General features: G+C 42.5%; 2 protein-coding genes across 2 annotated transcripts in view; both read right to left on the bottom strand.

The window, feature by feature from the left end:
• Window positions 1-34,776: 34,776 nt before the first annotated feature.
• LOC116506970 (vomeronasal type-2 receptor 26-like) lies at window positions 34,777-58,172 on the bottom strand. The gene is made up of 5 exons (XM_032214871.1): window positions 57,979-58,172; window positions 52,437-52,728; window positions 50,589-51,419; window positions 36,531-36,612; window positions 34,777-35,681 (listed from the first exon to the last, which is right to left on the bottom strand). The coding sequence occupies exons 1-5, from the start codon at window positions 58,170-58,172 to the stop codon at window positions 34,777-34,779; spliced, it is 2,304 nt and encodes a 767-aa protein (XP_032070762.1).
• A 9,544-nt stretch (window positions 58,173-67,716) lies between these two features.
• Window positions 67,717-72,089, bottom strand: part of LOC116506960 (vomeronasal type-2 receptor 26-like) — a 23,136-nt gene continuing 18,763 nt past the window's right edge. The window contains exons 5-7 of the mRNA XM_032214860.1: window positions 70,236-70,454; window positions 69,942-70,068; window positions 67,717-68,621 (exon numbers count right to left, since the gene is read on the bottom strand). Of these exons, the coding sequence (XP_032070751.1) occupies window positions 67,717-68,621; window positions 69,942-70,068; window positions 70,236-70,454 (1,251 nt within the window). The remainder of the gene's footprint in view (window positions 68,622-69,941; window positions 70,069-70,235; window positions 70,455-72,089) is intronic.

Below are 72,089 nucleotides of genomic sequence, written 5' to 3'. Positions count from 1 at the left end.
GTAGTTATTGTGAAGATTCTCATATTACACAGAAAATCATTATTGCTTTTTATGATGTTTCTGTAGAGAAGATGGTAAGAAATGCATTTGTCCCAAGAATGTATTTTTTTTTAAGATGAAAGGATAGTATGTAAAGAAATATTGTTTTTTTCCCCCTCAGATACAGAAAAATGCACCAAGTGTCCAGATGATAAATATCCAAATAAGGACAGAATCCAATGTATCCCCAAATTTATAACCTTCTTGTCGTATGAAGAATATCTGGGCAATATCCTGGTATCATTTGCTCTACTCTTTTCCCTAACCACGGGCTTTGTCTTACTCGTATTCATTAAATACCAAGAAACTCCCATTGTCAAAGCCAACAACCGGGACCTCTCCTACACCCTCCTGGTCTCCCTCCTGCTATGTTTCTTGTCAAATTTTCTCTTCATTGGTCAACCAAGAAAAGCCACCTGCCTTCTCCGACAAATGGTTTTCAGCATTGTCTTCTCAGTTGCTGTTTCTTCTCTCTTGGCCAAAACAATCACAGTGGTGCTGGCTTTCCTGGCCACAAAACCAGGAAACCAAATGAAGAGATGGTTGGGGAAGAGTTTGGCCAACTCCATCATCCTTTCTTGTTCTGCTGTCCAAATTATCATCTGCTCCATTTGGCTGGGAGTTTCTCCCCCATTCCCTGACTCTGACTTCCACTCCCAGCCTGGAGAGATCATCCTGCAATGCAACGAAGGGGCTGTTGTCATGTTCTGCATCACCCTCAGCTACATGGGCTTCCTGGCTGCCATCTGCTTCACAGTTGCTTTCCTGGCCAGAAATCTCCCGGGGGCCTTCAACGAAGCTAAGCTGATCACCTTCAGCATGCTGGTCTTCTGCAGTGTCTGGGTGACTTTTGTGCCCACCTACCTGAGCACCAAAGGGAAATACATGGTGGCTGTGCAGGTCTTCTCCATACTGGCCTCCAGTGCTGGTCTGCTTGGTTGTGTCTTCATTCCCAAGTGCTATATTATTATTCTGAGGCCAGACCTGAATACAAAGGAGCATCTTACGAGCAGAAGAAATGTAGCTATGTGAGTTGGAAATATTTTGACTTCTAACATTTTCCAACAGGGCAAACCTAGAAAACAGTGTAAAATGATGACCATACATATAAAAAATACAATAGATGATGTAAGCACAAATATCCATAAACAGCAATCCTCAGGTTACTTTCCCACCCATCTGCTCTTAGTATCCTCAAGAGTTATTGCCTTAATAAAAAGAAATATAATCAGTTGTTTTGCAGTAGCAATTTTTGATATGTACTGAGAAGCAAAGAGTTGAGGGTTCCAAAATTGCAAACCTTCCTTTTATGCTTCTGTCTTGCTAACAGGGTTTCACTCCTCCAATGACTTGTTTTTTTTCTCAGCTCTCCTCCCTTTTGACCTCTTGGAGGACAAAATATGTGTCTTATAGGACAGGATTTAGCCTCTCTCTCTCTCTTCCAGAAACAAAGCTTGGAAAGACCTAAAGCCAAGCAGAAGAGCTAGGCAATCGAGAACCAAATTTTGCAATCAGCCTGTCCCAGGTACCCACAAGGAAAGCCAATTTCATGGATTACTGAAGCTCCTTATACCTGATCCCTTAAAGCAGGGGTCCCCAAACTGTGGGCCACAGTCCACTACCATGCCATGGCCTAATTGCCATTGGATGGCATGAGTGGCCAGCTGGAGCACACATCAGGGATGGGTTCCAGCAGGGACTAATGCCAGTTTCCTAGTGCGTGCTGTGTGCACACACACAGTGCAATAAAAAATTGTTCTGTACCTATGCAGAAGCAAAAAATAAGATGGTGGTGCCTATGGCCGAGGTGGTGCGGTGGTTAAATGCAGCACTGCAGGCTACTTCAGCTGACTGCAGTTCTGCAGTTCGGCTGTTCAAATCTCACCGGCTCAGGGTTGACTCAGCCTTCCATCCTTCCGAGGCGGGTAAAATGAGGACCTGGATTGTTGTTGGGGGCAATATGCTGGCTCTGTAAACCGCTTAGAGAAAGCCTTATGAAGTGGTATATAAGTCTAACTGCTATTGCTCTAGCTATGGCGTTCCCCCAGAGAACTGGTTCAAGGGCGTGTCAGGCCTGGGTTATTGCCAGTTCCACCGACCTAGCCTGCCAAACCACTACCGGTTCTGCCAAACTAGTCCAAACTGGAAGAAACCTACCACTGGAACAAGTATCTGCATTCATGCATAGCCCCACTCATGTCAGTGTCACCACAGGTAGTTGCAACCACACTCACACAAGCCATATCTTTCCTTCCTTCCTTCCTTCCTTCCTTCCTTCCTTCCTTCCTTCCTTCCTTCCTTCTTTCTTTCTTTCTTTCAGTCTTTCTTTTTATTTATTTCATCAAGCATGAATAAGATAATAGATATAAGTATAGACATGATTATGAATACATGAAATGAATATGAATAAAAGGGAATATTAGAACAGGGACAGTAGACACGCTGGTGCACTTCTGCCTGCCCCTTAAAGATCTCTTAAGAATGGGGTGAGATTGACAGTAGACAGTTAGGGTTCAAGTTTTGGGGATTTGGGGAAGAAACCACAGTATCAGGTAGAGCATTCCAGGCATTGACCACTCTGCTGCTGAAGTCATATTTTCTGCAATCAAGCTTGGAGTGGTTTACCTTGAGTTTGTATCTATTGTGTGCTCATATGTTGTTGTGGTTGAAGCTGAAGTATTCATTGACAGGTAAGACATTGTAGCAGATAATTTTATTTACTACGCTTAGGTCGGATCGATGGCGGCATAGTGTCTAAGCCCAAAATTTCAAGTCTGGTGGCATAAGGTATCTGTTGTGAGCAGAGGAACATAGGAATCTACTTGTGAAATATCTCTGGACTCGTTCGATTGTATTAATGTCCGGTATGCAGTGCAGGTTCCACACAGATGAGCTGTATTCAAGAATTGGTCTAGCAAACGTTTTGTGTGCCCTAGTTTGCAGTTCAATATTATCTTCAATATTATCTTTGGTGGTGGCGGCTTCATTCATGCAAGTATCACCACGGGCCTACAAGCCTTCTTGTAGGTGATCGTGGCCCCACTCACTCTTGCCATGGGTGGATGTGGCCCAGTAGTGGGTCTCAAAAAATAACCTCTTTTGTAGGTGTGGCCTGCTTTGTGAGAGTGGCTTGCCAGTCATGTGACTGGGTGGGAGTGGCTTGCCACCCATGTGACTGGGTGAGCGTGGCTAACTTGTAAAATGTAGTGAAACTCACTTAACAGCACTCTTGCTTAGCAACCAAAATGTTGGCTCAGAAACTCTGGCATTTGAAGCATGCAAGTCTTAAAGCTGTCAAGTTACAAGACCCTTGCACCCCTAACACTTTAGTAAAAAAAAAACCCAGAGGTGTTCAAACTTGACAGCTTTAAGACTTGTGGACTTCAACTCCCAGAATTCCTCCTCCAGTCATGTTGGCTCAGGAACTCTGGCATTGAAGTGTGCAAGGGTTAAAGCTGTCAAGTTACAACACCCTCGCAGCCCTAACCCTTTAGAGAAAAAAACCCCAGGGGTGTTCAAACTTGACAGCTTTAAGACTTGTGGACTTCAACTCCCAGAATTCCTCCTCTCACTCTTCATCTTGATGATGTGCAGACGGGCGGGGGGAGGGAGCTGGAATCGGTTCTAAAAGGCACTGTAGATTTGTGGAACCTCTTCTATAGAAGAGGTTAGAACTGGCAGGAACCCATCCCTGATGTGACCCCACTCACACTAGTGGCCCCACTTGCCCTAGTGTTATTGAGGTGCTCACATTATCCTACCTTATCTCACTTGGAGAGTTGCCAGATAACTAGTTTCCAAATGCAGGGCAAGGCAAAACTTGGCACAGAGTCTCTTATAGTCACAAACAGAACTTTCGGTCTTGACATGATCAAATGAATGAATTGTTTTCTTCAAAAGCCCACTCCCCATTCATTCCTCTTTTGTTTCCTATGGGAGGGGCTAATCACCTCCAAGGTGTGGCTTTATTCCCAAGTTACCCTACTTTCTTAGTGGTTCTTGTCTTCTGGCAGCTCTGTGCATGCACACACTTGGAACAGGCTCCAGCTGTTCCTCTGCCTCACTGCTGTCTAGCTCCTTCTCTGCCTCCAATGCAGAGCCCTCATCTGAGCTTCCCTCAGCCCCCAGGACTAGCCAATGTTCCTCCCCAACCTCCTCACTATTTAACTCTGCTGCCAGCTTTGCTGGTTTCCAGCAGGCCACTACAGTAAGGTTGAAGCAACACAAATCTGGAAATTCCTCACAGCAACAGGCCATTTTGAACAGCATCAAGTCAATGGGAATGCCTGTTTTGCAAGACTGATAGCAGCTTCTGTTTACGCCCTTGAGGTTATGGTGAATGTAGTTTTGGACAATTGGGCTTGCATGAAATGATGCTAAAGGCCCAAATGCAAAAGGTCCTCCTGCAGAATCTGTTGGAAAATATGAAAAGGCATCATTTCCAAACACAAAATTCAATAATAAATAGGTGGTTGCACATGTGGCTAAAATGCTGAGCTTGTCGATCAGAAAGGTCGGCAGTTCAGTGGTTCGAATCCTTAGCGCCGCGTAACGGAGTGAGCTCCCATTACTTGTCCCAGCTTCTGCCAACCTAGCAGTTCGAAAGCATATGAAAAATGCAAGTAGAAAAATGGGAACCACCTTTGGTGGGAAGGGAACAAGAGTTCTGTGCGCCTTCAGCATTTAGTCATGCAAGCCACATGACCACGGAGACATCTTCGGTCAGCACTGACTCTTCGGCTTTGAAATTCTAGCACCTCCCGCTAGAATCCGAAACGATTAGCACACATGTGTGAGGGGAACCTTTACCTTGTTTGTTTGTTTAATTTATATTGCCGCCTATTCACCCATGGACACTTGAGACAGCTTACAGAATATAAAACCACCTTTAAAACAATAAAATAAAACTAATTTAAAAAGGCAATTAATATGAGTCCCCTTTGGGGGAAAAGGGCGGCATATAAATATAATAAAATGAAATAATATTATAATCATAATAATAAAAGTTCTATTATCTTTATGCCATTTTCAATTTCTGGATGGGTTGAGAGAGAGTGAGTGGCCCAAAGTCAACCAGCTGGCTTCCATGGCCAAAGCGGGATGAACTCATCATCTTGCCTGGTGCCTTAACCAAACTGGCCAAACTGGCTAACCTAGACCAAACTGGCTCTCTCTAACTTTGTTTTTGTTGAATTAATTAATTATCTCGATTTATTTATTTATTTATTTATTTATTTATTTACTTACTTACTTACTTACTTACTTACTTATTTACTTACTTACTATTATTATGGTTCATCACACAGTCACCCAGATGTGCAGACTGGATTTGACACTTTTATCCACCCTCTGAGTCCTTCCCAAGGATAGGCAGATGTGGATGTTTGATGGGGTTAGAGCAGGGGTCCCCAAACTGTGGGCTGTGAGGGGTTTGCAACCAGGCTGTGCAAACAGCTGGCGAGCGTGCATGAGTGTGCATGCATCCACACTTTTGCAAGCAGCAGGCAAGCACAGGCTCTATTTCCTAAACAGCAGGAGTGTGTGCATACCACGAATGCAAATGGACCTGCACATGAGCTTGCACACTTGCTGACCACTTGTGCTGCACCATCTCCTCTTCTCCCACCCACCCCAGACTGCAAAGCCAGAAATGTTGTAAGTTGTTCTGAGTAAAGCCGCCTTTGGAAATTGATTGATACTGATGGTGTTTGAGTGGTGGTCAAGGTGTGGGATTTCCAGACGAAAAATTGTAGACTGCAAGAGTGATTAGCACTACTTGGAGGGACCCTGAGAACACAGATAAACCTCCAAGTAACCTCAATGACCCTCTAAAAGGATGCAAATGACCAGCTGTCTGCAAGGAGTATAAATCTTCCCCTTCCCCACCATCCAGTCAGAACTGAAGAAGCTTCTCGGATGAGAAGAAAAATGTCCTCAAAAGAAAAAACAAGAAAGCCCAGTTGCCCCTTAGAAAAAGCACCTTTAGGACAACCATGACCTGGAGGATGGAGAATCTCTACAGATGTTCAACCATAGTATCGTTTTATATTGGTTCCATGGAACAAGAGTGGGTAGTTCTGTAATGAGCTGATTTTTCCCTTTCTACAAGGTACCAGTCAGTGTTGAATTGGGAGTGAGAAGTCCTTGGCCCCCATTGCGTGGGATGGAAGAGGATTCAGTATTTTCTCTTCTCCTGTTTAATGTCTACTTGAAATAAAATGTCAGGCCCCATAATCATTATATGTTAATTATATGAACTACATTATATAATTTATAAGGGGAATGGCTTTTGGAATACCTGTTTATGAAAAAAATAACATACAAAGAGTGCAGAGAAGAGCAACAAAGATGATTAGGGGACTGGAGACTAAAACATATGAAGAACGGTTGCAGGAACTGGGTATGTCTAGTTTAATGAAAAGAAGGACCAGGGGAGACAGGATAGCAGTCTTCCAATATCGCAGGGATTGCTACAAAGAAGAGAGAGTCAAACTATTCTCCAAGGCACCTGAGTGTAGAACAAGAAACAATGTGTGGAAACTAATCAAGGAGCTAAGCAACTTAGAACTGAGGAGAAATTTCCTGACAGTTAGGACAATTAATCAGTGGAATAGAAGTTGCCTCCAGAAGTTGTGAATGCCCCAACACTGGAAGTCTTTAAGAAGATGACAGCCATTTGTCTGAAATGGTATAGGGTTTCCTGCTTAGGCAGGGATTGGACTAGAAGACCTCCAAGGTCCCTTCCAATTCTGCTATTGTATTGTATAAAATAAAATATTATTGAACTCTTCATTTTTTCCTGCTGAAATCAGGAACATCTAAATATTTTTATGGCTAATGTTGAGTTCAATTTTCCAAGTGGTTCTACCCTTTTCTTTCCCTCCACCTTAATCTTCTAATCTCACCTTCACTCTTTCATTCCTACACTTCAGCTTCTATGAAATGTGCAATTCTTCTTTTCTGCTGAAGTAGTTTTATGTGAATATATTAAGATGGGTGTGTCTTAAGATTTTATTCCCTTTAGAAAGGAATTTCTGTCCAAAACTCAGTTCCAAGTAAAGCATCCATTGAAAGCAGAACTTCAGGGCAGATAGATTCCTCAAAGAATAGGTTTATTGGGTACATAATATATTGGCACAACTGGTGAAAACCGACTCTAAAAGTTTCCGTGCACTTTGTCTTTTGCAAAGTTGGGGGAGGGAATGCTCCAAGAATGTCTTTTCCCACTGTTCTCACAGTCACATGGTACTTATCTGGGGCCACCCTTTAAAACTCCTCAACAAATTCCTCCCTTGCACCTGATCCACCTGCAGCCCACAACCAGGGTTTAGGAAAAAGCATTCAGCAACAAAATTGACAATATGAGACCCTGTCATCTTCACAACTTTCAATGGGATTTTCAGAATTGACAATTGATAGAGCTCTCAAATCTGATGATAATAGAAATACAAAATCAGAAGGCCTTTCAAAGTCATAATTTTAATCTTAAAGCCCTTATCACTAATATGCAGATCTTTGCTATCAAGGTTTACTTCTGAGTTGATCGCTGGGATCTCACTGGGGACAAGAAGGTTAAATGAAAAATAAAACAATGGGTGATTGTTGATGATTAACTGATACTTTATGGTCAGACAAATTAAATTATATAATATTCATCATTTATAAGAAATTAAACTAAATTAAAAAATGTCCCAAAGTCAAGATAATAGTTTCCAATCAGAGATTCTTGTGTCTCATTATATTTCCTCTACAATTAAGATGGGGCCTCAGTAGGATAATGAAGCATTTGGGGAAAAGGATGCAAGCCAAGAGACCAGCCTCAGAGGCCAAGATGGAGAAGATCTCCACAGCTACCATGGACTTCCCTTTGGTGCTCAAATAGGTGGGGAGGAAGCTGATCCAAACACTGCAAAAGACCAGCATACTAAAAGTAATGAACTTGGCTTCATTAAAGCTGTCAGGCAATTTCCTAGCCAGAAAAGCCACTGTGAAACTGACAAGGGCCAAAAAACCCAGGTAGGCAAGGACAGTGTAAAACATCAAATCTGAGCCTTCATTACATTCCAGGATGGTTTCTCCAAGCAAGGAGTGGAAGTCCATGTTGGGAAATGGGGGAGAGGTTACCAACCAGATGGCACAAAGAACTCCTTGGATCAGGGGACAAGCTAAGACAATGGAGTTGGTCAGTGGTTTGCCTAAGAGTTTCCTTGTTTTGTTTCCTGGTTTGGTAGCCATGAAGGCCAGAACCACCATGACAGTTTTTGCCAACACAGAGGAAACTGCAAGGGAAAAGAGAATGGCAAAGGAAGTTTGTCGGAAGACACAGATGTGTTTTCCAGGTTGACCGATGAAGAGGAAGGAGCAGAGGAAGCAGAGAAGGAGAGAGACCAGGAGAATGTAGGTAAGATCTCGGTTGTTGGCTTTGACGATGGGTGTGTCACGATGCTTAAGGAAAATTGCCAGGACTGCAGATGTGATTAGAGAAAGTAAAAGTACTAGAGACACTAAAGTGTATCCCAGGGTGTCTTGATAGGAAAGGAAATGGATCTTCTTTGCAATGCAGTGGTCATTGTCCTTGTTGGGATATTGGTCTTCTGGGCAAGGGTCACAGTGGGCTGCATCTGAAATCAAGAATATTTCTATAATGATTACAGTGGCATTTGCCATGAGCATTATCCCTCTCTCAGAGGTATTCTGACTTTTTGCTTTGATTAACCTAAAAAGATAGTGATGGATAATTAGGTCTGCACTTTATGGGGCTTATGACTTCCTTAGAATAAAGAGAGTTGGAAGGGACCTTGGAGGGCTTCTAGTCCAACCCCATGCTTAGGTAGGAAGCCCTATACTATTCCAAACAAATGGTTATCCAATCTCTTTTTAAAATCTTTCAGTGTTGGAGCATTCATAACTTCTGAGGCAAATTGTTCCACTGATAAATTGTTCTAACTGTCAGGAAATTTCTCCTCAGTTCTAAGTTGCTTCTCTCCTTGATTAGTTTCCACCCATTGCTTCTTGTCCCACCCTCAGGTGCTTTGGAGAATAGCTTGACTCCCTCTTCTTTGTGGCAGCCCCTCAGATATTGGAACATTGCTATCATGTCCCTGTGGTCCATCTTTTTATCAAGCAGTTCCAGCAACTGTTCTTTACACAAATGACCTTTGCGATCATATTATAAGCTACTGCATTCTCTTCGCTGATGATGTAAAACTATTCAACACCATCGACAAAACTACTCTTCAGAAAGACCTTTGACTGTGTGTCAGAATGGTCAAACAATTGGCAACTTCAAATCTCAAACAACAAATGCTCTGTCTTACACATTGGCAAAAAAAATCAGAACATAAAATATAAGCTGGCCGGATACGACCTCGTAGGTGACCCTCACTCTGTCAAGGACCTTGGAGTACTCATCTCAAATGATCCAAGGGCCAGAGCTCACTGTAACAACATTGCCAAAAAGGCACTAAGAGTTGTTAACCTAATCTTGCGTAGCTTCTTCTCTGGTAACATAGTACTGCTAACCAGAGCATACAAAACATTTCCTAGAACAATTCTTCAATAAAGCTCATCTGTCTGGAGCCTGCACTGCGTATCGGAAATTAATACAATTGAGTGAGTCCAGAGATATTTCATGAGAAGAGTCCTCTGCTCCTCTGCTCACAACAGAATACCTTATGCCACCAGATTTGAAATTTTGGGCTTAGACAACTTAAACCTATGCCCACTTCGGCCTGACCTAAGTGTAGTACATAAAATTATCTACTACAATGTTCTACCTGTCAATTTCAGCTTGAACTACAACAATAGACAAGCACACAATACATAGAAACTTAAGGTCAACCGCTCCAAACTTGATTGCAGAAAATACAACTTCAGCAACTGAGTGGTCAATGCCTGGAATGCTCTACCTGACTCCATTGTTACATCCTCAAACCCCCATAACTTTAACTTTAAACTGTCTACTATCGACCCCACCCCATTCCTAAGAGGTCTGTAAGGGGCATGCTAAGCACACCAACGTGCCCACCATCCCTGTCCTAATGTTTATTCATATACATTTCAGTTATCCAAAATCATGTTTATACGTATATATGTTATCTAATACATATTTGATGAAATAAATAAAAATTTTAAAAATAAAGACTTAGAAGACATAAATGGACAATTATCCTCTTTCTTATAGAGGTCAATCAATTTCCTGGGAGTTTAATAGGGCTGACAGAAGCAGCACACTTAAATATCTTGAAGCACAACTCTCAGTTCTTCAGGGAAAGCTTGTTTTCCCAATTGGATTTGACAATGGGTTCTGAAAAGCTAGCAATGAGCCTGAAAATTGTGCCCTAAAACTACAATGCAGTAATTTGTAAGGGACGGGGAAGGTGGGATGGGAACAGTGGCCTCTGGGGTAAAGACAGCTTAGATCCATAAATTGAAAGGTTCTTCTGAAAACTATGAACACTTTGAAGCATATCAATCTTACCAAATATAACAACAATAAAGATTTCAATCTACTGAATAGCTTCCTTAATCCTGGATTATCAACATTTCAAGTTTACTCTACCTGTCTGATTAGAAATGGTGCCTTCTGGACAAGGGGCACATTGGTAGCAGCAAACGTCCTTGCCCTCTGGAACTCTTCTCCTCTCTCCTGCCTGGCACCTCTTCATGCCACACCTGGCAAAGGGCACCTTCTAAAAGAGAAAAGACAAATGCTTCGCATGGGAGAAGATGGCAAGGAGGTGACAGTAGCAAATAGCAGAACTGCTTGATTCATTCTTTGCAATATATCCTTATACAAAAAAGAAAAAAAATAGTCCATTAGGTCAAAACCAGAACTGTAAAATAGGGAATAGGAATGCAAGATAACATTTTTCCAGAAAATGGTAAAAGAACACCTACCCAGACTAGACAAATCAATCAATCAGAATAGAGCTGGAAGGGACCTTGGAGGTCTTCTAGTCAAACCCTCTGCTTAATCAGGAGACCCTACATCATTTCAAATGGAAGGCTGTCTGGTCTTTTCTTAAAAACTTCCAGTGATAAAGTGCCTATAACTTCTGAAGGGAAATCATCAGGACCATTCAAATCACCAAGGGGCACTCCTGGCCCACAAAGGGAAGCTGGAGATTGGAACTGGGACCTCAGCATCCAAGGGAATTCTTACATCATTGATTAGAGCTTTTTTATAACAAAAAAACATCAGGATCTGACTAAATGGGAACGGTTCCTTGAAACCATTGTTGCCTGCTCCAATGGTATCCTGGATTTCAAGCAGGAGTTCTTCACAAACATTGGTGGACCTGCCACAATTCAGACCTCCAACGTGTTATATGAAAATCAGCCTTTTCACCAAATGGCTGCCCTCTTTTTTGATTCAATAGACCCATTTTCCAGTTAGAAGGATGTTTGGTGTTCCCAGGAGAGAACGAAACCTTCCCTGAATCTTCAAGAGTTCCTTCCAGCTCACCTTTGAGGCCCAGATGATTGCATCAGAGTTAAAGGTGAAATCCTGGCCTGGGGAAGCTCTGGGATCTATTTGTCCAACTTTCACATGGACGAAAGACTGATTGGGAAAGAAAATCCAGTTGAGGAGATCATAATGAGGAGATCCCAGTCCATTTCCTGAGAAGGAGATTTCACTTCCAGCACTATTGTTGAACTGGACCTTCTCCAAATAAGGAAGAATCTGAAAGAAAAGAGACCTCCAGGAATGGGAGAAGTTCACTGAGACCCACAAATGTGACATCATGGCTTCTATTCTTCTGAGATGGACATCAAGGGTGCTCCCTCAGTGGAGATCTGAGCAATCAGAAGTAACACCTGTCAACCCTGAAGCTGACCTGACCAAAGCCATCTTGGAGCTTCAGTGTTGCCACATTGGAGCTGAGGGATAGGGAGGGGGATTCAAGATAGCTGGGGTTTTGCAGCCAAAATAAAATACTTTCTCTTGGGAACCAAGGACATTCTCACACCTGGCCAGAGGAAGGAGGAGTGATGTCACCAGGCAACCAGGCAGCAGTTTGATTGGACCATATTACTGATTGTTTCGGGTTGAAGGAGAACTTTTATTTTTAATTCGGTGAAGAACTGCGAAAACCTTCAGAGTCGGTTTTCACCATATTTGTGCCAATATGATATATCCAATAAAGCTATTCTTTGAGGAATTCATATGCCTCGGAGCTTTGCTTGGTACGGGTCTATTACTTGGAACTCTGACAACACCAATTATTTGACTCCTTCTTGAACATACAAAAGATTTTCTTTATCACTGAAGATTTGTACTTTGGCATTCCAACTCCAATTTTAATGGGATTACAGATTTACCTATATGCCTATTGTCAGGCCTGCAAAAAAATTCCTTTTAGAATTTTGGCCTGCCACACTTTCTCTTATTTCATTATGCTGTTTCTTTAGTATAGTTGAGGGGGGGGAATAGAAAGGAGTAGGATTGTGGAATGCCTTATTGTCATTCTTTTCTCGAAGCCAAGGTCATCTTTTGTGTCCGCACTGTTACACCTGACCAGAAGGAGCTGGGTGGAGATGCCAGGGTGGAAGAAGAAGATTGGACCATGTGATGGATTTTGGGTGTGGGGATAAGATCATGAACTTTTAACTGGGTGGGATTCTGATGTAATTTCCAGAATTGGGATTTACACAGATGTGCTAAGATGTCTGCTTTATTAAATTGGAATTTTAAGGATCGTTTTGTCTTGGACTCTGATTTAATTCTACATGATACTTGGAACGCTGACACATACATTACTTTAGAGCCATATTCCAAAGTTTATTGCTCCTTTGATACTTGATACTTTGGCCCAACTTGTACATGACAATTTGCATCTTTTGAGTAATCAGATAACTTACATCAGAATAATGAACAATTCTGCTGATTTTCCCTAGCTGATTGTCAGAGAGAACAATAATGCAAGCGTGGTCAAGCAGAGGGAAGTGCCTGCCCTGGGTTGTCTCTTCAGTGTCCAGACAGGTCCAATGTTTAGCCTTTGAGGCAGAATGTTTGGAGGAACTCGTTAGGATCACTTTGATTCCTTCTTTGTGTGCTGAAGTTGACAGAGGCTCCTGTCACACATAAGCATGTAAGATGACAAACTGAACAAGGTGGGGCCACTCAGCCATAGAACCATAAACCAAGATTAGAAAAGTATCTTTCTAGAGGTTGGGTTCAAGCTACATTCTGAGGGAAACTGAGCTGGTTCTGCAAATAGGCACCCTGACCTGTTGAAGGACCATTCATAAAGACACCCAGATTGTAATCTTACTCCTGGCCGACATGTCTCCCCTAGAATGATCACCCTTTGAAACTCAGTCAACCAAGGAAGACCTTTCAGGACCTTATTGGAAGGTCTTTCCTCTGTAGAATGCATGGACAACAGGTTTTGTTTACTTCTCTTTTCTCTCCTCTACCCCCTTTCAACAAAAAATTATATGCCTGTTTTTTAAATAATTGATGATTTAGAATAGAATAGAGCTGGAAGGGACCTTGGAGGTCTTGTAGTCTAGCCCCCTACTCTGGCAGAAGTCCCTATACCATTTGAGATAACTGGCTGTCCTGTCTCTTCTTAAAAACCTCCAGTGATGAAGCTCCCACAACCTCTGAAGGCAACTTCTCTTACATGAGTTGATTGTTCTCACTGTCAGAACGTTCCTCCTTATTTCCAGGTTGAATCTCTCCTTGATCAGTTTCCACCCCTTATTCCTTGTCTGGCCTTCAGGTGCTTTGGAAAATAGCTTAGCCCCTTCCCCTCTGGGACAGATGTTCAAGTATTGGAACAATGATCTCCTGTCTCCCGTGGTCCTTCTCTTCACTAGACTAGCCATGCCCAGTTCCTGCAACCATTCTTCATATGTTTTAGCCTCCAGTCCCTATTCATCCTGGTTGTTCTTCTCTGCACCTTTTCTAGAGTCTCAATATCTTTTTTGTAAGGTGAGGTCTTACTAAGCCTTTATAGAGTGGTATTAGTACCTCCCTTGAGCTTGATTGTATCCCTCTGTTAGTTCAATTTAGGATTGCATTGGCTTTTTTGGCTACCACCACACACTCATATTTAGCTGGTTGTCCACTAAGACGCCAATATCTCAAACACAGTTATTGCTATTAAACCTGGCTTCACCCAATCTATTTCTGTACTTTTGCCTAAGTGTAAGACTTTACTTTTCTCTACATTGAGTTTCAGTGTAGAATGTCCTCACTGTTAGGAAGTTTCTCCTTAATTCCAGGTAGCTTCTCTCTTTGACTAGTTTCCAGATATTTACCCTGTTTTCCCAAAAATAAGACCTCCACGAAAAATAAGCCATCAGGCTTTTGAGTGCATGTGCTAAATTTATATGCCCTCCCCTGAAAATAAACCCTCCCCAAAAATATTGCAACACAGAAGCAGCCATGAGATGACCATGCTCGCCGCCTCCTACACCTCAAAAATAATAAGACTTCCTGGAAAATAAGGCCAAGCACTTATTTTGTGGGGCCAAAAGAAAATAAGACCCTGTCTTATTTTCAAGGAAACACAGTAATTTGTTCTGTGATGGGAAGCTTCCTCTCTAAGAATCTGTCAAGCAATCACAGAGATTACCTGCCATGCCTGGATATTTGATATCTTCTTTCCAATCCTCCGCATGGCTGGTGGGTTTCCTGATCCATGCATGGCATGTAGTCCATGTGCCACAGCATAAACGGCATTGTAGATGTTGTAACTTTCACCTGTCATGCTTGTTTCAAAAATGAAAGCTGGAAGGTCCTCTAAATTCTCCTTGCCTGTACATTGTTCTACCCCTTTTAGGGGGATTTTTCCTCGGTAAAGGATATTGCAGCCAAAGACCCATTCCCACCAATAAGGGAGAAAGACATCTCCTTGCGGGTTCAAAGGGTCTAAAGACTGGAGGAAATGTCTGAATTCTGAGACATCCCGAGTGTGGTCCCTAAAATGCAGTGCCCTATCCAAGAGCTTCATAACTTTGAGTTCATTTCCTATTCCGATCAATTTCCAATGAGAAGTTAGAATCCAAACATTGTGAAATGACGTCTTTAAAACATCTTGATAATTAGACAGAGCCATCAAGAAATTTACAATATCACCAGAGTTTCCAAATTGAATAATCACTTCAACTTCCAACAATTTTTTGGTAAAAGGAAAGAATTTCTCTCTAATACTATCAAGATCCGATACCAGCATTTCAGCGAAGGCCAGGCAGATCTCCTTCTCCTTCAGCATTGGCATCAGAGTTGAGATAAAATGTTCTCCACTCTCACTTTCAGAGGTCAGAAGCCCAACCCAGTTCCACTGGAAATGCAGGAATAGCTGGACTAAACCCAAACACTGAGCAAATTCCTTGGGATTAATCCGAAAGAAGGAAGGATAAGCTCTTCGGTCTTCCTGAGGGAGCTCAAATCCAACACCAAGCTGGAAAAAGGGAGAATCTTCATTCATAGACAAAGTAAAGTTTATGATGACTTTGGAGGCCACCTTTGTGTGGTTATTGCCACACCAGTCAGGCTGACTCACATTGAGTGATAGGCTTCATCCCCCCCCTTTTCTATCTATCTATGTGTGTGTGTGTTTGTGTGTTGCATTTTTGCTGATAAATAAATGAAGGGAGACTAGTATAGATTTATTTCAAGCTATTTAGCTCTCATCAGCTAACCATACCTTTACTGGCTTTCAAACTTAGGCTGTTTTTGCATATTAAGCAGTTATATTAACCTCTAAGCCACAAGATCTCCTCCCTTATCAGCTGAGGCTGGGGAATGATTAAGTGTTTTGTCAAAGCACCTAGTATGCCGAAATATGGGACGGAGCATACTGCTTCCCCTGGAACACCTTGAGCAATTTCAACCAAACATGGTACACAGACAACTTACTTTCTGGAAAAAAATATTGTGGGGATAAGACACCCCTAACTCCCCTTGGTGTGTGTGTTCTGTTAAGATACAGTCTGTTATGCCTTAAAATGGCTTCTACTGTACAGCCAGTGAAGTTGCAAAGTAACAGCTTCACAGTACTGCACAAGGAGACTCCCTCTGGTAAGGGGGAAAACCCAACATTGGAAATTACATTTGGTCCCGACATTTCTCCCCTATAAATCAATACCTGGGCAATGCCAGATTATCAGCTAGTGAAAAATAAATTATGAAGGGATTGCTTTACAGCATTTCGGCATTATCTTATTGTCTCTTTGTGCTTTTATAAAATGCATCTTTGCACATAAAAAATAAAAATTAATTCAACTATAGGAAGGGCTGTCTAAATCATATACTCCCAATGCGTTGCCCACCCCCAATGCCTATAGTTTCTGTGTGTGCTTCTGTTATTTGTCTACTCCATACTGCATCCAGAGGAGCTTCCCCCCCTTACCTGTGGGACCTTGAAGATGCTGAAGATGGAGGCCATCTGCCTTGAGGATTTGGGATTGTCACCTCCAATGACAGAGAATAAGGTATCCTTCCAGTCACATTTATAACCTGGAACCATTTGGCCTCGAGTGGACAGCAGGGAGAGACTGAAGAAGCAAAACGTCCGCTGAATCTGGCTATTTTCATAGGTATGGTAGCCAAGTGTGATGTTAGGGAGGAGAGCCAGATCCTTGTTGACTTCTGTAACTGCAAACATCAAAGCCAGGATGTGCTGGTAATTCTTGAGTATGGGGCTATAATGAGAGAACATAGAATAACAGAGCTGGAAGAGAACTTGGAGAGCTAATTCAGCCCCCTGCTCAAGCAGGAGACCCTATCCCATTTCAAAGAAGTGGCTGTCAAATCTCTTCTTAAAAGCCTCCAGGGACGGGGCCTGAAAATTACAAGGAAACTAGTGCCTGCTGGTGGAGTTTCCCTTGCCGTATTTTTGGTTTTGTTTGCAACAGCAAATCCCAAGTTTCATTGAGGAATTTAAATCAACCTGCCTTGATTAAACATCTATGGCTTTGGAGAAAGGAGAAAAGATTCTCTCTCTGTATCTCTGACCATTTTACACTTTTCTATCATTTCTATCCCTTTTTCACTTTGCCTTAGTGACTTTTATCCTTCAACATTACTCCTCTTCCACCCAATCCATTGTGGTTGTCAACCCTGAAGCTGACTTGACTGAAGCTATTTTGTAAGCTTCAGTGTTGCCACACTGAAGATGAGGGATGGAAGTGGCAAAAGATAGCCAAAACAAAATACTTTCTCTTGGAAACCAAGGGCATTCTCACACCTGGTCAAAGGAAAGTGGAGAGATGCCACCAGACAACCAGACAGTGCCCAGATTGGACCATGGGACTGATTGTTTTGAGAAGTGACAAACTTTTACTTTTAATTTGGTGAAAACTGCGGGAACCTTCAGAGTCGGTTTTCACCAGATCTGTGCCAATAAGATATATCCAATAAAGCTATTCTTTGAGGAACCTACCTGCCTTGGAGTTTTGCTTGGTACAGGTCTATAACTTGGAACCCTGATAGTGGTTCTCTCTTGAAGCAGCTTCTTTAGGTCTGGTAACCATTACTGAGCAGAAGACACTGGGGAGTGGTGTGGGTGGGAAGGATAGGTCATCAATTTATGAACAATACTGAGATTTTATTTTTGCAATACCACATCTTGGAGAAGGACTGAGCTTTTATTTGAGTTTTCCACCATGACTTTCTGTTCAAATTAAGATTAACTCCTTCATTAGGCCAGCAGAGTGTCTAAAGTGTTGTCCCTCCCCACTTTTTTATGGTTGATAATCAACTTGATGTAAAGACAACCTATTTCTTGAGTTTTCCTCTTTATTGAGGAAAGGACAAAGATCTGAACCTGACTTGAACAAGCATTTCTGAAAGGAGGCCCTGAGTTCAAGACAACGGACACAACAATGAATGCAATCATCTACATCTTTCCCCCTCTAGGTGAGACTTACTAAACTGAAGGAGAGAGCCTGAATGGGTCCTTTTGAAAGTATGGAACTATGGAAACAATAAGAGTTAGCTGGGGAAAATTCCCACCAATAATGAGATCCCCAGGCCTGTAATGTTCCAATCCATCCTGAATCTGAAAAGAGTCTTTTAACACACACATTGATTGAATTTTCTTAGCAGTGATTGGCACCAGGAGGTTGAAGAGCAGTAGCAGGGAAGGTAGCCCAGACATTGTCAGCTTTTCTCCTGGATGAGAAATCAAGGTTTGTGCAGAAGCTTGTAGGTAGCAAGTGGATTCTTTAGCAGAGCAGAAATTGGCCACTCCACGTGGAAGGTCTCAGATCAAATTGATCTGGTTCATTTATCTGATTAGTGTTTCTTTGTAGTAACTCATTTGCAATTTATCCCTTTATTCACTCCCATGTATCTCATTCTGAAATGAGATCAACAATCAATAAACTACCCTTATATCAAACATGCTTTCTCTTACCTGTGTTTGGGCGTTGACACAAAGGACAGCTGAGTCTCACCAAAGCTCAGAATTAGCCCTTTGTTAGACCAAGCAAGGTCCTCCCCCCGCCACAACCACCACTAGGAGAACTCTGAACATATTTTTTGAAGCAGGTTTTACCTTGGAAGATTTCTGTGTGTTGAAATCCACAGGGAATACAATGAGAATTACTGTTCTTCCAATAATGATTGCAAGGAAAAGCAATTTCCCTCCCACTGAGCAATAGGTGTTGTTTGCACAGCAGATGGTGCAAACATGTTTGTGCCTCTTCTTGCTAATCCTCAGAGCAGATGGACTTGAGAAATGGGGCTTTGATCTACATGGAAGTGAACAGAGTTTGGCCTGTGATATAGCATGTGTCAGGCCTGCAGCCATATTCCTTTTGGATCTTTTGCCTGCCACACTTTCTATTATTTTACTATGCCTCTTCTATTATGGGAAAATGGGAGCGGGGATTGTAAGGGGGTTAGATGCTATGTAGCCATAACAAAATTCCTTCTAGAAAACCAAGGTCATCATTTGTCTCTGCACCTGACCGGAACTGGATGGGTGCAACTGCCAGTATGGATTGGATCATGTGGTGGGTTTGTGGGTGTGGGGGCAAGATCTTGAACTTTCAACTGGGTGGGGAAAACCGAGTAGCTTCAGATTTGGGTTTTCCCAGATGTACCAACATGGCTCTCTTAATCAATTGGAACTTTGAGCAATAGTTTGCCTTGGACTCTGATTTAATGTTGGATGCTATTTGAAACCCTGAAAGCATGTTCAGATAGAATGGGTGCTAATGGGATACTGTGGCAGTCAGCTGCATCCTAGGAAGTGTGAGCAATCATATCAATGTTTGTATGTTTTATATGAGCCAGCAGTGTGCAGTGACAGCCAAAAAAGCCAACACAATCCTATGTTGCATTAACAGAGGGATACAATCAAGCTCAAATGAGGCACTAATACCACTCTATAAAGCCTTAATAAGACCACACCTAGAGTACTGCATCCAGTTCACTACACTATAAAAAAGATGTTTAGACTCTAGAAAAAGTGCAGAGAAGAGTAACCAAGTTGATTATGGGACTGGAGGCTAAAACATAGGATGAAAGGTTGCAGGAACTGGGCATGGCGAGGATGGAATAGAATAGAATAGAATGGAATGGAATGGAATGGAATGGAATGGAATGGAATTCTATTCTAGAAGTAAGCAGCACGTGCACAAAATGCCCTCTCAGCAAACTGGTAGTAAACTTTTTAGGAACCCACCTCTGACCTGAATGTCATAGTGATCATGAGGAAGCTGGAAATTGAAAAATCAAAAATCAGAGTAAATACAGAAGAAAGGACTTTGCCCCAAACAAACCATAATAATTTCACCAGAAGCCACAAAACTATGGCATAGCAAGGATTCTATCCCACTGCTTCCATTCTGATTAACAGAGTTGGAAGGGACCTTGCAGGTCATCTAGTCCAACCCCCTGCCCAAACAGGAGACCCTACACCATTTCTGACAGAGGGAAGTCCAGTGTTTTCTTGAAAGCTTCCAGTAATGAAGCTCCCACAAGCTCGGAAGGTGACGTGTTCCATGGGTGGATTGTTCTCATAGTCAGAAAAATTTCTAGGTTGAATCTCTCCTTGATCAGTTTCCATCCATTATTCCTTGTCTGGCCTTCGGGTGCTTTGGAGAATAGCTTGATTCCCCTCCTCTCTATGGTATTGGAACACTGCTATCATGTCTCCCCCGGTCCTTCTCTTCCCTAGCCTAGCCATGCCCAGTTCCTGCAACCGTTCTTCGTAAGTTTGAGCTTCCAGTCCCCTCATCATCCTGGTTGCTCTTCTCTGCACTCTTTCTAGAGTCTCAACCTCTTTTTTATAGTGTGCCAACCATGCTGCCATGGTTGGGCAAAACTCTAGTTCTGATATTCATATGAAATAAAATGAAAAATGGCCATGGATTTCTCAATGGTTGGTCCCTGGAATTTGGCTTTCCTGCAAAAAACATTGGCACTTCCTGCTGAGGCCCATCCTCCACGGCAGAGAAAATGATCACCTGAATACAATACCCCTTGGCAACCTCCTAGGGAAACCAGAATTCTGGGGACACAGGACAGTTAATGCTTACAAAGTCACCACGCAGTCACAAAGTGTGTGCTGATCAGAATGTCCAATCACTTATTCACTGGGACTTCTTCCCCTCTCCAAACCACCACCAGCACCTACATTCTCTCCAATTCCCCCATTTTTAAATCTTTTATTTTCACAGTTGTTTATGTTCTAGTAAACCTCAATAAAACTGTAAAAAAACAAGGAAAAAAACAAGCAGGGGGTTTGGCTCAGTTTCTCCCCTCCAACCCACACTGACCGGGAACAGCTTCAGAGAAAGAAGAGGAGCACATAAAACCAGGAATTCTTTCCTTTGAGCCCAGCTGGTTCAAAGGTCTTCTGCGTCGATAGAGAAACTGACCAGTGGTGGGATTCAAAAATTTTACTGCTGGTTCTTTGGGTGTGGCTTTGTGGGTGTGGTGTAGCTTTATGGACATGGCTTTGTGGACATGGCAGGGGAAAGATACTGCAAAATCCCCATTCCCTCCCCACTCCTGGAGGAAGGAGACTGCAAAATCCCCATTCCCTCCCCACTCCTGGAGGAAGGAGACTGCAAAATCGCCATTTCCTCCCCACTCCTGGAGGAAGGAGACTGCAAAATCCCCATTCCCTCCCCACTCCTGGAGGAAGGAGACTGCAAAATCCCCATTCCCTCCCCACTCCTGGAGGAAGGAGACTGCAAAATCCCCATTCCCTCCCCACTCCTGGAGGAAGGAGACTGCAAAATCCCCATTTCCTCCCCACTCCTGGAGGAAGGAGACTGCAAAATCCCCATTCCCTCCCCACTCCTGGAGGAAGGAGACTGCAAAATCCCCATTCCCTCCCCACTCCTGGAGGAAGTTCCTGCAACTTTGCTTTTTCCAAAGTTGGGGAGGGAATGTTCCAAGAATGTCTTTTCCCACCGTTCTCACATCCATATGGTACTTTTCTGGGGCCACCATTTAAAACTCCTCACCAACTCCCCCCTTGCATCTAACCCACCTGAAGCCCACAACCAGGGTTAGAGGCTTTAGGAAAAACAATTCAGCAACAAAATTGATGATATGAGACCATGTCATCTTCACAACTGTCAATGGGATTTTCAGAACTGGCAATTGATAGAGCTTTCAAATCTCCTGATATCAAATATACAAAATCTGCAGGCCTTTCAAAGTTATAATTTTAATCTTAAAACCCTTATCACTAATATCCACATTTTTGCTATCAAGGTGTGCTTCTCAGTTGATCTCTGGGGTTTCACTGGAGACAAAAAGGTTAAATGAAAAATAAAACAATGGGTGATTGTTGATGATTAACTGATACTTTATGTTCAAGCAAATTATCTGAATACAATTACTCAATATTCATCATTTTTAAGAAATCAGACAAAGTAAAAAAAAATGCCCCAAAGTCAAAATAAAAGTTTCCAATTAGAGATTCTTGTGTCTCATTATATTCTCTCTACAATTCAGATTGGGTCTAAGTAGGATAATGTAGCATTTGGGGAAAAAGATGCAAGCCAAGAGACCAGCCCCAGAGGCCAAGATGGAGAAGATCTCCACAGCCACCATGGACTTCCCTTTGGTGCTCAGATAAGCGGGGAGGAAGGAGATCCAAACACTGCAAAAGACCAGCATGCTGAAAGTAATGAACTTGGCCTCATTAAAACTATCAGGTAGTTTCCTAGCCAGAAAGGCCACAGTGAAACTATTGAGAGCCAAGAAACCCAGGTAGGCGAGAACAGTGTAAAACATGGAAGCTGAGCCTTCATTACATTCCAAGATCATTTCTCCAAACAATGAGTGAAAGTCAAAGTTGGGAAATGGGGGAGAGGTGACCAACCAGGTGGTACAAAGAACTATTTGAACCAGGGGACAGCCTAAGACAATGGAGATGGTCACTGGTTTTCCTAAAAATTTCCTTGTTTTGTTTCCTGGTTTGGTAACCACGAAGGCCAGAACCACCATGACAGTTTTTGCCAAGACAGAGGAAACTGCAAGAGAAAAGAGAATGGCAAAGGCAGTTTGTCGGAAGAGACAGATGTGCTTTCCGGGTCGACCAATGAAGAGGAAGGAGCAGAGGAAGCAGAGAAGTAGGGAGACCAGGAGGATGTATGTGAGATCTCGGTTGTTGGCTTTGACGATGGGTATGTCACGATGCTTAAGGAAAATCACCAGGACTGCAAATGTGACCAGAGAAAGTAAAAGTACTAGAGGAGCTAAACTGTATCCCAGGGTGTCTTGATAGGCAAGGAAGTGGATCTTCTTTGCAATGCATTGGTCCTTGTCCTTGAAGGGGTATTGGTCTTCTGGGCAAGGGTCACAGTGGGCTGCATCTAAAATCAAGAATGTTTGTATAATGATTACAGTGGCATTTGCCATGATCAGTTTCTATTTTTGCCTTGATTAACCCACAAAGACAGTGATGAATGATCAGGTGTGCAGTTTATGGGTCATATGACTTCCTTATAATAAACAGGAAGGTACCTTGGAGGGCTTATAGTCCAACCTCCTGCTTAGGTAGGAAACCTTATACCATTTCAAACAAATGGTAATTCAATCTCTTCTTAAAAACTTTCAGTGTTGGAGCATTCACAACTTCTGGAGGCAAGTTGCTCCACTGATTAATTGTTCTAACTTTCAGGAAATTTCTCCATAGTTCTAAGTTGCTTGTCTCCTTGATTGGTTTTCACTCATTGCTTCTTGTCCTACCCTCGTGTGCTTTGGGGAATAGCTTGACTCCCTCTTCTTTGAGGCAACCCCTGAGTTATTGGAACACTGCTGTTTTGTCTCCCCTGGTCCTTCTTTTAATCAAGCTAGACATACCCAGTTCCAGCAACTGTTCTTTACATAAATGACCTTTGCCATCATATAAGCAACTGCATTCTCTTCACTGAGGATTTAAAACCATTCAACCAACAATACTGCTACTCTTGAGAAAGACCTTGACTATGTGTCAGAATGGTCAAACAATTTGCAACTTCAAATCTCAATAAAAATGCCCTGTCTTTCACATCAGCAAAAAATAAAATCAGAATACAAAATATAAGCTAGCCAGATACCTCATAGATGACCCCCCCACTCTGTCAAGGACCTTGAAGTACTCATCTCTAATGATCTGAGTGCCAGAGCTCACTGTAACAATGCCAAAAAGGTACTAAGAGTTGTTAACCTAATCCTGCGTAGCTTCTTGTCTGGTAACACTGTACTACTAACCAGAGTATACAAACCATTTGCTAGACCAATTCTCAAATACAGCTCATTTGTGTGCAACCCACACTGCATATTGGACATTTATACAATTGAGTGAGCCTAGAGATATTTCATGAGAAGAGTCCTCCGCTCCTCTGCTCGCAACAGAATCCCTTATGCCATCACACTTGAAATTTTGGGCTTAGACAACTTAGAACTATGCCACCTCTGGCCTGACCTAAATGTAGTACATAAAAGTATCTACTACAATGTTCTACCTGTCAATGACAACATCTTCAACCACAACAATATACGAGGACACAATAGATGCAAACTTAAGGTAAACTGTACTAAACTCTATTGCAGAAAATATGACTTCAGCAAGAGTGGTCAATGCCTGGAATGCACTACCTCAGTGGTCCCCAACCCCCGGTCCGCGGACCGGTGCCGGGCCGTGGAGTACCTGGCACCGGGCCGCGCAGCGGCCGGGGGCCATGATCGCTGCAGCGGCCGGGGGCCATATTTGCAACTTTGTAGTCCTCATGAACGCGCCCTTTCTCTGCCCCCCCCACCGCCCCAGATGTGTGGGGCTGGGGGGGCGAGGGGAGGCCCGATCCCCCCCCCACCCTCTTGCTCTGCTCGCCCCGGGAGGGAGGGGGCGGCGGCGGCGGCCTCGGCCCAAACTTGGGATGCTGCTGGCGGAGGCTGCCTGGGAGATGAAACTTTGTCCGCGGACTCACCCGGCCTGCCTGCCCCGTGGAATGACGAGGGGGGGGGCAGGAGGGGGCGGCAGCGCTGCATTTTCCTCCCAAGGAGAAACTAAGGTTGCGGGGGGGAGGGGCACAGCGCGGCCGTTTCGGGGGAGGGGGAACGGAGCTTTGCCGTTCCGAGAGGCGCTTCGCGCGCAGCCCCACCCAGGTGGGAGATGTTTTCCTCCGCCGAGGCGGGGAGGGGGGGCTTTACGTAAGACTCGCGGCGCAGCTCTGCCCCCCCTCCTGGAGTGTCACCTGCCTCCCGCCCCTCCCCCCCCGCCGCTCCGCCGCAGCGCTTTTTGTGTCAGGCCGGCGAGGCTCTCGGGGGCCCTTCGGCCGCAGCCCGCCTTCTCCCCCTCTTCCCTTCATGGAGCGCGGCGCGGAGGCCCACCCCCTCGGAAGCAGCCGGCCTCCGCCGCGCCAGCCGCCCGCCCGCCCGAAGTAGGACACAGGGTCATCTTTTCCCCCCGCCGAACTGCAGCGAGGAAAAAGGGCTGCCCGAGCGAGCAGATCGCGGGGTCGGTTCCCCCTCCCTTCCCCCGGCGGCTGAGGAGGAGGAGGTGGGGCGGCCTTGCGGGCTGTCGGCCTTGGCGTGAAGGAAGCCCCCCCCGCCCTGCGGAACGCGCGCCCAGGATGGCCGCCTTCCCACCCGCCGGTCCGGAAGGCCGAGGGAGGCTCGTCTGACTGGTCCGCGGCGATAAAAAGGTTGGGGACCACTGCACTACCTGACTCTGTGGTTTCTTCCCCAAACCCCCACAACTTTAACCTTAGACTTGTTGACCTCCACCCCATTCCTAAGAGGTCTGTAAGGGGCCTGCATAAGTGCACCAATGTGCCTAACTGTCGCTGTCCTAACAACTCCATTCATTTGTATCCATTTCATGTATTCATAATCTTGTATGTACTTAAATCTATTATCTTTTACACACTTGACAAAACAAACAAATAAATAAATAAATAAAATAAAAATGTTTTAGCCTCACAACCCCTAATTATCTTTCTTGCTCTTCTCTGCACTCTTTCTAGAGTGTCTACATCTTTTTTTACATCATGGTGACCAAAACTGAATGCCATATTCCAAGTGTGGCCTTACCAAGGCATTATAAAGTGGTACTAACACTTCATGTGATGTTGAGTCTATGCCTCTGTTAATGCAGCCTAGAACTGTGTTGGCTTTTTTGGCAGCTGCTCCACACGGCTGGATCCTATTTAAATAGTGTTCCACTAAGACTCCAAGATCCCTCTCAAAGTTACTACTATTGAGCCACATATACTACACCTGTGCATTTTGTTTTTCTTGCCTAAATGTAAAACTTTACTTTTTACATTATTGAATTTCATTTCATCAGTGAAAAACCGCAGGAAGCTTCAGAGTAGGTTTTCACCAGATTTGTGCCAATATGAGATATTCAATAAAGCTATTCTTTGAGGAATTCATATGCTTCAGTTTTGCTTGGTACAGGTCTATTACTTCAAACTCTGACAACAATTATTTGATTCCTTCCTGGACATTAGAAAAGATTTTTTTTTTATCATTGAAGATTTGTAGTATGGTATTTCAACTCCAATTTTAATGGAATTAAAGATTAATCATATGCAAATTACTTTAAATCCACATTCCAAAGTTTATTGCTCCTGTGATACTTGGATGTATATATTGTTAAATGTTTACTTTGGCCCAACTTGTACACGGCAATTTGCATTTTTTTTTGAGTGATTAAACAACTTACATCAGAATAATGAACAATTCTGCTGACTTTCTCTAGCTGATTGTCAGAGAGAGAAATAATGCAAGCATGGTCAAGTGGAGGGAAGTGCCTGCCCTGGGTTGTCTCTTCAGTGTCCAGACAGGTCCAATGTTTAGCCTTTGAGGCAGAATGTTATGAGGAACTCATTAGGATCACTTTGATTCTACTTTGTGTGCTGAAGTTGACAGAGGCTGCTGTCACACACAAGCATGTAAGATGACAAACTGAACAAGGTGGGGCCACTTAGCCATAGAACCATAAATCAAGGTTTAAAAGTATCTCTCTAGAGGTTGGGTTCAAGCTACATTCTGAGGGGAACTGAGCTGGTTCTGCAAATAGGCCCATTGACCTGTTGAAGGACCATTCATAAAGACACCCAGATTGTAATCTTACTCCCGGCCGACGTGTCTCCCCTAGAATGATCACCCTTTGAAACTCAGTCAACCAAGGAAGACCTTTCAGGACCTTATTGGAAGGTCTTTCCTCTGTAGAATGCATGGACAACAGGTTTTGTTTACTTCTCTTTTCCCTCCCCCTTTTCAACAAAACATTATGCTTAATTCATGTGACTCTTTTTTAAAACAATTGATGCTTAAGAATAGAATAGAGCTGGAGGGGACTTTGGGGGTCTTCCAGTCTATCCCTCTACTCTGGCAGGAGATCCTATACCATTTCACACAAGTGGCTGTCCTGCTACTTTTTAAAAACCTCCAGTGATGAAGCACCCAGAACCTCTGGAGGCAACTTCTGTTCCAGTGGTCAATTGTTCTCATTGTTGGGAAATTTCTCCTTAATTCCAGGTAGTTTCTCTCTTTGACTAGTTTCCAAATATTTAATTTGTTCTGAGATGGGAAGCTTCCTCTCTAAGGATCTGTGGACCAGACACAGAGATTACCTGCCACGTCTGGATATTTGATATCTTCTTTCCAATCATCCGCACAGCTGGTGGGGTTCCTGATCCATGCATGGCATGTAGCACATGTGCCACAGCATAAACGGCATTGTAGATGTTGTAACTTTCACCTGTCATGCCTGTTTCAAAAAGGAAAGCTGCAAGACTCTGTAAATTCTCCTTGCCTATGCATTGTTTCTTTCCTTTTGGGGGGATTTCTCCTGGTTTACGGAGATAGCAGCCAAAGACCAATTCCCACCATAATGGAAGAAAGACATTCCCTTGTGGGTTCAAAGGGTCTAAAGACAGGAGGAAATGTCTGAATTCTGAAACATTCCCGATGTGGTCCCTAAAATGCAGTGCCCTATCCAAGACCTTCCTAGCTTTGAGAGCATTTCCAAATGCGACAAATTTCCAATGAGAAGTTAGAATCCAAACATTGTGAAATGATATCTTAAGTTCATCTTGGTACAGATAGAGCCACACCAACAAATTTCCAATTGCACCAGAGTTTCCAAACAGAATAATCACTTCAATTTCCAACCACATTTTTGTAGAAGAAATAAATTTCTTCATTGAAAGATAATGATCTGATACCAGCATTTCAGTGAAGGCCAGGAAGATCTCCTTATCCTTCAGCATTGGCATCAGAGTTGAGATGAAATGGTCTCCACTCTCACTTTTGGTGGCCAGAAGCCCAATCCAGTTCCACTGGAAATGCAGGAGCAGCTGGACTAAACCCAAACACTGAGCAAATTCCTTGGGATTAATCCGGAAGAAGGAAGGATAAACTCTTGGGTCTTCCTGAGGGAGCTCATATCCAACACCAAGCTGAAGAAAGCGAGAATCTTCATTCATAGACAAAGTAAAGTTTGTGGTGACTTTGGAGGCCACCATTGCGTGGTTATTGCCCCACCAGTCAGGCTGACTCACATTGAGTGACAGTCTTCATCTTCCTCCCTTCTTGGGAAGAGTCACCAGTTACATATTCAACTTTGTTGTAACAGAAGGGAGGAAACCATCAACCTGATACAGGGAATAAACTGTACTGAAAAGGTCGCTACACTTTTATGAAGAATAAATTATGAAGGGATTTCTTTATAGCATTTCAGCCTTATCTCATTATCTCTTTGGGGTTGTATAAAATGTATCTTCATGCATAAAAAATAAAAATGAATTCAACTATAGGAGAGACTGTCTATGTCACATACTCACAATGTTTTCCTGCCCCCAATATCTTTAGTTTCTTTGTGTGATTCTGTTCTTCGTCTACTCCATACTGCATCCAGTGAATCCCCCCTTACCTGTGGGACCTTGAAGATGCTGAGGATGGAAGCCATCTGCCTTGAGAATTCGGGGTTGAGACCTCCGGTGACAGAGAGAAGAGTGTCCTGCCTGTCACATTTATAACCTGGAACCATTTGGCCTCTTGTGGAGAGCATGGAAAGGCTGTAAAACAAAATCTTCCTCTGCATCTGGTTATTGTTGTTGATGATGAAGCCAAGGGTGATGTTGGGGAGGAGAGCCGGATCCTTGTTGACTTCTGTAACTGAAAACATCAAAGCCAAGTAATGCTGGTAATTCTTGAGTATGGGCCTATAATGAAATAACATAGAGCATAGAATAACAAAGCTGGAAGGGACCTAAATATCTTCTAGTCCAGCCCCCCTCCTCAAGGATCAAGGGGACTTATCCCATTTCAGAGAAGGGGCTGTCCAATCTCTTCTTAGAAGCCTCCAGTGATGGGGCCTAAACATTACAAGGAAATTAGTGTTTTCTGGTGGAGTTTCCCTTGACATGTTTTGGTTTTCTTTACAACATCAAATCCAAAGTTTCATTGATGTGAGATATCAAAACCCAATTCTTATACTCACAATTCAAAAGGCAAGTCTGGTTCACAATTCAAAAGTTTTATTGCAAAGAAATTGAAAAAGCAGTTTCAAGTGTGGCCTCCCAGACTCTTCCCAATGTCTTGAGTACAAGGAGCGCAAGGACAGATTTCAAGTAATACAATATATATGTTTCTACTTCATTACGCCTGATGCCTAAGAAGAAGCCCTCCCTATTTCCAAAATCATTCCTTGAGGTTAATTCGCATTTCAAGGGGACAGCATGACTTTTCCTGCAGACCCTTTCTTATCTGGGCTTCTTTGTTATTTCAATTTAGGTGGTGGATGTTACCATCTCACCAATTGGTGGGCTTGTCTGTATTTCAGTGTCAAAGGAATTTTAGCAAGTCATTCTGTATTATTCTTTACTGCTTATATTTGTGCTTAATTTACAGCGCCAAGAGTCTTACACCTTTGTGTTACATTTTACACTTTATATGAAAGAGTAACTTATTATTTATTTATTTCCTTCAATTGAGGACTTTAAATCAACCTGCCTTGATTAAACATCTATGGCTTTGGAGAAAGGAAAAGAGAGAGGGGGAAGGGAGGGAGCGAGCACTCTAGCACTTCTGAAAGGAGGTCCTGAATCCAAAACAAAGAAGACAACAAGGAATGCGGTCATCTTCATCTTTCCCCCTCTAGGTGAGACTTACACAGTTGGAACAGGAAGCTTGAATGGAGCCTTTCGAAAGTTTGGAACTCTGGAAGCTAGAAGAGCTACCAGGGGAAAATTCCCACCAATAATGAGATCCCCAGGCCTGTAATGTTCCCATTTATCCTGAATCTGGATGTCTTTTAACACACATAGAATTTTCTTAGCAGTAATTAGAGACAGGAGGTGGAAGAGCAGCAGCAGGAAAGGAAGCCCAGACATTGTCAGCTTCTCTCCTGGATGAGAAACCACGATTTGTGCAGAAACTTGTAGGTAGCAAGTGGATTCTTTAGCAGAGGAGAAATTGGTCATGGCATATGGAAGGTCTCAGGGCAAATTGATCTGGTTCCTTTATCTGATTAGTGTCTCTTTGTAGTAACTCACTTGCAATTTATCCCTTTATTCACTGCCATCGATCTCATTCTGAAATGAGTTCAACAATCAATCAATAAAGTCCTCTTAAATCAGTCATGCTTTCTCTTACCTGTGTTTGGTTTTGACATGAAGGGTAGCCAAGTCTCAACAAACCACAGAGTTAGCTCTTTGTTAGACCAAGCAAGGTTCTCCCCCTCAACCACCACTGGGAGAACTCTGACCATATTTTTGAAGCAGGTTTTTACCTTGGAAGATTTCTCTGTGTTGAAATCCACAGGGAATACAATGAGAATTACTGTTCTTCCAATAATTGTAAGGAAAAGCAATTGTCCTATCCACTGAGCAATAGATATTGTTTGCACTGCAGATAGTTCAAACACGTCTCTTCTTGCTAATCCACAGAGCAGATGGACTTGGGAGTTGAGGTTTTGTTCTACATGAACATGAACAGCTGCACACAAGGTGGAGTTTGGCCTGTGATAAAGGATCTTCAGATAGAATAGGTACTAATGGGATACAGTGGCAGTCAGTTGTATCCTAGGAAGTGTGAGCAATCATACCAATGTTTATATGGTTTATATGAGCCAGCAGTGTGTGGTGTCAGCCAAAAAAGCCAACACAGTACTATGTTGCATTAAGAGCAGGATACAATCAAGCTCAAGTGAGGTATTGATTCACTCTATGAAGCCTTATTAAGACCACACCTAGAATGTTGCATCCATTTTTGGTCACTACACTATAAAATGACGTTGGGACTCTAGAAAAGGTGCAGAGAAGAGCAACCAGGATGATTAGGGGACTGGAAGCTAAAATATGTGATGAATAGTTGCAGGAAGTGGGCATGGCGAGTCTAGCGAAGAGAATGACCAGGAGGCACAGAATAGCAGCCTTCCAATATTTGAGGAGCTATCTCAGACGGGAGGGGTATCAACCTATTTTCCAAGGCACCTGTAAGCCAGATAAGGAATAATGGAAGGAAACTGAACAAGGAGAGATTCAACCTAGAAATAAGGAGAATTTTTTTTCTGACAGTGAGAACAATCAACCCATGGAAAGAAATTGCCTTCAGAAGTTGTGGGAGCTTCATCACTGGAGTCTTTCAAGAGGAGACTACCACCATTTGTCAGAAATGGTGTAGGGTCTCCTGCTTGAGTGGGGTGGGGTTGGACTAGATGATCTACAAGGTCCCTTCCAACTCTGTTAACATGCATGGAACAACTGGTTTAGTTATAACCAGGCAATGGAGATGCATTTCAGTTGTGGGAGACCTAGATGTTGTTTTTTTTAAAAAAAAAAATAAGCAGACACTTTTCTCTTTTCTTTATGACTTAGTTGTATTCTGTTCAGTCTATCTCTTATTTTAGTGGGTCATCAATATTTTAAATGTAATTCAAATCCAATCACTTTGAGTGTTGGAGGAATTCTTAAAGACGGGATCCAGAGCTCCTCTCAGATGCTCCATTCTGTTCTATACCATTATTTAGTCACCACCCTTTGTGGTTTGAACCAGCATGAATTATCTTTTCTTGACTGACAAGGGTAATACCCAATCATCACCTTAGCAGACCAAATCTTGCCCTAAGACATGATGATGACCAATTTTACATCCTCCTCCTCATCATCATCCATAAGGAATTCTTGGCATCATGTGGGATACCTTACTGAGCCACCTATGGAGGTTGGGGAATGGAGACCCTGCTGTCCACTGCAGTGCCCACTGTGGCAGGAAATGAGAAGTCTGACCTCTGAGCTCAAGTCTGTGGGATGCTGTATGGTTGGGTATCTCCCTACCCTTAACCATTCTTGAAAGTTCATGAAACACATATCATACAACTTTGTTTTGCTTTCTCTCTACTCAAGATTGAACCTCTCTATTCCAATGAACACCCATCTATCTAGCCTCAAAGTAATCTGACAGGATAAATAATAGCAGGGACAGGATAAGTCTTAATATTCAGACCACATGATATTCCCAAAGGTGCTTTTTTCAAGAGACAACTGGACTTTCTTGTTTTTCCAACCAGTGTCCATTCCAGGGCCAAAAAAGCCAACTCCAAGGACTGCTGCATTTACCACACAATTATCCTGATCCTCACATTTGGAAGTGGCTCCTTAAGAACGTACAATAATGTTTGGCATTGACCAATGAAATGGAATTACCAGATTTTCCAGCTGGCTTCAGAAGTGGTCATGACAACCATGACCATATTGCAAATCTATGCTCATGGGAAAATCTCAAGAATATCAAAAGAATATCCACATCTGCAGGAAAGTCTTCAATTGTGTTGATTGTGACATGTGGTGGAGACCCCTTAGAGGTCTGGGGGTGCTAACACATTTGGTCAATTTGGTACAATTCTGCACACAAATTGGGAAGTCATTGTGCAAATACCATTGCAAGGACCTTCCGCAGCTGGTCCACCTAGAAAGCAAAACTCTTGACTCCATTGAATCAAAAGAAATTTTACTGAGAGAAAGTGGTTGCAGAAAAGTATCTGAAGAATCTGAAGGTCCCACACAAAGCACAAAGCAATTCTTCCATTTCCCCAAACACCAAACACCAAGACCAGGACATTGGCAGCCAATATGATGATGCAAGATTGTTTTGAGAATGCTGAGATGTTAGGCAGATAATAGTTCACTTTCAGGGCACGATGGCCTTGGAACCAGGCTGGAATTGGCTGAGAGGGAGTCTGCTCTGTCTACAAAGACAATCCCCCTCCCTCATTCCCAAGTGGTTACAGCAAAAGCAAAAACATGTGAAGAAAGGCAGCAAGCCCCCCTCCTTTTGAACATAATAGCAGGACACAATAATGGACCTGACAACCACACTGTTTATTCAAGACAGAAAAGGGAACATGGCAAGGTTGTGTTCCAATTTTATGTTGAAGTGATTATGTGTGATGAACCTGTAAGTCAAAGTGATCATGAGGAAGCTGGAAATTGAAGAATCAAAAATCAGAGTAAAGACTGAAGGAAGAAACATTACCAACTTTTGATATGCTGATGACACAATTCTATAAACATAGTTAAAAACCCTGATAGAGAACTCAACCCAAAACATTGTTAAGATTGTTTTGATTAAAATAAGCAAAGCAAATTATTATCCACAACTTTGATATCAAAGCTAATTTCCAAGTTGATCATGGGGCCTCACTGGGGACAATTGGTATCAATCAAAATTGAAAGTGTGGGTGATTATTGATGATTAACAGGAATTTTGTGAGTAGTCATTTCACTTGATTTCCAAATAGTAAAAGAAAATGGCCCTCACTTATTTCTCTACTTTGAATAAATCACATCAAATACAAAAAAGTTCCAAACTCACAACAAAAGTTCCCAGTCCCTGTATGAATCAAAATTCAAATTCAAATTCAAATTTAATGAATTTATATGCTGCCGAATCCCGAAGGACTCCGGGCGGTTTACAGAATACATCTCTAAAAAAGATAAAAGTTAAAAAAATAGAGAAGAAAAGCAGAGTAAAAAACACTTCATGCACTCAATCTAGGTGGGGCTGGACCTCATTCATGAGGTCAACAGCCCCAGGCCTGCCGGAAAAGCTAGGTTTTAGTAGCCTTTTGGAAGGCCGAGAGAGTGGGCAGGGTCTGGATCTCTGGGGGTAGATCGTTCCATAGGGTCGGAGCAGCTACGCAGAAGGCCCTCCCCCGAGGAGTCGCCAGATAACATTGTCTGGTCGACGGCACCCGGAGAAGGCCCATCCTGTATGATCTTGTATGATCTTATCGGCCGTTGTTCTTTTTGTTCCTTATTAGAATAGAATTTCATTTGAACTTTCCTGTGGCTGCTGATTGGAGCTGCTGGCTGGAAGGGGGGAAGCAGAGAGACAAAGGGGAGTAGGTAGTGGCCCTTTAACTCCATCTCATTTGAAGTTTCCCGTGGATGGATGGTGATTGGAGCTTGTATTGTATAGAATAACAGAGTTGGAAGGGACCTCGGAGGTCTTCTACTCCAACCCCCGCTCAGGCAGGAAACCCTACACCACTTCAGACAAATGGTTATCTAACCTCTTCTTAAAGATTTTGTGTTGGAGCATTCACAACTTCTGGAGGCAAGTTTGTCCACTGATTAATTGTTCTAAAGGTCAGGAAATTTCTCTTTAGTTCTAAGTTGCTTCCCTCCTTGATTAATTTCCACTCATTGCTTCTTTTCCTACCCTCAGGTGCTTTGGAGAATAACTTGACTCCCTCTTCTTTGTGGCAGCTTCTGAGATATTGGAAGGCTGCTATCATGTCTCCCCCAGTCATTCTTTTCATTAAACTAGACATGCCCAGTTCATGCAACTGTCCCTCACATGTTTTAGCCTCCAGTCCCCTAATCATCTTTGTTGCTCTTCTCTGCACTCTTTCCAGATTTTATCAGTCTTATCATATTTTTCCTACAGTTAAGATGGGGCCTCAGTAGGATAATGTAACATTTGGGGGAAAAGATACAAGTTATTTCTCATAAGAAAGTACCCCTATTGAAATAAAGAACATATATTTACCAACAGCTTTTATTTCTACATAGGGCCCTGGGCTTCAGTGGGGAGAACTGGAAGACATGGGGTGAAAAAGGCCACATGATGCTTGCTGACAATAGATATATTGTTTGAATTTCTATACCATCCAACTCAACCAAGAGACTTTTATTATAACAAATAAGCACCTGATAAGGCATTATTTAATGGACATGTTCCTGTTTCTCTGCCATCATGTTTTAGAAATATCATCAGATACTAAATAAATATCTTTCCTATGCTTGCCTTAGTTAAACATTCTTGTTCCTTACTATATTTTCTCTACAATTCAAATCTGGCCTCAGTAGAATAATGTAGCATTTGGGAAGAAAGATACAAACCAAGAGACCAGCCCCAGATGCCAAAATGGAGAAGATCTCCACAGCCACCATGGACTTCCCTTTGGTGCTCAGGTAGGTGGGGAGAAAGCTGATCCAAACACTACAAAAGACCAGCATGCTGAAAGTTATGAACTTGGCTTCATTAAAGCTATCAGGCAATTTCCTTGCCAGAAAGGCCACTGTGAAACTAATGAGGGCCAGGAAACCCAGGTAGGCGAGGACAGCATAAAACATTAAAACAGAACCTTCATTACATTCCAAGATGGCCTCTCCTACCAAGGAGTTAAAGTCCCAGCTGGAAAATGGGGGAGAGGTTACTAACCAAGTAACACAAAGAATTATTTGGATCAGGGGACAGCCTAAGACAATGGAGTTGGTCAGTGGTTTTCCTAAAAATTTCCTTGCCCTGTTCCCTGGCTTGGTGGCCATGAAGGCCAGAACCACCATGACAGTTTTTGCCAACACAGAGGAAACTGCAAGAGAAAAGAGAATGGCAAAGACAGTTTGTCGGAAAATACAAGTGACCTTCCTGGGCCGACCAATGAAGAGGAAAGAGCAGAGGAAGCAGAACAGGAGGGAGACCAGGAGGATGTAAGTTAAATCTCGGTTGTTGGCCTTGACGATTGGTGTGTCACGATGTTTAAGAAAAATTGCCAGAACTGCCAGCGTGATCATAGACAGAGAAAGTGCGAGGGAAGCTAAAGTATATCCCAGGGGATCTTGATAGGTGAGGAAGTGAATCTTCTTTGCCATGCAATGATCCTTGTCCATGTTGGGGTATTGGTCTTCTGGGCAAGGATCACAGGAAGCTGCATCTGAAATCAATAGTCACTTTATATTACATGGTATCTCAAAAAGGGTCAATCATCCCTTAATGCTGGTAACTCTGTGGATACATTAGCCAGAGGCAAAAATGCTTTCAGCTCTTTGGCTCAACTTCCCTGCTTCCTCTTTTGCATCTACCCATTCAGAACTTTTTGGCAGAGAAGGCAGGCAGAGATAGCTAGATTAATCTTCCATTTCTCTATCAATTTCCTGGGAGACTGATAGTGCTGACAGAGGAAGCACACCTGAAATAATGAAAATTAAAGTTTGACATTCACAGTCCTCTTCTTCATCAAAAGATTGGTAGCTGGATTTCCCAGTGGGTTGTTAAGAGAAAGATTAGAAAGTCCTGCAGGGAACTCATAAATTATGCCCTAAAACTACCCTGCATTAAATTGCTTAGGGGAAGGAAAGAATGGAAGGGGTGAATGGGCAGGCAGTTTAGATCCATGAACTCAGAGGTTCTGCTGAAAAGTGTGAATATTTTGAAGAATGTGAATATACCAAAAATGACAAAAGAAATGGTTGTCCCCAAAATGTTTTGCATCTCATCAAAGAAGCTTCATCAGCTCTGACTGGATGATGGTCCCAAAGGTGCTTTTTCAAGAGACAACTGGACTTTCTGGCTTTTCTTTGTGAGCTGAAGAAGTTTCTTGGATGAGAAGTGACACATCTTCAAAGAAAAACCAGAAATTCCAGTTGCCTCTTGAAAAAGTATGTTTGAGACAACCATGGCCTGGATGACTGAGAATCTACATAGACATTCAACAAAATTGATATTTGTTTCTACTGAATGGCTCCCTTGATCCTGGAAGATCTACTTTTGAAGTGTGTTCTACCTGTCTGATTAGAAATGGTCCCTCCTGGACAAGGGGCACATTGATAGCAGCAAACCTGCTTGCCCTCTGGAACTCTTCTCCTCTCTCCTGCCTGGCACCTCTTCATGCCACACCTGGCAAAGGGCACTTTCTAAAAGAGAAGAGAGAAATATTTGGCCTCGGTGACAAATATGCTTCATTTATTCATTTGTATATTTCTGTTTCTACCTACTGTTATGTAGGGTCTACTAGAAACCAGGAAAAGCTCCTAGGGGGATTAAGGTCAATCCCACTCTAAACCACCAATGAGTGCTGGAGATTGGAACTGGGACTTGGCATGCAAAAAGGCTTGTGAATAGAATAGAATTCTTGGCCAAGTGTGATTGGACACACAAGAAATGTGTCTTTGGTGCATATGCTCTCAGTGTACATAAAAAGACAAGATATATTCATCAAGAATCATAGAGTACAGCACTTAATGATAGTCATAGGGTACAAATAAGCAATCAGGAAACAATCAATATCAATATAAATTGTAAGGATACAAACAACAAAGTTACAGTCATGCAGTCATAAGTGGGAGGAGTTGGGGGATAGGAACCAGGGATGGGTTGCTTCTGGCTTTACTGGCAGTTCAGCATGCAAAAAGTTTTGCATGCACGTGAAATGCACTCTCCATGTTAGAAAAGGAAAAAAAATACATTTTTGCAATGAAGATTGTTCTGCGAATGCACAGAACCAAAAATCAAGATGGCACCGCGGCCAATAGAACTGGTTCAGGGGCATGGCAGGCCACGTTACTACCTACTCGGCTGAACTGGTCCAAACCAGTAGGAACCCACCTCTGATAGGAACAATGAGATGACTAGAATTGAGCTATTGATTTTCTAAAACAATCATGAGGTCCAACAAAATAGGAATGTCTATGGAAACCACTGTTGGCTGTTCTAACTGCATCCTGGGTTTCAAGCAGAACTTCTTCCTGATCTCAACCCTTTTTGATCTATCACAAATCAGTTACACACAAAGCAAGTTTTTCATCAAATGCGTATCCCCCCCCCCCCCCGATTCAATAGGCCTGTTTTCCAGTTAGGAGGATATTTTGCATCCCTGGAAGACAATGATTTTTTTTTGGGGGGGGGTTAAATTTAGGGAACATTTCAGCTCACCTTTCCCCCCCAGACAATTGCGTCAGAATTAATAGTGAAATCCTGGCCTGAAGGAGCCCTGGGGTCTATTTGCCCAACTTTCACAGGGACAAAAGATAGATTGGGGAGGAAAACCCAGTTGAGAAGATCATAACCAGCAGACCCCAGTCCATTTTCTGAGAAGGAGACTTCCTCTCCAGCACTGTTGTTGAACTGCACATGGCTAAAATAAGGAAGAAGCTGAAAGAAAAGAGATTTTCAGAAATTGGAGTAATTGGTTGAAAGTCACAAATGAGACATCATGGTTTCTATCATTCTGTCATTCTTTTAAGCGATGCATTTATGTTTGAGAATCTAGTTTTATTGGTGGAGCTCTGAACAATGAGGAATACTACAAAATTTTAACTACATTTGCCATTTTTTATCCTGGCATCATCAACCACGGTTTTGTCAGAATGATATCTACAGACAGAGATTCCAATGCCACATTCCAAAATTCAGTGCATGGTTTTTACCTCTGTGATGTTTAACTATATATATTTAAATCTTGACTTTGGCCCAGGGTATTGAAATTGACATATTTAGGAATAATGACATTGTACACATTGACATTGAGTCTACATTGATTAGTCTTTGGGCCATATAAAAATGCAAAGTTCGACTTCCTGGGGGCGTGGCCTGTTGCCGAGGAGGGCTCCACCGAGCTCCTCAGAGATCTGGTCTGTATATCTAATTAAGATCATAGATAGCACCCCTTTTTGGCTAAGAAAGGGGCAGGGAGGATAGCTCCGTAGGCTAGGGTCTAATCGTAAGCCACAGCCTTTTTTCTTTTTTGGCTGTGGAAAGAGATTAGATCCAGCCGAAGCGGAGCGTTTATCTCCAGCCATTTCTTCTCAGCTGCCTTTTTTTTTTTTTTGGCAGCCCCAGACAGGCTAGCCCCCCCCAGGACAAAATAAAGTTTTCTCAAGCTAGAATTGATACGGGCGGGTCCCACCCCTGTGAGATTTATGCTTTCATTACTATCGTAAATACCAGCACCATTCGTCTTAGAGACTTCTTTGTCTTGTTGAAAGAAATGTCCTTCTGGGTTCAGCTCCAAGTGGGGAAGAAGACACTGGAGACATGGAGGCTGCTTGGAAAGATGGTTTATTGTTGGACAGGGCCACATGGCTTGAGCCCTGACCAGAAAAGGTGATCACATGTTTCAATGTTGATGGAGAAGAAGAGAGAAGGGCTGAGGAAGGGGCTTGCTAGGCTTTTATACCCTGTTCAGTCCCACCTCTCTGTTTCCTGTTCCTGTGTAAGAAATGTATTCTGACTGGTTGTCAGACTCCCATGGTGCCATGCAGGGGGCTACTCTCTAGGCTGTGATGAGTTCTCAGTTGCCTTGTGGTCAGTTGAGTAATATCCCTTCCCCCTACACCTGCAGTGAGGAGAAGTCTTTATTATGTAAAGTGGGCTAGCCTGGCCATCTTAATGGCCCATTAGCTGGGGATGGGCAGAAAGCTATAGGCAACTATTCTGTCTTTTGAAACAGGTTTCTTTTCACATCCAGAGAAATATTCTGCCTTTTCAATATTTCCTAGGATATTTCATTTTTCTGGGAGAGGGCTGGATGATAACTTCCCACAATCCCTCCTTTTTTTTTTTTCAAAACATGTGAGTGGAACGCACATGTTTTGACAAAAGATTAAAATTGGTCAGATCAGGGAGACTTAATTCTTCTGATGAAAAAGCATTGAGAGAGACAGTAGAGGATCTCTTCAGTGGCTCCCAGATAGCTTTCAACCATGAAGGTCTAGCAACCAGGGCACAAATTTCTGGAAAGAAATTTACAGTATCCAATTTTCCATGCCAATTAGTATCAGATATCATTTTCTGTGAGCTTTCAGACAGGTTTTTAAAAAAAGCAGAAATCCCAAAAATTATTCACAGCCTTGCTTTCCCTTTAAGTTACAGGCTGCCCATTTTAAAAGGGATGGTTCTTCAACCTGCCCTGGCTCTTATTTTAGTGAGGCCAAATTGAGTTCAGATGGTGTGCAATCCAGGTTATCTAGTATTTGTAAAATTACACAGAATGAGCCTGGGGACTCCTACTCATGAGACCACCAGTGCAACATATCCTGTTTTACTGGGCAGCGTGGGTTTTTTTGTCACAGTGAGGGCTTGGGTTTGTTTTTTTCCTTTGGAGATCCTCTCTGCTAGCTCTTCAACTGGGGGAATTGCCTGAGGGGAATTGACCCTCCCCCAATGGGATTAAAAGGGAGAAATCTGTTTAGGCTTTTGTGCCTGGGGCAAAAATCAAGCTAGGAAAAAACTGTGTGTGAAGGAGATAGTTTCAATCTAATTCTGAATAGGCTATTCTCTCTCTCTCTCTCTCTCTCTCTCTCTCTCTCTCTCTCTCTCTCTTTTTTCTTTGTGTGTGTGTGTGTAGCTGGTTCTACAATACAGAAAATACAGACATTTTGGACAAACTTTCCCTCCCACTAGACAGAAATCTAAGGTGTTCAAAATTGCTGTACTAGCCATTCTTAAATACAATTCTTACATGAATACATTAAACTGATTACAATATAAATGAGACAAGAAAGAAACCTTACAATGAATTTCTGTGAAGGAAGCAAAGAAAGAAAACTTTAGGATCAATTTTCACCCTCCCCTATAGTCTTTACAGCTGTCTTCTGGGGATGGAAGAAAGTCTTTTGGTCTTTACTTCTCCATCTCAGGGTCCATTCTTTCATATCTGCTGGGTGGCATTAAGCTTAGCTTGCTGATAAGAGTGGTCAGTCAGGCTTGGTAGTCAGTTCCAGACTTGGCTAAGTTTTTCCCCCCCTCATGTCAGGTTTTATCAGGATGCAATCACCAGCAGCCAATTCAAGAGTTATGGTTTGAGCTAGCAGTCCTTTGTTTCTGAGGTGAAGAAAAGAGTATACAGTTCTTTACAGACATATCTTTAGTCTCACGTTGTGGAATCTCACCCATTCTGTCCAAATGTGGAAATCCAAACATTATTCCAGAGGGCAGACAATGTAAATTTCATGGAACATGACATTCCCACTGCTTCTATGATTGAAACACTTTTGCAGTAAGATGAGTAAATTTTTCAAAAAGGACAACAACTTGTGTTGCAAACAAACAAACAAAAAAAATATCATAGGGTAGAGCACCTTGACTCACAAGCTTTTAAAAATGCACTCAGGTGTAAAAGAGAAAGGGAAGAAAAACAGCTTTAAAAAATGCAATTAAAAAAAAAGAGGTACTTTGAGTCAACACTCCAAAATATTAGATTCCATTCAGATGGAAGCAAATTCTCATCAAGTATGTTAAAACATTTACAAATGTAAGCAAAATATCTCAAAATCATTTTTTTATACCTCAAAATTTCCAGAAGAGAAAAAAAAATCAAAATTGTATTCAGAGCAGAAAAGGAAATGTAATTGCATAACTTTTATAGATGAAAAGATAACAGTGAAAGGTAAAGGAGCAAGTCACCCATTTACTCCAAATTTCTCAGAAGAGAGGAAAAAAAATGGTTAAAGTGGCAGATTTTTGTGGCTCTGTGAGCTGGGTGTGCCATGTACCATCCTCCTGCCAGGCACATGCTCCCCGATGTTTGCTCCCATCGGCAAAGACAGTTAGTGTCTTTGATAGGGAAAAGCTGTTGATGGAGGCTTCCACTGGAGCGGAAGGGCTTTTGTAATTAGGGCTGCAAAAAGGGTGGGTGTCTGAGAAATAGTGGACAAGTGTCATGAGATCACATTCTTGGGGAATCAAATTTGGATTGGGGAGGCCGCACTGCAGCGCTTCCATGGGTTGGATAATTTTATTAACAGACCGCAAATCATGCAAAAGACGCCATTTACCAGATTTCCTTTTTTTATAACAAACACAGGGGTGTTATAAGGGGTGTTATAAAGGCTGTGGGATATCTCTTTCCTCTTCCTCTCTTCCCCTCTTTTCACTTTCTCTTTCCCTCTCTTCCATTCTTCTGTCACTTTCTTTTTCTCCCTTCTCTCACTCTTTTTCTCTCTCCTCTTTGTCTCTGTCTCCTTCACTCTTTTCCTTTCTTCCCCTCTCCCACTCTTTCATCACTTTCTCTTTACTCTCTACTGCCCAACCTGTCCTCATAATTTACCTACTTTCCTAAATAGGCGCAGTTCCCTTAATGGATCCCTCGCTCACTCAAACACATACACACACATACCATTAAACAACCATGCAACTTACTGTTTCTTTATATGAAAGGAATTAAAGTACATTCATACCAACTTTTACCGTCAACACTCACATTTGCACTGCAATCAGGCTGCTTGTGTAAATTAATTTCACATACAAAAATATCCCATTTCATTCTTTCTTCAACAAAGCGATTATTACAATTATTTCAGGGAGCTGTGCATAAGCCAATGAGCTCCATTTTCTATTATTAAGGGATCTCAACTTCCCTCCAGGCCTGGGGGAGGTTCTGTCCCTTTAAATCTTCAATTTCCTTTACTTGGGGAACATGTGGCTCATTCTGCAAGCAGTGGGGAAACTCAGAGAGAGCAGTTTAAATCCTAACTACTCTCCCCTCCCCCACAGCTTCAAGCCCAAGCTTATTTATTTATTTAGCTGGTCAAACATATCACCATCAATTCAATTCAATATGTTATTAGATGCACATCTAAGAATTTTTTAACAGACATTACATCAAAGTAATCAAGTCCAATTACCTAGGTCTTTCCATTCAGTTAGGCTTTACCTCATTACCTGCTAAATTTCTTACTTTTGCTCGAAGTTACACCCGTTGTTCTATCTCCTTAAGCACTAGATTGTTAATAACTGTCTTTCCCTGGGATGTTCGTTTTAAAATTGGATCTGCCAGCCCACGCTGGCTAATTTTTAAAGATCCAAACTCTTATATATCTTGAACTCCCAGCAGCGCTGGCATATTTTTAAAGGTCAAGATTTATAGAGACAATGTATAGAGATGTTTGTCCTACACATTGTTTGAATTGGCCAGGGTTCCAGGTTGGTCCTCCCAGCGGAGCGCTGGCATAGTTTTAAAGGTCCAAACTCTTAGCTCTCCCAGCAGACCGCTGGCATAGTTTTAAAGAGCAAGATATATAGATATTTTATTAACACATCATTTGCATCTGGGTGGGGCTCAAGCTCTACTTTTCTTTTAAAAGACAACTATTACAGCTGCAACAATTTCTAACATATCCCTGTGGACTCCTTAGTCACTTCGGGGAAGAAACTCAGGTAGAACTTCTCTTCAGTTCATCTGATGGTGGCCAGAAAATCAGCAAACTTGTTACAAAATCTAAATCAAAACTGTCTTCTAGGGGCCAGGTTTCGAGTAGGTTGGCCAGATAGATGTGCAGAGGGTTTTTGCTCAGGTTGAAGGCAAACCTTTAGTAGGAATTTCCTTCATCTTATACATGCACACACAAGGCAACACTCTCCTCCTTCCCCCAAAAGGAAAAAAAAAAAATCTATACTCACCTGAAGAGTAAATCTTCCAGGCCTGAAAAACATGAAAACAAGGTTCCCTCCCCCACAGAAAAGGCATTGTTGGGGGATTAAGGGTAAGGGAGGGGCTTGGGGGGGGGTAGAAAGCTTGCAGGCAGAGTTTTTTAAAAAATGGTAAAATCATCAGTTACTAAACAGATAAACTGGTAACATTATGGGGATATCACAGATGCGAAATGGGGTCTGGATTCACATGCTTCAGGAAGGAAATAAACAGGTAAAATCATTTAAACACAGGATAGAAGCAAGGATGAAACTTTTCCTGTAAATGAACTTAAAACATTTCCTGGGTTGTTACTTTAAGGCAAAGGGAAGGAAGGAAGGAAAAAAATACTTCTCTGTACTCTGGTTTTTTTTGGGGGGAGGAACAAACTGAACGAAGGCAATTTCTGCCAGTTTACTCTTTTCTTTCATTGAACACTTTAAAATCCTTGTCTTTTGGTTCAGAGACATCTTAGTTACAATTACTTTGAAGGTGCACAAAGACTTAAGCACACATTTACACAAGAACAAGGAGAAAATAAGAAAGGAGAAAGACAGAACTCTTAGGTTTTCACATCCTACATTCTTAGTTACAAATCTGTTAAATTAGGGAAGGCACAAATCTTAACAAACGAACCACGTGGTTACATAGAAGACAAACAGACAAACAGACAAGAGAAAAAAGAAACCTCAACATTTTTCCCTTTTCTTTTAAGTACCTTTATGTAGCCAAATTAGTTTTCCTGTATTATCTTTCAGCAAAGCCCATTTCTCACACAATTTCCTTGCCTTCATGCCTGCCAAGATAGGCATGTGCCTGGCGTCCCAGGCTTCTAGGAAATCTCCAAGGGATTTTCCTGTCACCCTCGAGCTAACGCTTCCCATGACCCATTACATGCAGGGCTCACTTTGGCTTAGCCGGGTGACCACCGCCCCGTAAGTTTTCAGAAAAAAAAAGATTCTGGGAAGGACTTCAAATTCCCTAATGAAGTATTCGGTCCCTTCCTACCAGGGAATTTCCGCTAGGGTTTCACAGATCAAAAAGGTAATCTGCAGAGGACCTCTGTTCCCTTTAACAGTTAGTACCTGCACCTCTTTTTCTTTACACACAATGAGCCTTTGCTTTTTCATTCATTTAGAGAATTAAAATTTAAAGGTACTCACCTTCTTTCCAGGCAGCCTTTGAGCTCAAACTCAAAACCCCTTTAAAGCCTAGATCCAATGGTTAAGGCCAAGATAAAGTCCACCCTCAGACTCAATGGGGTCTGTGCCGGCATGGGAGGCTTACCTGGGCCATATCCATTAGTTAGGCTAACTTGGAGTCCCATCTGTGGGTCGCCAATTGTTGAAAGAAATGTCCTTCTGGGTTCAGCTCCAAGTGGGGAAGAAGACACTGGAGACATGGAGGCTGCTTGGAAAGATGGTTTATTGTTGGACAGGGCCACATGGCTTGAGCCCTGACCAGAAAAGGTGATCACATGTTTCAATGTTGATGGAGAAGAAGAGAGAAGGGCTGAGGAAGGGGCTTGCTAGGCTTTTATACCCTGTTCAGTCCCACCTCTCTGTTTCCTGTTCCTGTGTAAGAAATGTATTCTGACTGGTTGTCAGACTCCCATGGTGCCATGCAGGGGGCTACTCTCTAGGCTGTGATGAGTTCTCAGTTGCCTTGTGGTCAGTTGAGTAATATCCCTTCCCCCTACACCTGCAGTGAGGAGAAGTCTTTATTATGTAAAGTGGGCTAGCCTGGCCATCTTAATGGCCCATTAGCTGGGGATGGGCAGAAAGCTATAGGCAACTATTCTGTCTTTTGAAACAGGTTTCTTTTCACATCCAGAGAAATATTCTGCCTTTTCAATATTTCCTAGGATATTTCATTTTTCTGGGAGAGGGCTGGATGATAACTTCCCACAGTCTAAACAGACCTTAAAATGGCGATTTCTCTCCGTGGATGATTGATGTACTCAGCCGGTGTTATCTTCTTGCAGACCGCTCCTTAACAAAATAAACTCTTCTTCTTTGGAAATAGAGGGGAGCGAAGCTCTGCTTACTTGCTTATCTATTATGCCACCCAAGTCAAAGAAGCGTCTTGCTACAAATGTGTCTAAAGAATGTAAAGAATTTTTATTGGAAACACAGCCTTTGTCTCCTACGCCCTCTACTGGAGAAGTTTTAACACAGGAATATCTCTTTAAAATCTTTAATGCCTTTAAGCAAGAACTTAAGGAATTTGTATTGCAACTTTATGATGATTTAAAATCTAAAGTTAATCAAATGAAGGCGAATACGTTTGCAGCCGTGTCTGCCCTGTCAGATTACTCTGCTGAAATAGAGAACAAATTGGAAAGTCTGGAGAAGGCTAATTTTAATTTGACTACCAATATTCAAATTTTACAAGAAAAAATTAGAAATAACGAAGAACAGCTTATGATGCTAAATTTTGATAGGAAGGCATTTTCAATAAGAGTCAGAGGATTCCGTGAAAAGGAACAAGAGAATTTGAAACAGACCTTTGCTGAAGCCTTCAGCCATGCGCTGGGAAGCCCGGGACTTAACTTTGATTGGCAGATTCGGAAAATCTATCGCCAGAACTCATTGATAGCGGAACAGCGACAGCTCCCGAGGGACATAATTATACATTTCTCTACAAAAGAATCTAGAAACGCGATTGTGCAAAAGTTTTATAATAACAGTCTCCGAGTTGATGACCAAGACGTGATTGTCTTCAAAGATATACCTTTCCACATGTTGAAAGCAAGAAGGGAATATACTTTTTTAACTAAAGAGCTTAGGAGTCAACAGATTCAATACAGATGGGAGGCCCCTGCCGGCATCACGGTTACATTTGAGAATCAAAGATTTCGTCTTAACTCTGTTTCGGAGGCTCAAGATTTCTATTCTAGGATTCTGAAGGCGGGACTTCCTGACGCGCTTGGAAGAGAGGAGAGACAAGCGGAAGGAGAAAGCAAACGGCTGGCCATGCGGCTGCAAGATGGAGGGGGCAGCCCCTCCTCCCTCGGAGAAGCAGAAGAACGCAGATCGAGAATTTAGATACTTCAAAAGACTTCCTAAAGTTGAGGACTGAATGGGGGTTTGAGACCTCTCTCCGGTAGAAAAAGTGGACTAATTTTTATCAGAAGGGAAAGCTGGGTGAAACTACTTTGAGCTAGATTCTAAAGTAACGTTAGCATAAATTTGATAGTGGTTAAAAGAATGTGGAATGATCTATGTTGTTTAAACTTTGTTAGATGGGACTATTTTAAAATAGAAGGTTAACTGACTCTTGCTGAAAGTATTATTTGAATATGATCCATGCTATTTAACTTTTATTTGAAGGGAAAGTTGGTTGTAATAGTTCTGAGTTACTTTTCAAATAAACGTTAGTATAAATTTGATAGTGGTAAATATTAGACAAGCAAGAGATGAGGGTAAAATGCATGTGGAATGAACTACGTTATTTGTGGTAAATATCAGACAAGCAAGGGAAGAGGGCAAAATTTACGTTGTTTAAAGCTTATTAGAACAGGAAGCCGCTTGGGATTATTTTAAGATAACTGTAAAAAGAATGCGGAATGATTTATGTTGTTTAAACTTTGTTAGAAGCGACTACCTTAAAATAGAAGGTTAACTGATTCTTGCTGAAAGTATTATTGGAATATGTGGAATGATTCATGCTACAAATCGCTCTGAGTTATATTTTAAACAAATGGTAGTATAAATTTGATAGTGGTAAATATCAGACAAGTGGGGGATGAGGGTAAAATACATGTGGAATGAACTAAGTTATTTAAATCCTATTAGAAGGGGAAGTCGGTTGGAATTATCTTAAGATAGAAATTGATTCCTGTGTAAAGTAATATCTGATCTACGCTGCTTAACTTTACTAAGAAGGGGAAATCTGGTTAGATTATTTTGAATTACTGTTTGAAAAAGGGGTAAAGAAAGATCATTTACGCTGTTTAAATTTTACTAGAAGAGAAAGTTTGATTACTTGTCTGTAAAGTTATATTTGAATATATGGCATGAATCACGCTGCTTAAATCTTATTGGAAGGGATCATGAGGTTTAGGAAGGGAACGGGAGAGCCTACAGAAGGTCGGGGTAAATAGCAAAGAAGTAAGAGACAAGAATAAAATATAGATAGAATGATTTATATTATTTAAGCATAGATAAAGATGGGGGGCTGAGATCAACACAAAGAGTGGTTTCTTTTTTTTCTTTTTTCTCTTTTCTCTTTTCTTTTTTTCCCTTTTTTTTTTCTTTCTCTGCTTTTCTTTTCTTTTTTTTTTTTTTGATATATTACTTTTATTTTTTTAATTCATATGTATACAAGATATTTTAGATAGAAGGTAATGCCAGGTGTGGGCCCTGGGAAGTCGGGAGGATTAGGGATGGGGATTGTGGGGGGTGGGGTGGGGGGGTGTTAACATAGTCTTAATAAGAACAAGAATGTATTTATATACGGTGGTCCTTTTTTTTTTATTATTATTATTATTATTTTTTTTTTCCTTGGTTCATTTTACTTTTATCAGATCAAACAACATTCGAATAAAGGCATACACCAAGGAGGGAGGTAGAGGGAAGGAAGAGGGAGGAGTAGGAAGGAGTAAGGGGAATGTAAGGAGTAAGGGGAATGTAAGGAGGGTGTCTGGGGAGTAAGGGGAGAAGGAAGGTTTGAGGGGAAAGGGAAGTAGGAGGGGAGTGTTAGAGGGAGAAAGGAAAGTTGGAGGGGGTAGATGGGGTGTATGGAGGATGCAAGGGTTAGGTGGGGTTGTGAATGATGAGTTGTGTTTCCTTTTTACTTGTTCGTTTTATTCCCTTTTTTCTTTTTCTTTTTTTTCTTTTCTTATAGTAAATACCCTGTATATAAATGATTGCAAATGGAATGTGAAAATTGAATAAAATATTTTATTTGAAAAAAAAAAAAAAAATGCAAAGTTCCAGAAAGAAATTATTACTACAATTTATAAAAGCAATATAAAATCTGGATTTTGTATTGCTTTTATCAAATGGAATTTGATAAAATACAATTCAAAATGGAATTGGAATCAAATATGATTTAAAATGGGATTGGTATCAAATATAATAATTTACGTTATAGATAGAACATGATAAAATTATATTTCTGTGTCACCCCTGCAATCAACCCCAATCAGTCCCACATATGCAGATCTCAACTGAACCATTTTGTTTAAGGGCTGTGCTGTGTTAAATGTTATTTTCCAATTCTGACTGCACATAAGGGAAGTTGTTTTGATATGGATATGCCAATGGTTCATTCATTTGGTATATGGACCAAGGTACGTGTCTCTCACCTCCTTATACAAGCAACAATTAAATAGGATGTCAGCCAGGACTTCTACTTCTGCTGCTCCACAAATGCAGACACACTCATTGTACGGTATAGAATGGAATCTTCCATAGCTGACCATTGTGTCAAGCTGTTTGAAGCTCATTCATGTAAATATCTTCCTAAGATGTTAATTAAGTAATTTCTATCACCACAACATACAATACCAATGATTTTCCCTAACCAAAAGTCGAGAAAAGAATGCAGAAACAATAACCAACAAGTAGGGCCATTTGGAAGGAATTCCCTGCCCTGCTTTGTTATTTCACTATCCAAAGAGGTCCAAATTTTAGCCTTTGATGCAGAACAGTCGGTTTAATTTCTTTAAATGTTGCTCCATGTTCTGAGGTTACAAAATCTGCTTTTCACACAAGAAGAATGGCAATACAACAAATGGCAAGCAAAACCCCAAAACTCCATAGTGAAGAAACACTGAAGAGCACAGGAGATGGGAGGAAGAAGGAAATAGAGAATTAAAAGAAGGATGAGGTGTTTGGTCAAGTTAACAATGGGACACTGAAGCTACCACAGCTGTGTAAGATGTAATTGAGCCTTTCAACCTTACAAGCTTTCCTGAGATGTAGACCAGTTACAGCCATGTGGTCACAAAGAATTGTTTCCTCCCAAGAAATTGTTTCCAGTCCCAATGCACAGGTACAGTATATATGGTACATTGTTCAATAGTAGTAACTGTGAGAGGGATCTTGGAGTCCTAGTGGACAACCATTTAAATATGAGCCAGCCATGTGCCGCAGCTGCCAAAAAAGCCAACACAGTTCTAGGCTGCATAAACAGAGGAAAAGAATCAAGATCATGTGAAGTGTTAATACCAGTTTCTAAGGCCTTGGTAAGGCCACACTTGGAATACTGCATCCAGTTTTGGTCACCACGATGTAAAAAAGATGTGAAGACTCTATAAAGAGTGCAGAGAAGAGCCACAAAGATGATTATAGGCTCAAATATATGAAGAACGGTTGGAGGAACTGGGTATGTCTAGTTTACTGAAAAGAAGGACTAGGGGAGACATGGTAGCAGTGTTCCGATATCTCGGGCTGCCACAAAGAAGAGGGAGTCAAGCTGTTCTCCAAAGAACCTAAGGGTAGAACAAGAAGCAAGGGGTGGAAACTCATCAAGGAGAGAAGCAACTTAGAACTTGGAAAAGCTCCAACACTGGAAGTTTTTAAGAAGAAGTTAGATAACCTGAAATGGTGTAGGATTTCCTGCCTAGGCAGTGGGTTGGACCAAAAGACCTCCAAAGTCTCTTCCAACTCTGTTATTCTATTATACTATGAGTAGCAGGCTTCATCTTCCTCCCTTCTTAGAAACAGCCACCAGCTACCTATTTTGCCTTGTGATAGATCAGAAGTCAAAGGAAGAAATCATCAACCTCGTACAGAGAATAAACTGCACTGAAAGGTATAGAAAGATGAGTATCTGTATACTGTGTATATACGTACAATGACAATAAAGTTTATAAAGTATAAAGAGTAAAGCCACATCTTGGAGGTCATTGCCCCCCCCCCCATAGGAAATACAAGAGGAGCGAAGAGGGAGTGAGCTTTTGCAGGAAACAATTCATTCTGTCGTTTCAAGAGTGGAAACTTCTGTTTGTGACTATAAGAGACTCTGTGCCAAGTTTGCCTTGCCTTGAATTTGGAAACTAGTTATCTGGCAGCTCTCCAAACGAGATAAGGTCCATATGGATAAACGTTCCGCTGAAGGACTGTTTGCTAAGCCTTGCTGGCTGTGAATGAAAGGAATTCACAGCCATCTAAATAAAAGAGGTTTTGTCGGGACCAAGTCTTTGCTTCTTGCTTTCAAAGGAAGCCTGGGTCAGAACACCTACAGGAATCCCATAGACAACTGGTTTGGTTTATTTCTCTTCACTCCTTCCTCCCATGTCTTTTCAAAATAATATTATATTTAATTCACTTTGGTTTTGGTATTGAAGTTACTATTCCAATCTGGTTTGATGCAGATTTGATGCAGGGATATGATATGATACAGATATTTAATAGAAGAAATACAAATTGGAAACTTCCTCTCTAAAGATCTGCAAAATGGATAAAAAATATATATAGGGATTACCTGCCAGGACTGGACATTTGAGATCCTCTTTCCCAGCCTCATCATTGTTGGTCGCACTCCTAATCCATGCATTGCATGCAATGTGTGTGCCACAGCATAAATGGCATTGTAGATATTGTAACTTTCTCCTGTCATGCTTGTTTCAAACACATAAGGTGGGACATTCTGTAAATTCTCCTTTCCTGTACATTGTTTTCTCCCTGTTTGAGATCTCGCTCCTGGTTTGTGGATCTTGCAGTCAAATATCAGTTCCCACCATACTGGGAGAAACATATCTCCTTGTGATTTCAAAGGGTCTAAAGACATGAGATGACGGCTGAATTCTGAGACATCCCCAGTGTGGTCCCTAAAATGCAAAGCCCCATGGAAGGGCTTTATAACTTGCAATATATATTCAGAGCTTATTGAAATAATTTTCCAATTGGATGTAAAGATCCAGACTTTGAGAAGTGGTGCATTTCTCCTCTCTTGATATGCCATTAATATCACCTGTATGTCTTTAAAGATATTGGAATCATCAAACAAAATAATTATTTCAGCTTTAGACAAAAGGTTGAAAATATAAGAGAACCCTCGAAAACCACGAAAATCCAATTTAATCATTTCAGTGAAAACTAGGCAGATCTCCCTTTCCTTCAGCCTTGGTGTCAGAGATGAGATGAAATGTTCTCCATTGTCATCTTCAGGTGCCACCAGCCCAACCCAGTTCCACTGGAAGTACAGGAGCAGCTGGATTAAACCCACATACTGAGCAGATTCACTGGGATTAATCCGGAAAAAGGAAGGATAAACTCTTCTCTCTCCCTGTGATAACTCAAAGCCAACACCGAGCTGGAGAAAGGGAGAATCTTCTTTAAGAGAGAAAGTCCCGTTTAATGGTAACTTTAGGGGTCGCCATTGTGTGCTTGATTGCCCCACTAGTCAGCCTGTCTCATTATGTCTAGTTTAGCCTGGACTACTCAGCCTATCTCATTATGAACTGAGCATGTCCAGTTTAATGAAAAGAAGGACTAATCAAAGGGAGAAGCAACTTAGAACTAAGGAGAAATTTTCTAACAGTTAGAACAATTAATAAGTGGAACAACTTGCCTCCAGAAGTTGTGAATGCTCCAACACTGGAAGTCTTTAAGAAGATGTTAGCTAACCTGATTTGATGTAGTGTTTCCTGCCTAGGCAAGGCGTTGGACTAGAAGACCTCCAAAGACCCTTCCAACTCTGTTATTCTATTCTATTATGAGTGGCAGGCTTCATCTTCCTCCCTTCTTAGGAAGAGCCACGAGTTATCTGTTTTGCCTGGTTGTGATAGATCAGAAGTCAAGGGAACAAATCCTAAATCTGATATAGAGAATAAATTGCACTGAAAGGTGCAAGAAGATGATAGATTTTCACAAAAGTTAGGATGTGATTCCTCTTGGCAAGTGCAGCATTTGGGATTTATATCAATATCTCTTTGATGTTATATAAATACTTTTCTTAGTATATAAAATATAAAATTCAATTCCTCCATAACATGGATTATATAAGTCAAATATCCCTGATGTGTCGCTTCCCCTCACTTCATGTTTTCATCTTTGGCTTCTGGGTGTCCTTCCCAAATTGTTGAGGAACCAAATATGCTGACTCTGTAAACCACTTAGAGAGGGCTGTAAGGCACTGTGAAACGGTATATCTCTCAGTGGTTTTGCTATGGCTATGGCTATCTTGACATATAAAATATAAAAATCAATTCACCTAGAACATGGATTATCTAAGTCCTATACCCCACAACACCCTTGTTTTCATTCTTAGACTCTCTCTGTGTTTCTGCTATTTAATTACTCCATACTGTAGCCAGGTCAGCCTCCTTACTTGTGGGACCTTGTAGATGCTGAAGATGGAGGCCATCTGCCTTGAAGATTTGGGATTGTCACCTCCAATGACAGAGAGCAGAGTGTCCTGCCTGTTACATTTATAACCTGGGACCATTTGGCCTTGGGTGGAGAGCAGGGAGAGGCTGAATGCAAATATGTTCCTCTCCATCTTCAGATTGTCATGCAAGTCGAATCCAAGTGTGATGTTGGGGAGGAGAACTGGATCCTTATTCACCTCCATGACAGCAAACATCAAGGCCAGGAAGAGCTGGTAGTTTTTGGGTAGGGGTCTATAGTGAGAAAAAGATTGGGGAACATTATAGGAAAGATCTTGTCAGCTGGTAGAGTTGGCTTTGACTTTTGTGTCTGTCCTTGCAGCAGTAAGTCACAAAATTCAATTGGGTTGTCTTGGCTTTTGTAAGGATGTTCCTTGATTGCACTTGGGTGGATTTCTGAGGAAGGAGACAAGTCTGTGTGTCTATATCCCAGATCATTTAACACCCCTCTATTTTCAATCCCTTCTTCACTTTCCTCCAGTGGCTGAAATCCTCCCCAATTGCTCCTCTTCCTCCCTCATCAGTTTGTTCCTCTCTCGGAGCAGCCTCTACAGGTTTGAAGAGAAGTCTCCACAACTCAGACTTCCTAAGGGCCATTTTTCATGAGCTTTGCTGATTCCTAAATGGAGAGTTGGTTTTTTAAGCTATGACTTTGTGTCCAAATTAATATTATGCCAACTTCTTCATTAGACTAGCAGAGTCTCTTAGATGTTGTCCTTCTTGAGTTTTATGCCATCTTCCTCAGGAAAACAGTTCTGGAAAAAAACTGGAAATTCTAACCTATTTCTTGACTTTGCCTCTTTATTGAAAATGGGACAAAAATGTAAAGACCACTAGAAGAAATATTTCTGAAAGTAGCCTCTGGAGAGAGAAAGAGAGAGACAGACAGAGAGAAAGATAGAGACAGACAGAGAGAGAGACAGGGAGAGACTGAGAGAGAGAGACAGAGACATAGAGAGGCAGAGACAGAACAGAGAGAGACAGACAGAGAGACTGGGAGAGAGAGGGGGGAGAGAGGCAGGAACAGAGACAGAAACCGAGAGACAGAGAGAAAACAATCTTCCCCTCCAGGTGAAACTTACGTTCTATCATTCAAATCCAGGAATGGGTCCCCTTGGAAATCTGGGAGACTGAAGGGCACAGAAGCTATTAGGGGTAAATTCCCCCCAATAATCAGATCACTGGGCCTATAATATTCCCATCCATTCTGAAACTTTAAATGTTTTTGCGACACACATACACTTTGTATCCTCTTAGTAGTAGCTGGAGGCAGGAGCCAGAAGAGCAGCAGCAGGAGAGGCAGCCCAGTCATTCTTCTCACTTTCCTTCCTAGATCAGAAATCAAGGTGTGGGCAGAAGCTGAATTGCAGGAAGCACGTGAAATCTCAGCAGAGTTGTAGTGGAATAGAGACTGCCTTGCCAGCTGGATGGCCTCAAGGCAAATGTATCTGTCTCTTTCCATTAACACATTTGTATTTTATCACTTTAGTTCCTCCAATCTATCTTATTCTGAAATTAAACCATGTACTGTATTTCATTTTCTAGATGATCAAAGAGAGTCCCAATCTAGAACTAAGGAGAAATTTTCTGACAGTGAGAACAATTAACCAGTGGAACAATTTGCCTCCAGAAGTGGTGGGTGCTCCATCACAGGAGGCTTTTAAGAAGAGACTGGACAGTCACTTATTTGGAATGGTATAGGATTGAGATTGAGATTTGAGATTTATTAATATTTGTAGGCCGCCCTTTTCCCTGAGGGGACTCAGGGCGGCTCACATAAAATCGGGGAAGGGGAGATACAGACATTAAGATAAGACATATAATAAAATAATAAACAACATACATTCATCATTCGGGAGGGGAATTATCCTTGTCCCCAGGCCTGACGGGCGAGCCAGTTCTTCAAGGCTGTGCGGAAGGCCTGGACGGTGGCGAGGGTGCGAATCTCTACGGGGAGCTCGTTCCAAAGGGTCGGGGCTACTACTGAGAAGGCCCTCCTCCTTGTAGTTGCCAGCCGACACTGGCTGGCCGATGGTATACGGAGGAGGCCTAATCTATGTGATCTTATTGGTCGCAGGGATGTAATCCTGCTTGAGCACAGGATTAGGATAGAAGACCTCCAAGGTCCCTTTCAACTCTGTTAGCCTATTTTATATTATTACATTATTTTTTAACATTATTTTAATGGTAAGGTTGCAAAACCTATCAATCAATAAATTACCATGACATCCATCATACTTTCTCTTACCTGTCTCTGAGCTTTGACACGAAGGCCAACCAAGTCTCACCAAGCCCTAGGATTAGTTCTTTGCAAGGCCAGGTAAAGTCCTCCACCGCTGACAGAATTCAGAGCATATTTTTAAAAGCAGGTTTTTACCTTGGAAAATTTTGCTGGGTGAAAATCCACAGGGAATAAATAAGAATTACTGTTCTTTTGATAATGGCAAGGAAGAGAAATTGTTCTACCCAATGAGCAATAGATGTTGTCTACACACCAGACAGGGAAAAATATCTCTGTCTCTTGTTGCTAATCCACAGAGCAGATGGACTTGGGACAATAATAATAATAATTCTTTATTGTCAGTGCACAACATATGTACAATGAGATTGGTTAAGCTTCCACAATGCAACCCCCCCAAGACAATAGAACTCACAGTGAAGACAAAGAAAAAATATCCCTGACCCAATAAATCATATTAACAAACACCCAGTCCCATTACACCAGTGTGAACATGAGATATTTTGAATTTTTGACTTATAGAAAGTCAATGGTGAATATCTCTACACGAGATGGAGTTTGGCCTGAGTCATAGTATGTTCAGAGAGAATGGGTGCTAATGAGCTATGGTGGCATCAGCTGTGCCCTAGGGACTGTGAGAAATCATACCAATGTTTAGATACAATGACTGACTTGGTTATACCAGAAGTGATATTCAGCAGGTTCTGACCCGTTCTGGAGAACTGGTAGTGGAAATTTTGAGAAGTTCAGAGAACTGGTAAATACCACCTCTGATTGGCCCCTCCCCATCTATTCTCTGCCTCCCGAGTCACAGCTGATCAGGAGCAAATGAGGATTTTGCAGTATCCTTCTCCTGGAGTGGGGTGGGAATGGAGATTTTACAGTATCCTTCCCCTGCCACACCCACAAGCCACGCCCACCAAGCCATGGCTACAAAACCAGTAGTTAAAAAAGTTGAATCCTACCACTGGGTTATACCCACAAGACAGGATACGATATTGGTTGAGTGATCCAATTTATATGATCACCCATCTTAGGCAAAGTCACTCTGGGCACCGTACAATAATCTAGTGAAACCTCTAAGTAGAGAAAACCATCTTTGCTGAAAACCATTACACAATAAAAGAACTGGGAATTATAAGAGCAGAACTAAAACAGAAAAGAGATTAACAGATGGAGGTATGTTAATAATAATAGAACCAACTCATGACTTCAACTGCCTATTGGGGTCCTCAAGCCAGCTAGCATAACCAGGTCAGGAGTGCCAAAGCCAACCAATGCAGCTGAGAAAGCAGAAGCATAATATGGTCTACCAGAAACATCATAACTGATCTTGCTACTGCATTTTATACTGGGTGAAGTATATCAATACTCTTCAAGGGCAGACCTATACACAGTGGTGGGATTCAGACAGTTTGGACCAGTTTGGGTGAACCAATTATTAAATCCCTGGCTGGCCCTGCCCCTTCCTGCAGTTCCCAAATGCCCCGTTTTGACTTCCAGATAAGTGCAGGGAGGCCTGCTAGGCCCAAAACAGGATGCAGGAGGGGTTGCAGGGAGGGTCCCCCATGGCCTTTTTTTTTGCTCATTGGGGGGTATCCAGGAGGCCAAGTACTGCCTGTCACACACTCTGGCCATGCCCACCCCCTGTGGCCCACCATGGCTAAACCCACCCAGCCAGTCATTGGGACAGAGAAATGGTTGTTAAATTATTTGAATCCCACCACTGCCTATACAGAACACCTTGCAATAATCCAACCAAGAAGGGGCCAAAGAATCCTTTACCCAGGAACGGGTGCAACTAGCACATAAGCAAAGTTGTGACTCCTAAAAAGAACTTCTCCTTGATTCTCAAGCAGGAGTTATGAATCTAGGAGCATCTCCAGATTGTGCACAGGATCTGTTTGGGGCATTGCAAACTGCAACTAGCACCATAGATGGAGTAATCCTAGAACCAGAGTCCCACAAAACCCAAATCTTGCTGAGGTTCATCAGAAGCCTGTTTTTAAGCATTCAAATACTCAAAGCTTCCCAATAGCAGGACAGAATATGCACTTAATTTACCAGAAGCAAAGATGTGCAATTAGATTTTGTCACCATATTGAGGATAACTCACCACATGGAAATGGATGAGCTTACTCTGGAGTCTTATGGAGATGTTGAATAGGAAAGGGGACAGCACTGACCTTTGTGGCTCATCACAAAAAATGGTCAATGAACGGTGGAAAGAACTGGGCATGGCTAGTTCTCTAGTGAAGAGAAGGACCAGGCGAGACATGATAGCAGCCTTCCAATATATCAGGGGCTGCCACAGAGAGTAGGGAGTTAAGCTATTTTACAAATCACCCAAAAGCCAGAAAAGGAATAATAGATGGAAACTGATCAAGGATACATTCAAATTGGAAATAAGGAGAAATTTTCTGGTATTAAGAGCAATCAACCAAAAGAACAGAAGTTGCCTTCAGAGGTTCTGGGAGCTTCATCACAGATTAACAGAGTCAGAAGGGACCTTGTAGGTCATCTAGTCCAACCTCCTGCCAAGCAGGAGGCCCTACACCATTTCTGACAGATGGCAGTTCAATCTCTTTTTGAAAGCTTCCACTGAAAGCAGTGGTGGGGTCTGCAGGAATCATTCCTACCCAGGTGCAGCAAATTCCAGTGGGCTGGATGCGGGTATGAAGGGCCTGGCTTCACAGTACTTCCTTGCTCAGTTTGAGAACTTCATCCAGCCTTCCAGAGTTCACTGTGCTGGGGCAGGAATGATTCCCACAGACCTTACTGCTGCTTGAGCAGGGTGTCAACTTATAAAGCATTTCCATCTCTGTTATCAAGTTGACATTGGAGGAAAGGGGGGAGAGAATTCCACACATACCTTCGGCTAGAGTCGGATCCCAGATTACTACAGCAGCTTGTGAGGCACAAAATTTTACAACCTGCTACAGCACATCATTGGCAAATGTGATTTATGACACAGACTGAGGGGCGGGGAGAAACAGGGGTAAAGTTCTATCATAATTTAACTGATGTCAGATCTGACTCCACGTGGGTATTACCGAGATGGTGTTCCTAATAAATGACTGGATTTCATTCGAAACTTGGCTCGAGGCTCGTAAGTTAATTAGGACATCTTTCGGAAACCTGACACAGAGAGGATGATGCTGAAGAGGAGAAAAACTGTGAGGTTTTGTGCCAGGCGGCTGACCCTGCAGTGGCAACTTGAATGTCCCGACTAAAGTTGTGCTCACTGTGAATCACCAATGTTGGCTCTGACAACTTCTGTGGAAGGCTTTCTGAGGCCCTTCCACAGCTCCTTTTTGATCTTGCCCACTTTCAGGATAGCAGCCCCCTGATTCATGTACTCCACTGCCTTGACCTGCCAATTCATAGATTCCAACGTAAGGATCTTTTTGCATGGCACCTTCTCTTTCGGCTGCAGCATGGGGGCTGTGGCTGCAGAGCTGCTCCAACCAGCCAGCCTAAGACAAAGCTCAGCTGGCAGCTATGTACCCACTGGCATCTGAGTGATGCTACGTGGGGCATTGAGTGGCTGTCAGCTACATGGCTCTTTGCCGGGGTCCAGCCTGGCAAGGAAGCGCACAGCCTCAACTCTGCATTCAGGGAAGTGAGGGCGAGTGGCACGATGATGGGAGAGAAGATCGCTGCTTGCAAGCAGACAAGCAGAGGTAGCAAGCGTATGCCACGCCATGGGAAAAATGGGCTGTCCTGTTGTCCCATAGGGCCTCCTGCCACTTGAGGGGAGGCAGGAGAATGGCGAGATTCAGAGAAGAGGCCAGGTGGAGCTGTCTGACTAGGGAGCGGGGGATCCATTCCAGTCTGGCTTCAGGCCTGGCTACAGCACAGAAATCGCTTTGGTCGCATTGACCGATGATCTCTGGAGAGACAGGGATGGAGGCCACGCCTCCATCCTGGTACTCCTTGACCTCTCTGCGGCTTTCGATACCATCGACCATGGTATCCTTCTGTGACGACTGCGGGAGGTGGGGGTGGGAGGCACTGTTTTACGGTGGTTCTCCTCTTACCTCTCGGACAGGTCGCAGTCGGTGTTAGTCGGAGGGCAGAGATTGACCCCTAGGCCCCTAACATATGGGGTGCCACAGGGTTCGGTCCTGTCCCCCCTACTTTTTAATATCTACATGAAACCGCTGGGCGAGATCATTCGACGGCATGGGATAAAATACCACCAGTATGCGGACGATACACAGTTGTATCTGTCCGCCCCGTGCCAACTCAATGAAGCGATGGACGTGATGAGCCAGGGCCTTGAGGCTGTTAGAGACTGGATGGGGGTTAACAAGCTTGTGCTCAATCCAGATAAGACCGAGTGGCTGTTGTGCTTCCCTCCCACTAATTGGCCAAGTGTTCCATCTCTCAGGCTGGGGGGTCAAATACTACGCCCCTCAGATAGGGTCCGCAACTTGGGAGTCCTCCTGGACCCACAGCTGACTTTTGAACACCATCTGTCAGCTGTGACCAGGGGGGCATTTGCCCAGGTTTGCCTGGTGCACCAGTTGTGTCCCTACCTGAACCGGGAGGCTCTCACAACAGTCACTCGTGCCCTTGTGACCTCTAGGCTGGAGTACTGCAATGTGCTCTACATGGGGCTGCCCTTGAAGAGTATTCGGCGACTTCAGCTGGTCCAGAATGCAGCCGCGCGAGCGATCGTGGGTGCACCTCGTTTCACCCACGTAACACCTATCCTCCGCGAGCTGCACTGGCTGCCTGTTGATCTCCGGGTGCGTTTCAAGGTGCTAGTTGTCACTTACAAAGCCCTTCATGGTATTGGATCTGGGTACTTGAGAGACCGCCTACTGCCAATTACTTCCACTAGGCCAATAAGATCCCATAGACTAAGCCTCCTCCGAATTCCATCAGCCGGTCAATGTCGACTGGCAACTACCCGGAGGAGAGCCTTCTCGGTGGCTGCTCTGACCCTATGGAACGAACTCCCCGTGGAGATTCGTACCCTCACCACCCTCCAGACCTTCCGCGTAGCCCTTAAAACCTGGCTGTCCCGACAGGCCTGGGGCTAAAGACTTCAACCCCACCCGAATAGTATGACTGTTGTGCTTTTTTAATGATGTATTGTCTTCATGTGTATAACTTGTTTTGTACTTCCCTCCCCCTGAATTGTGAGCCGCCCTGAGTCCCCTCAGGGAAAAGGGCAGCATACAAATAAAGTTAAAATCAAAATCAAATCAAAAAATCAAATCATGCTGCCCCCACCACTGCCAGAAGTTAGGGTGCCTTGGCTAAAGCACAGATTTTTGTTATTGTGTGCAGAAAAAGAAAAACAAAAAAGTTTGTGGGACTAAAAGAAAAAACTGGATCAATTCCAGACTGCCTGCTGCCAATTACCTCCCAAAGACTAGTCAGATCTCACAGGGTCAGCCTCCTCCGGGTTCCGTCCACCAGCCAATGCCATCTGGCTACTCGGTCCACCAGCCAATGCCATTAGCTACTACACCAGCCAATGCCATCTGGCTACTACCCGGGGGAGGGCCTTCTCTGTAGCAGCTCCGGCCCTTTGGAATGAACTCCCCGCGGAGATCCAGACCCTCACCTCTCTCCAGGCCTTCCGGAAAGCCGTCAAAACCTGGCTGTGCCGGCAGGCCTGGGGTTGATGAGTTCCCCTCCCCTCTCGACTAGTATGGCTGTGTGATTTTCGTGTATTTTAATTATGTGTACTGTTGTTTATGTTCCCTTTCCCCCCCTGAGTTGTTCGCCGCCCTGAGTCCCTCCTGGAGAAGGGCAGCATACAAATAAACCAAATACAAATACAAATACAATGGCTAAATTCCAACTTTAAGAGATTTAATATTCTGGAGTAACACCAAATTTCTAACTACTTCCCCTACAAAAAAACTCTTCTCTGCAAAAGTTATTAGAAGTTGCTCCTCTCACAACAAGGTGTTCAGTGTAACACATTGCAAAGTAAATGCATGGTGTGGGTCAGGCAGTCTGCTAAGCCATAGAAACTAAACCAAAGTTAAAATGAAGTGAGTTGAGTGTCTTTTCAAAAAGTAACGCAAGTTCAGAATGTATGGGGAGACTTGTGTGATGTTCCCGTGGGTCGTCCATGAGGCCAATGTTGAGAAAAGACAGGACACGAACTTTCTCGAGATGGAGCGACCCAGATTGGAGTCTGAGAGCCCCTTTTATTGAGATAGGACAAAGGCAGGAGGAGCAATAGCATGTGCTTAAAAACAACCTGTAAAAGTACAATTTCTAATCTACTGCTTCAGGAAAGTTCTTTCTATATATGCTCAAATCCTGGACGTCAATGGTAGGGCACATCTCAGAATGTTATGTTATGCATTATCAGGATGTTATGGCTTTCTAGGAGTTTGTTTTCTCCTGTGTGATTCAGCGTGACTCTGCAGGCCCTAGTATGAACTAGGCCATGGAGGATACACACCTGCACAAGGAACTATATTACAACATCTCCTACTTTTTTATTTTCTTTTTGTCAAAAAGACTTTTTCTCTTCATCTGACAGGGCTAATCACAGCATTCTACACATAAACCAATAGAAAATCACATCATGGCAAAGGGTGGGCAAAGGGGGAACAGAAGGTTACAAGCTGCATGGCATTGGGGGAGAAAGGGCAGGTGTGGTAGTAGCTGGCTCACATAGTTCATGTTACATGAGGCTGCATAGTGAGTCCTGGCCATTTAGGCCAGAAAGATGTTTCTGGTTCGATGTTTTTGCATCCCTGTGTATGTGTGTTTCAGACAGCAGAAACTGCCCTGCACACACACACACAGAATGTTTTTGTTTTTTAAAAGGCAGCGTCTCCTTCTTCATCGCTGGGCATGCGGAAGGGAGCTTTCCCCATGAAGGGGTTGACTGTTCATGTAACTCCATGTGGTTGACAATGTGAATGTTCTTCTGTGGAGCCAAGCTAGAGAGTATATTCTTACACATAGTTAATAAAGAGGGTACACATTGAATACAGCAACACAACAGTATCAGCAAAGCAACAAGGGATATAATGGTCTTGGAAACATTTCCCAACCAGTTAAAATTTGGTAATTAAGAGGTCATCCAATCCCACCAGGAGTCCAAGGCCTTATATCTTTGTCCAACTGCTTGAACGGTATCATGTGATTTGTCCACACTGGTTTCAATTTGTCTGGTTCAAATAATGACAACAGGTAGCATTCAACCAAACACATAGTAGGGGGATCTGCAGCGAAAGACGAGGCAGCCGGTCGGGGGAGTGTAGGGTAAAGGGTGCTCTGCTCTGTTTTCCAGGTCAGAGACAGAGACAGCCTCAAGCTGTGGTTCCTGTTGGTTGGTCATGGTCAGGCTGCTTCTGTGTTTGTGTAGGTGGTTGTATAGGTGGTTTTGGCAAATATGGTCTTACGTGCCGTCCTGGAATCCAAAGAACTTTGTCTTTTAGTTGGATTGCAGCGTAGCCCCTTCCCCAGGTAATCAGGTCAGCAGGTCCTCGCCACGTCAAGTCAGGCAAGCAGCGATAGTAGACAGGTGGACGGGAGGTGTCTGCAGTAGGTGGAGCTGCAAAATGACGAGTCGCTGCCGAGGATGGTGGGCTGCCGATGTGTTGCACTGCTGGGAGGCCAGGGGGCATTTTCCCCTATTGCCAATATATCTGCCCAGGGCATGTTTTAATGTCTGGTTGGCACGCTCAGCCAACGCCTGACACTGGCTGTTATAAGGAATGCCAAATTTATGCACAATGCCCCATTGGTTACAAAAGGCAGCAAAGACTGCACCTGTGTAAGCGGGGCCATTGTCTGTTTTAATTCTTTTGGGCGTCCCAGCGATGCAAAGGTCCGAATAGAATGATTAATAACATGTTTGGTGGCTTCACCCCTTTGTGGGGATGCCATAATGTAGCCTGAATACGTATCAATGGAAACATGTAAATATTTCCAAGGGGCAAATGGAGGATATTGGGTAACATGCATTTGCCAAATTTGGCAACACTCTGTCCCCCTGGGGTTTACCCCCATAGGGAGAGGGTTTGCCTGCTGGCTACAGGTAGGGCACTGCTGAACAATGGCAGATGCCTCTGCCGATGTAAGGCCAAATTGTTTTATGAGCGCTTTTTTATTCTGGTGAAAGTAAGAGTGGCTATCCCAAGGTGTGATAGCAGAACAAACATTGACATGGGGTGGGGGGGGCTGATGCCGCAACGTCAGCAACATCATTGCCCTCCTGGAGAGGCCCAGGGAAAGGCTGATGACTTCAGATATGGGAGACATGGAAAAAATAACAGCGAGAGGAGACAAGACCTTGTAAAGTGAGAAACAGAGACAAAAGTTGTGAATCAATAGAAGAAGAGAGATAAGACTCATACAAAGAGGTTATAATCTGAGTCACATAAAGACTATCAAGAATGAAGTTAAACAGTCGTTTGTCAAATAACTGAAAGGCCAAGATGGAAGCGGCCAATTCATCTCTTTGAACAGATTTTTGTGGCTCTGTGAGCTGGGTGTGCCATGTACCTTCCTCCTGCCAGGCACATGCTCCCCAATGTTTGCTCCCATCGGCGAAGACAGTTATAGCGTCTTTGATAGGAAAAAGCTGTTGAAGGAGGCTTCCACTGGAGCGGAAGGGCTTTTGTAATTAGGGCTGCAAAAAGGGCGGGTTTCTGAGAAATAGTGGACAAGTGTCATGAGATCACATTCTTGGGGAATCAAATTTGGATTGGGGAGGCCGCATTGCAGTGCTCCCATGGGTTGGAGAATTTTATTAACAGCCTGCAAATCATGCAAAAAAATGCCATTTACCAGATTTCTTTTTTATAACAAACACAGGGGTGTTATAAGGTCTGTGGGATATCTCTTTCCTCTTCTTCTCTTCTCTCTCTGTCCCTCTCTTCACATTCTCCTTCCCTCTCTTCTATTCTTCTGTCACTTTCTCCTTCTCCCTTCTCTCTCCTCTTTGTCTCTTTCTGTCTCTTTCACTCCTTATCTTTCTTCCTCTCTCCCACTCTTTCATCACTTTCTCTTTACTCTCTACTGCCCAACCTGTCCCCATAATTTACCTACTCTCCTAAATAGGTGCAGTTCCCTTACTGGATCCTTCGCTCACTCAAACACACACACACACAAACTTACACATGCACAAAACCATTTTTCTCCACTCCAATTCAGATCCTATAAATCAATTGCTCTGTGAAACATCTGTGAAAAGAATTCCAAGGGCTTCCCGGGGGGCCGTGGCCTGCAGAGGCCCTGTATCAAACCCATCCCCTCCCTGTAGCTGAGGGGCGGTAACATTGTTGGACAGACCCTTGGCAATTGCCTTGTTAATCTCTCTAAGGTATTCGGAGGTCCAAATGGCAAACTGAGAGGGGGTAAGAAGCATGCCGAGGAGAAGTTTCCAATCCTCCAGCACGTAGGGATCCCCTGACAAAAGGTTTCAGAACAGTCCTTTGCAGTACGGGGATTGCACCCCATAGGTGGAAACGGCTTGCTTAAGATTCTTAAGAGCTCTATAGGGGATTGAGATATAATTAGGCACAACCACCCCAGCTGAGTTGGTTTGAAAGGAAACGGGGAAACAATCCTGTGCCAATTCCATATCCCCTTGATTGTAAGCATCGCGCAGAGCGTATTGGAGAGCGCTACGCCACACTTGCGGGGCGGGGGAAGGGGCGGAAGGGAGAGGGGAAACCTTCTCTTCCGGAGGGGCCGGGGGAGGTGGAGGGGTCTCGGAGAGGGCCATCGCCTGGCCAGAAGGAGGGGCGATCTCCTCATAGCGCGGGGGAGATGTTGCCGAGGGCTTAAAAGCAGCCCCCTGCATATCTTCCTCATGAATTTGAAGGCATCTTACAAGAAGTCTCCAAGTAGTGAGAACTTCTGGCGGGGCTCAAGGTTCCTCATGGAAATAAATACCCAATTTGATCCATAAGGAGACTTTAAGAGAGCCCTTCTCAGGGTAGATGGGACAATTCTTAGATGTAAGCCAATAGAGAGAGGAAATGTTTTTTCGGGGGAAAGGGAAGCGGGCAACCTGCCGCTTGAGAGATTGCAATGGAGAATTTGGGGATATCCCGAAGCTCCTGCAGGTGTGCAGTCTGAGCCTTCGAGAAGCCCGAGCCCATACTCACGATTTGGGAGGGTGCTCCGTTCGCTGACGGCCGGCCCTGGTTGCGAGACTTTGTCCAGTCGGGGGTGAGTGAAAGGCTGGCGACACAGGTTATCACATCACATCTATCACGTCGATCACGTCGGGGTCACCAAATGTGAAGTAACCATCCTCTGCTACCAAATGTGATGTTCCCGCGGGTCGTCCATGAGGCCAATGTTGAGAAAAGACAGGACACGAACTTTCTCGAGATGGAGCGACCCAGATTGGAGTCTGAGAGCCCCTTTTATTGAGATAGGACAAAGGCAGGAGGAGCAATAGCATGTGCTTAAAAACAACCTGTAAAAGTACAATTTCTAATCTACTGCTTCAGGAAAGTTCTTTCTATATATGCTCAAATCCTGGACGTCAATGGTAGGGCACATCTCAGAATGTTATGTTATGCATTATCAGGATGTTATGGCTTTCTAGGAGTTTGTTTTCTCCTGTGTGATTCAGCGTGACTCTGCAGGCCCTAGTATGAACTAGGCCATGGAGGATACACACCTGCACAAGGAACTATATTACAACAGACTTGCCCTGTAACAGTTCATAATAATATGTAAGTGCCCTGTAGAATAACAACATTGGAATTGAGAAAAATAATCATATTGGAAAGTAGAAAAACAAACAAATAAATAAATATTTTTTTTAAAGGATGGGATTTGTAGACCCCAGAAATGATCAAGATCTCAAATCTTCTTAGAAATACAACACCTGGTTACCTTTCAAAGCATTAGTTTCATCCTTGAAAGGCCTGAATGATCTGTTACAGAGGAACCAACAATTCCATCTTGTCCAAACACTTTTGGCCAAAACTGAAGCCTATGAAGGTGCTCAGGCCCTGCTCTTCTGTTACTGGCCCTGTTTTGCCTAAGGGAGCTTCCCTTCAGAAATTGGATCTGCTCCATGTTCCCCAGGGTATTTATAAATAAATATTCTGGAACACATTTGGTGAACTCTTCCTCTCAATTTTATTAGTCGTCTAATTATTTATACAGTAATTGAAGACTGATTTTTGTTACAAATGAAGAAAGGAAGTGCTATTAAAACTTTCCATATTTTTCCTCCTTGTAGACAGTTGTTTCTTCCACCAAACCCTTATGCCAAAAAATAGTTTCCTTTCCCATTTTCAGATTCTTTTGAGGGACTCTCATAAACTTCCTCCAACCAGGACTTTCTCAGTATCTTCTGAACCATGTTTGATTGTTCATCAATGTTTATTCCTCAGAGCAGATTGTGACTATGTATCTAAATCCATTTGAATGCCTCTTGGTTGTTCCACCCCATTCCCTCACTTTACTGCATGCTCTACATTTGTCCATCTTTTAAGGCCTGAATTGCTCCAGATGGTCACAGGGAACAGAAGTTCTGCAGTTCTCTGACAAGGGCTGCGTGTGAATTGTTCATTAGATTTCTCTTTCAAAAACAACTGTCTTGAAGTTTGATATGTGATTATATAACATATGGTCAGACAGTTACATGATGGAATAGAATAGAATAGAATAGAATAGAATAGAATAGAATAGAATAGAATAGAATAGAATAGAATAGAATAGAATTCTTTATTGGCCAAGTGTGATTGGACACAAAAGGAATTTGTCTTTGGTGCAGATGCTCTCAGTGTACATCAAAAGACATGAAATGATACATTCATCAAGAATCATAAGGTGCAGCTCTTCATGATACTCATAGGGTACAAATAAGCAATCAGAAAACAATCAATATGAATATAAATAATAAGGATATAAGCAATAAAGTTACAGTCCTGCAGTCATAAGTGGGAGGAAATGGATGATAGGAACGATGAGAAGACTAATAGTAATGCAGTCTTAGTGAATGGTTTGACAGTGGTGAGGGAATTATTTGTTTAGCAGAGTGATGGTGTTTGGGAAAAAACTTTCCTTGTATCTAAACATGACAGCTAAAGATGCAGATTTTTTTCAAATATATATATTTGAACATATATATATATATATATATATATATATATATATATATATATGTGTGTGTGTGTGTGTGTGTGTGTGTGTGTGTGTGTGTGTGTGTGTGTGTGTGTGTGTGTGTATCAAATCTATGGAGCATTTGTTGCAAATCATTTGAGATTTTAGACAACATATCACTGTCTATATATAAGAGTATGCAGAATTTTGCCTTCCCCAATAACCAGTTTCTAGGCATTTCCTTTATTCTTATCTATCAGTTCATTAAACAAGCAACAGGATATCACACAATGGTGTTTTCCTCCCTGAACATGAAAAAGTCACAATGTATTCCATTTATTCTCCCCACCCCATCCTTCCTCCCTTTCTTCCAACCAAGAATCTTCCTTCTTCACAATATTTGAAAAGGATAAAAAAATACTACCAACAGTAGAAGCCGGAATATATCCATTAATATCTATTTTACATGATCGTGTCTATTAATAATGTTCTCCATTAAGTATATAGAGAGCAAAAAACGTAGCTCATTTAAACTGCAGAATTAAAAGAACTCTAATAAACATTTGAATGAAAAAGTTGGCAGGGAACTTGGCAAAGCCAAGTTGCAAACAAACATGCTTCAAAACAATCCAACATAGTGAAACAAACCCACCATATTTTTAAAGCTACTTTTGATGATAATAGACCTTTAACATCAAATCATATTTCCAAGTTGTTCATGGGGCCTCACTGGGGTGAACGGACATCAATGAAAAATAAAAATGTGGTTGATTAACAAATAGTCTGTGATTATTTACATCACTTCATTTCCAATTATTTAAAGAACTATCTATCCTCTCATGTCACAACTTTTTTTAGAAATCAGATCAAGTACAAAAATACCCTAAAGTCAAATTAAAATTTTCAAATCTCTGCATAAATCAGAGATTTTTGTGTCTCATGATATTTTCTCTACAATTAAGATGGGGTCTCAGTAGGATAATATAACATTTGGGAAAAAAGATGCAAGCCAAGAGACCAGCCCCAGAGGCCAAGATAGAGAAGATTTCCACAGCTACCATGGACTTCCCTTTGGTGCTCAGGTAGGTGGGGAGGAAGGTGATCCAAACACTGCAAAAGACCAACATACTAAAAGTAATGAACTTGGCTTCGTTAAAACTGTTGGGCAACTTCCTAGCCAGAAAGGCCACCATGAAACTGATAATAGCCAGGAAACCCAGGAAGGCAAGGACAGCATAAAACATTGATGCTAAGCCTTCATTACATTCCAAGATGGCCTCTCCAACCAAGGAGTGGAAGTCCAAGTTGGGAAATGGGGGATAGGTTACCAACCAGATTGCACAAATAATTGCTTGGACCAGGGGACAGACTGAGACAATAGAGTTGGTCAGAGGCTTTCCTAAGAATTTATTTGTCCTATTCCCTGGTTTGGTTGCCATGAAGGCCAAAACTACCATGACAGTTTTTGCCAACACAGAGGAAACTGCAAGGGAAAACAGAATGGCAAAGGAAGTTTGTCGGAAGAGACAGGTGAGCTTCCCAGGTCGACCAATGAAGAGGAAAGAGCAGAGGAAGCAGAGAAGCAGAGACACGAGGAGGATGTAGGTGAGGTCTCGGTTGTTGGCCTTGACAATTGGTGTGTCACGATGTTTAAGGAAAACCACAAAGACTGTAGATGTGGTCACAAAGAGAAAAAGAGTGAGAGAAACTAAAGCGTATCCCAAGTTATCTTGATAGGCAAGGAAGTGGAGCTTCTTGGCAATGCAATGGTTCTTGCTCTCATGGGGATATTGGTCTTCTGGGCAAGGGTCACACTGGACTGCATCTGAAATCAAAAGTCTTTGTCTGAACATGATTTCCCCTTCTCTGCAATGACCAACCCACAAAGATAAAGATGGAATGACCCACTGTGCTAACTGTAGTGCATTATAAAGGGCAAACTACACTTCATTCATGATGACCCTGAGATCTATTCAGCTCCAGCTGGTCAATTTGGTGGAGGAAAATAAAAGCTCCCTCCAGTCTTTAGACACTTCCATGATTCCTGTGGCTTTTACTGCGAGACAGATTGCCAACTGTTGTTTACCCCAGTTTCTACTGGAACCCACAGAAGACCGATAGTCCTGTCAGCCAGCAATCCTGCTCATTTGTTTATATGTGTCTCATCTGCTTCACCTTCAGAGATTTTTGCAGGAAAGTTTAGCAAACATAGATAGTGGGGCCTTCGGTTTTCTCCAAAAGTTCTAACAATTTCCTGGCAGATTCATAATACTGAAAGAACAAGCAACTCCCACCCCACCAAATAATAAAGCTTAAACCCCATACCACACCCCTTCAGGAAAAATGGGTAGTTGGATTTTTTTCAATGTGATGTGATAGCAGGAATGGGAATTCTGGTAGGGAAACTTAAAATTTTGGCATGAAACTACCGTGCATTAATAGCTGAGAGGTGGGGAAGATGGTCCATGGGGTTAAGAAAGGTCAGAACCATCAACTAAAAGTTCTGCTGAGACCTATGAACAGGTTGATTAAGGCTGATAAAGTTTGATTAGGTTGATTAAGTAGATTAACTAGGTTGATTAAGTTTGACCAAAGTTATTGTGGGTTCTTTCCAAAGCCTTCTGTGGAAACCCTAGAAACTATCAAAAACTGTTTAAAACTTTCCTATCACTTCTCCTTTTTCAACATGGTTATAATTGTTTCTTTTTTCTTAGCAAAGAAAGCTTGTAAGGCAGAAAACTCAGAACAGCAATGCAATTATTCTGATTTGTAGATTTCTTCCTTTCATCTTGGGATAATATGTCATTGTTGGTTCATTCATTCACTCAGTCCTTCATTTAGGGCTAAGACTGGCTATTCCCCTAAAAGACATGGAAATTTTACCCCCATAATCTTGAAAAGCTGCTGCTAATAATGTACAGAATAAAGAATAACATAGTTGAAAGGGACCTCGGAGGTCTTCTAGTCCAACCCCCACTCAAGCAGAAGACCCTTAAATAAGGCTGAGTTCAATGGGCCACTCTTTACATTGCATCATCTTGATTTGGCAGAACTGATTTGCTCTCTCAGGTTCTCCTTCAATCCTCTCCATCCAGCCTTGCCAGACCTCCTCATTCGGCTTTGAGGGACTTCTTGAACAACTTGCCTGTTTGATTAGAGATGGTCCCATCTGGGCAAGAAACACATTCATAGCAGCAAATGGGCCTCCCCTCTGCCACTTTCCTGACCTGTCCTGGAAGGCAGTGCTTCACACATCGGGAGAAAGGCTTTGTCTGGAAGGAGAGATTTTAGTGTTGAGAGGTGAGAAACATTCAGCTCGGCTACATGATCTGCATAAAAGTGCCTCCTTCTCGCTCCATTCTGATCACAGTTTCCACCTCAACAGCCCCTTCTCTTATCTCAGTTTTCCTTAGCCCTGGAAGCAGCATCTGGTCCCCACCTGGTTGGCCCACACAATGGCATCAGGATCGATGCTGAAACCTTCAGCTGAACGAGCCTCGGAATTGACCCATCCGACTTTCTCTCGAAGGATCGTCATATTTGCAAAGACGACCCAGTTGAGGATATCAAATCCTTCATATTTCATCCCAGTTTCTGAAAAGGAGACTTCATTCCCAGCAGTGTTGTTAAAAACCATGTTTCTCAAGAAAGCGTTGATCTGAAATTGCAAAACAAGCAAACAAAGAACAAGCTCATAAAAGGGAAAAGAGTTGGTATAAAGAGATTATCAGAGCTGTTTCCTAGGAAAGAAAGATCCTTAGCTCCAGAAATTTAGAGAAAAGTACTTTTATTAGGAACAATCCAAAAGCAAAAAATTCCAGGCAAGCTCTGAGGCAAAGCGCACGAAAACAGCAACTTGAAACAAACTGTACAGTCCAGCCCCCTTGTAGCTAGTCAACCAGAGGGATGCTGCATACCAAAGCTAGAAGAAATGACCTTGAAGTGATATGCTAAGTCCAGGCCATAGTTGCAAAGCTGCAATGAAAAATTATCCACTGATCTCTTTCCCCTTTTCTATGGCAGCAAACAGCAGGCTAACTGACAGATGATTTCTTTTAAAATTGCAATATGTTGAAGGAATATTATTCTGAATGCGACATGAAACAGAGATGGGATTAGCCAGCATTTCCTGGATAGGCCTTTAAGAGACCCTGAAAGATCCAGGAATAGCCCTTTTTTTGGGGCGACAGAAATGCAGCTAACAAAGCTGCTGAATTTGGGACAGCTCCGGAACGGGAAGAAATCAGAAAGAGAAAGTGTGTTGAATTGGTGAGGAAATTTTATTATTAGAGAAAGAGACTACCCAAGAAAATTTTTTAAGTTAAATTAAAATTGAAGACAAAAGAATGTAGACGGCAAGATTGGTCTGCACTGAACTTAGTGTGTTATCCAGTTTCTAATTTCTTTTTTTTTTACGGATGGAACTTTTTCAGAGGCTCCCTGTTTTTTAAACTGAATGGATTAATTTTTTCTTCTTCTTTTTTCACTTTTGCTTATATCTATGGGTTAAAATTCCCCTTCTTTTTTATAATGCCTGACTGGATTGATTGGATTGTTTTTTATCTCAATTTAAGGGTTTTTTCTTTCTTAATCTTGGAATATAAAGAAGAAAATAAGAAGGATTAAAGAGAGTTGTAACTACAGGAGGAAAAACAGTTACACTGCCACTTAGAGGCTGGAGGCTGGATACATTGTTTTTCCTTCTTTCTCTTTGATCACTTGAGATTCAAGGTTCTTTCAGCTTGTTTACTGACAGTGATAGTAGGAAGTGCACAAGTTGCTTATACAGGTGCCTTTTGGAAGTTCTATCACTAGCTTTTGGAGAGAAGACAACATTTTGACTTGAAAGATAATAACCTTTTTGAAGTGTATTAAATAGCCTTGAACCCTATAGTGGCATTATCTGCAAAATTTAAAGAATGGCCCAGCAGGAATAAGAAACTGTAACATTGCAAATGATTATGTTTGAAATTCAAAATCTGTTAGCTGTAACAGAGAGAATTGAAAAGAATTTGGAGAATATGGAATACAAAACAGAAAAATTGGATGGAGAAATTGAGGATGTTTTCCAAATGAAGAAAGTGGAGGACAGAGTTCAAAAGATGGAAGGAAAAAAGAAGCAAAGAGATACTAAAAATAAAGTGAGTGTGGTTGGTAATGGCAAGAACGGAAGATGGAAAGAGAAGATGGATAGATTGGAACTCTACCCCAGACTTCAAAGCACAGAAGAAGAAAAGAGAGAAAATTGACAGAGATAAGGAGAGAAATCTTGATAGAAGCACTAGTGATAACC

The sequence above is a fragment of the Thamnophis elegans genome, chromosome 1, assembly GCF_009769535.1.
Source record: "Thamnophis elegans isolate rThaEle1 chromosome 1, rThaEle1.pri, whole genome shotgun sequence".
NCBI classification, from domain to species: domain Eukaryota; kingdom Metazoa; phylum Chordata; class Lepidosauria; order Squamata; family Colubridae; genus Thamnophis; species Thamnophis elegans.
This window is presented reverse-complemented; position numbering and strand designations above follow the sequence as displayed.

Coding starts and splice junctions, on each gene's coding strand:
- LOC116506970 (XM_032214871.1), bottom strand. CDS start 58,172: ATGCTGCAGCCGAAAGAGAAGGTGCCATGCAAAAAGATCCTTACGTTG. Junction 52,729..57,978: donor GCCAACATTGGTGATTCACA/GTGAGCACAACT, acceptor TTCTCACTATAG/ACCCCTACCCAAAAACTACC. Junction 51,420..52,436: donor GCATCTACAAGGTCCCACAA/GTAAGGAGGCTG, acceptor CCCTTTCTCCAG/CTCGGTGTTGGCTTTGAGTT.